This window comes from Oncorhynchus masou, chromosome 10 (genome assembly GCF_036934945.1).
Source record: "Oncorhynchus masou masou isolate Uvic2021 chromosome 10, UVic_Omas_1.1, whole genome shotgun sequence".
Taxonomy (NCBI): Eukaryota; Metazoa; Chordata; class Actinopteri; order Salmoniformes; family Salmonidae; genus Oncorhynchus; species Oncorhynchus masou.
Genome location: NC_088221.1, coordinates 11,382,663 through 11,454,751, shown reverse-complemented (window position 1 = coordinate 11,454,751; position 72,089 = coordinate 11,382,663). Strand labels below are relative to the sequence as shown.

The 72,089-nt window shown below is 42.7% G+C and overlaps 3 protein-coding genes and 1 pseudogene across 4 annotated transcripts in view; 1 reads left to right on the top strand and 3 right to left on the bottom strand.

Moving 5' to 3' along the window:
- Positions 1–4,182, bottom strand: part of LOC135547144 (mannose-1-phosphate guanyltransferase alpha-A-like) — a 7,187-nt gene extending 3,005 nt beyond the window's left edge. Inside the window, exons 1-9 of one of the 2 annotated variants that reach the window (XM_064975854.1) lie at positions 4,062–4,182; positions 3,130–3,227; positions 2,944–3,047; positions 2,641–2,833; positions 2,450–2,509; positions 2,238–2,368; positions 2,056–2,070; positions 1,093–1,233; positions 79–176 (exon numbers count right to left, since the gene is read on the bottom strand). In XM_064975854.1, coding sequence (XP_064831926.1) covers positions 79–176; positions 1,093–1,233; positions 2,056–2,070; positions 2,238–2,368; positions 2,450–2,509; positions 2,641–2,833; positions 2,944–3,047; positions 3,130–3,227; positions 4,062–4,101 — 880 coding nt within the window. In that variant the 5' untranslated portion in view covers positions 4,102–4,182. The remainder of the gene's footprint in view (positions 1–78; positions 177–1,092; positions 1,234–2,055; positions 2,071–2,237; positions 2,369–2,449; positions 2,510–2,640; positions 2,834–2,943; positions 3,048–3,129; positions 3,228–4,061) is intronic. The other variant, XM_064975855.1, reaches the window with a different exon arrangement.
- Positions 4,183–28,271: 24,089 nt separating this feature from the next.
- LOC135547784 (protein lifeguard 3-like) lies at positions 28,272–33,981 on the top strand (annotated as a pseudogene).
- A 1,019-nt stretch (positions 33,982–35,000) lies between these two features.
- LOC135547143 (aspartate--tRNA ligase, cytoplasmic-like) lies at positions 35,001–63,634 on the bottom strand. The gene is made up of 18 exons (XM_064975853.1): positions 63,483–63,634; positions 53,016–53,118; positions 52,775–52,804; positions 52,561–52,618; positions 51,817–51,909; positions 47,876–47,978; positions 44,658–44,760; positions 44,284–44,364; positions 42,436–42,495; positions 40,403–40,514; positions 38,371–38,505; positions 37,507–37,654; positions 37,128–37,274; positions 36,917–36,959; positions 36,156–36,236; positions 35,930–36,041; positions 35,696–35,767; positions 35,001–35,521 (listed from the first exon to the last, which is right to left on the bottom strand). Exons 1-18 carry the CDS (start codon positions 63,503–63,505, stop codon positions 35,430–35,432), a joined length of 1,596 nt encoding a protein of 531 aa, XP_064831925.1. The 5' UTR covers positions 63,506–63,634; the 3' UTR covers positions 35,001–35,429.
- Positions 63,635–71,775: 8,141 nt separating this feature from the next.
- Positions 71,776–72,089, bottom strand: part of LOC135547142 (C-X-C chemokine receptor type 4-like) — a 1,989-nt gene continuing 1,675 nt past the window's right edge. Inside the window, exon 2 of the mRNA XM_064975852.1 lies at positions 71,776–72,089. This exon is cut by the window's right edge and continues 1,257 nt beyond it. The gene's annotated coding sequence lies outside the window, so the exon portion shown is untranslated.

Below are 72,089 nucleotides of genomic sequence, written 5' to 3'. Positions count from 1 at the left end.
ATTGGTATAAATACACATGTAAAGACAACCAAAAACTTCAAAAAAGTAACAAAAGGCAAGTAATGTACTATAACCTACCACTTATTCTAGGCCCTCCTTCCTTGTTTGTAGCCAGTCTTTCAGGGTGGGTTTTATGGTACTGGTTGAGGTACAAGCGACTGGCGTATATTGCAGACCTGTCATTTTTTATTTACAAAAAGCAAATTGTAAAATGGGGAAATGTACGATGACTAAAGTTAATAAACTCAGCAAAAAAAAAGAAAAGTCCCCTTTTCAGGACCCTGTCTTTCTAAGATAATTCATAAAAATCCAAATTACTTCACAGATCTTCATTGTAAAGGGTTTAAACACCGTTTCCCATGCTTAAACAATTAATAAACAATTAATGAACATGCACCTGTGAAACGGTCGTTAAGACACGAACAGCTTACAGACAGTCGGCAATTAAGGTCACAGTTATGAAAACTTAGGACACTAAAGAGGCCTTTCTACGGACTCTGAAAAACCCAAAATAAAGATGCCAAGGGTCCCTGCTTATCTGCGTGAACATGCCTTAGGCATGCTGCAAGCAGGCATGGGGACTGCAGATGTGGCCAGGGCAATAAATTGCAATGTCTGTACTGTGAGACGCCTAAGACAGCGCTATACACTATCAACAGATATTCTCATATATTGATAGTGATTGCCGCCAGACTGGAGGTACAAGGACAAAAGACACATTTGGTACAGTTGTATTGTATTGATGCCATTCGGTGAACACTGTATAGTTCTGTAGCCACTGACAAAGTCACTGTCTTCTGGTTTTTAGCTCTTGCAAGCCTCTCGGGCTGACGTTTACAGAACATTTGGTGATTTCTGATTAAGATAAGGGCCTGCTCATAGAAGGCCAGTTAGACATTTTCCTGTGCTTGTTGCAACTCCTAATAAAAAAAAATATATCCAGGTTATTACCTTTACCTATGACTGGTCTCCTATTTGCTCACCTGTAAATTCCTATTACACAGATTCAGAAGATGGTTGAGTATCCTACTCCAACATCTTCAGGTCCCACTGACCACAAAAGTTATTCACAGATTGAGACGACCTACTCACCCTGCAGATTTGATTTGGCTCCAGATGGCAGGTGTTTTGTAGACATAGAGCTTGCCCTGCCCAGCCAGGGCGGTGAAGATGTCCTGTTCTAACCGAATGGCCTCAGCCCGATGCCAGCCATTGCCATTGGTCTGCTCGTCTCTGTGAGGAAGAGACCAATCTATGAGACCATGCTCTTAACATTTATCTCTGGGCGCGTTTGTTTTGCATCATCCGGTAGCCACATTTTAGACCATTCAATTGGTTTTAAAGTGATACCTCCACCCAGAGCACCAGGCGATGCAAAACAAGCGTGATAAACAATTCTCTAGTACAGTGTTTTCTAAATGTTAGCTCACAACCACTTCCGATTGGATTGTGACCTAAGGCTAGCTTGAAGGTCACAAGAAAGTTTGAAAGACTTTAGATGGGTCATTAACAGCACCAAAGTCACCAAGAGTTGTCAAAAAGAGTCATTGATTCACCAAGTGCCAAAGGATACAGTGGGGATTGTTAAAAGTTGATAAAGCACAGTAGTATTAAAATGGATTGTGAAAGCAAAAGTAATTTGACAAAAGAGGGATCAGAGGCAACATGGTTGACTTGAGTTATGGAACACATACTCAAGGAAGTCCAAAAATATTCTTATATCAAGGTCAATGTCACAACAGTCCCTTTGAATGGGTCCAAATTTGATAGTTAAATATCTGATTGTGCGATTTACTACTAACAATTGTATAAATGTGTATGCCAACTCCTTCAATCTTGACAAATGATGATGATGTGCACATCAAAAGATAAGTGAGTGTGTGGAAATAAACCTTCCAAAACACACCTTTGAGAGTGATTTATCACCCCATGTGCTAGTCTTGTGACACAATGAAGAGATACGCTTTTTAGATAGATATTTTTGTGTGACGTATTTGACTAATGCGTATCTCTACTCTAAAACCACTGTGCAGTGGCCTAGTTGTACCGACTTACCCCTCGTATGGATATCTGGTGATGGGGACGGGAAACAGAATGATGGCAGGAAAGGGAAAAGGGAAAAAGACAAATGAGGAGAAACAATGATAGGAAATTATCAAATTTGCATGCACCACTCCCATGCATAGAGATCCTAGGATCTCCCACGATAGGGTCCCTGAGGGATCCCTCCCACTCACAACAGCATGTCCTGCTGGTTCTTCTGGAAGACTGCCCCAATGTGTTGGAAGATCTCCGGGGTAAACAGGTAGATTCCACAGTTGATGATGTCACTCACAAAAGTGCTAGGCTTCTCCACATAATGTAAAACCTGAGCAAGAGCAAGAGAAATACTTTCTGGGTCAAGTAATAATTGTAAATATAGAAGCGTGACTAAAATGTGCTTCATTACCTCATTCGTTTGCTGGTTTTCCACAATACAGCCATAGTTCATGGACTGCTTTCTGTTTGCCTGAAAAATAAAGAAAAATAAAACAAGTGAGAGACAAATAATGATATCCCATTGTCTCCATCAAGCATATTCCCAACTTTTCCCTGTATTGTTGAAGGCCTAAGCCATAGAAATCATGGATGTCTCCTCACAGTTGTCCCCAGGATGACGAAACTGCTAGACTCTCCATGTTCCTTCTGGAAGTTGAGCATCTCTGGTAGAGGAAACTCAGAGCACACGTCAGCATTCATAATGAAGAACGCCTCAGGGCCACCAGATAGAATCTGATCTCTGAAATGGTAGATGCCGCCTCCAGTGCCCAAAGCAGCATACTCCTGCAAATACCTACATATTTTCAACAAGTTCATCAATTAGACTACTGTCCATCCATGTGTTCTAGGCTTTGTCTTATTATGACAACGTTGACACAAAATTACTATGATCCTCTCCTTTACCTGATTGAGATTTTGAATTCCTGCTGTGCGCTAGACATGAATCTGGTAAGTTCTTCATTTGGCTGGTAAAAGCCAATTAGCAAAATCTCCTTCATATTTGGCACCTATGGGAAAAATGCAAACCATGTTTCTTTCTACCAATGATGAAGAGAGGGACATTTATTATTTTTGTCAGTGCTAACCTACCTTGGCACATTCTTCAACGTGATGCTGAAGCATGGGCACACCAGCCACTGGAAACAAGGGTTTCGGGACCTCAAAGGACAATGGTCGAAACCGTGTACCTGTATGACAAGTAGGGCAAAAGTCACCTGCTTAGTTGATCATAATTACATTTTGATGACCTGTCTATCCTCGATCAGCACGCCAGTTCTTTCTGGAAATAATTAGAAGATAACTTGGGAAAATTAAAGAAGCTATACTATTCTAGATTATATGGAGTTGAAAGCACCCCTATTCTATTATTTTCTGTTCTATTTTGGTCTAGTGTTGAAAGCCCCAACTTGTGCAATGTGACAATTCAAGTATCTAGCACAGAATGTCTATGCCAGGCTATATTGACAGCTAGTTGTCAGCCCTTTTTCGACAACGCTCATCAGAAAAATTCTTTGATATGGCAAGCTGCACCTGAGGGTTTCCATGTTCACGCCACGTCATTCATTAGCCTACAACTAGGGTGTATTCATTATGCAGATTATCTTGCAAAACGTTTTGCTCCAAACGCTCTTCAACGTGACGGAGAAGCGGTTTTCTTAAACGTACATTGTCGTTCATTTTAATTGTATGGTTTCCACGCGTTGCCATTCAAATCTGTATTAGTCTGCGAAGTGTTTGGCACAAGCACCTATCGATTCGGCTATGCGGTGAAGTCCGCTTATTTTTTATGAAGAGAGACGACTTCACTTCAACTTCCGTTTATGAACCAAACGGAACTCAACAGCGTTTGGAATAAACGGTTTCTGTTGCAAAAGGTTTTGTAACAGAATTGTCGTAACGAATACACCCCTAAACTAGCCCTTCAGAGCCAGGCTAGCTAACAGCTAGCTAGATATGTGGCTCTAGATAGCAGAACTGGAGGAATTAACATGTATGAATTTAGTAATTTACTAAACACTCACCTTTCTGTGGCCCTCCAATGAGAATAACAGATTTCAGCATCTTGAATTTGTTGTAGCTAACGTTAGCTGTCTACTAGTAATCTGGATCAAATCCTGACTCTGTCTTCTTCCTGTTTGTTTGTTTTTGCTTAAACGTCATCACTTAAAACGGAGGATTGTGGGACGTGGTGTTTTGTATACCTTTGTATATCAGAGCCATGTCAAATAATGAGTGGATGAATGCTATGATGTTATATTCTGCTAGTTGTGACATGAATTATATTTGATTGTAAAACTTTAATGGGGGTATTACATGAATGTATCCTGCTCATCACATTCTCTTCTTCCCACTACTAGGATTCCTTCATGTCTCAAAGTCAGTTCAAACCGGGTCAAACACCTGCTTCACACTGATACCTGTTGTTTCATATTTATGCATGAAAACTGCCTAAGGTCAAAGAAGATCATGAACTTCAATAAAAGAGAACTATACATAAACAGATACAATAACAGAGGAGTTTACTTTCTTATTTGCTCATTAAAATGTCACCTGCAGTAAAATGATCTCCCAAGTGGTTTCTAAAGCACATCTTTTCCACGTTAACTATAACATATGCAAAACCACAGATAGTGTTTGTATCAAACGGATGAAACACCATACTGCATTAATCATAAAATTAGATACGACTCTCTTTGGAGAAGTTAGGCCTCTTCAGCACTCAAAATGTGCAATTAGAGAGACATGCTTAGAGCAATAGTAACCATGAGGTTGGATCTGCTGCTCTTCTTAACTCTGTGTCATATATGACTTGAATTTGAATAAATCAGCACATGTAATGTACTCTATCTACCCATTTCCCTACCCTTCACAAGAACAAAAGGATTAACCACTAGGGTGCAGCAGCATAATAAGATTATGACATTTCAGGATGTCAGTACTGCATATGTTTAGTTAACGACAATGCAAAAAGTCACCTCCAAAATGTTTGGCACCTATGATAAAGATGAACAAAAAACACAATACCAGTAGTAAACTGTCAGTTTCTAACATGTGGGATTATATTTTTCTCTATTAATGATTCAATGGAATTAAACAAAATTACACCTCAAATAAAATGAAAAAAGTAGCCAAAAACGAAGTGTCATAATTATTGGCACCCCTGTTTTCAATACTTTGTGCACTGAGACTGAGATTGGAGAACACATTGGGACAGATCTTAGACCATTCCTCGATACAGAATATTTCCAGATCCTTGATATCCTTTGGTCTGCCCTTAATGACTGCCCTCTTCAATTCAAACCACAGGTTTTTAATGGGGTACAAGTCAGGAGAATGAGATGGCCATTGCGAAACGTTTACTTTGTTGACAACTAAACCATTTCTTTGTGGATTTTCATGTGTGCTTAGGGGTCATTTTCTTGCTGGAAGATTCACTTGCGGCCAAGTTTAAGCCTTCTGACAGGCAACCAGGTTTTTGGATAAACTGACATTTTTGGGCACATTCTTACCATAATTCTGTAAACAATTTAAGATTTTCATACTGTATATCTGGTACACCTGGGTCATTTGGTTTTGTATTCTACATCACTGTAAATATGTGTATACACACACTCTACCTTTCAAAAGCTTGGGGTCACTTAGAAATGTCCTAATTTTTTAAAGAAAAGCATATTTCAAAAAAACACTGTGATCTCGTACAAACACCCATCTCAACTTCTCAACTTTAGAAGCTTCTGATAAGCTAATTGACATCATTTGAGTCAATTGGAGGTGTACCTATGGATGTATTTCAAGGCCAACCTTCAAACTCAGTGCCTCTTTCCTTGACATCATGGGAAAATCAAAAGAAATCAGCCAAGACCTCCACAAGTGTAGACCTCCACAAGTCTGGTTCATCCTTGGGAACAATTTCCAAATGCCTGAAGGTACCACGTTCATCTGTACAACTAATAGTACGCAAATATAAACACCATGGGACAACGCAGCTGTCACACCGATCAGGAGGGAGACGCATTCTGTCTCCTAGAGATGAATGTACTTTGGTACGAAAAGTACAAATCAATCCCAGAACAACAGCAGAGGACCTTGTGAAGATGCTGAAAGAAACAGGTAAAAAAAAGTATCTATATCCACAGTTAAACGAGTCCTAAATCAAAATAACCTGAAAGGCCACTCAGCAAGGAAGAAGCCACTGCTCCAAAACCGCCATAAAAAAAGCCAGACTACGGTTTGCAACTGCACATGGGGACAGAGATCGTACTATTTGGAGAAATGTCCTCTGGTCTGATGAAACAAAAATAGAGCTGTTTGGCCATAATGACCATTGTTATGTTTGGACAAATGGACAATGACCCCAAATGGACAATGACCCCAAGCATACTTCCAAAGTTGTGGCAAAATGGCTTAAGAACAACAAAGTCAAGGTATTGGAGTGGCCATCACAAACCCCTGACCTCAATCCTATAGAAAATGTGTGGGCAGAACTGAAAAAGCGTGTGCGAGCGAGGAGGCCTTCAAACCTGACTCAGTTACACCACCTCTGTCAGGAGGAATGGGCCATAATTCACCCAACTTATTGTGGGAAGCTTGTGGAAGGCTACCCGAAACGTTTGACCCAAGTTTAAAGGCAATTTAATGGCAATGGTACCAAATACTAATTGAGTGTATGTAAACTTCTGACCCACTGGGAATGTGATGAAAGAAAAATATAAGCTGAAATAAATCAGTCTCTACTATTACTCTCTTCTATTTCATTCTTTTTTTTGTTTTGAATTTTACCCCTTTTTCTCCCCAATTTTGTGGTATCCAATTGTTGTAGTAGCTACTATCTTGTCTCATCGCTACAACTCCCATACGGGCTCAGGAGAGACGAAGGTTGAAGGTCATGCGATACACAACCCAACCAGCCGTACTGCTTCCTAACACAGTCGCATCCATCCCGGAAGCCAGCCGCACCAATGTGTCGGAGGGTACACCGTGCACCTGGCAACCTTGGTTAGCGCGCACTGCGCCCGGCCCGCCACAGGAGTCGCTGGTGCGCGATGAGACAAGGACATCCCTACCGACCAAGCCCTCCCTAACCCGGACGACACTAGGCCAATTGTGCGTCGCCCCACAGACCTCCGTGACAGGGACTCTGATGGCACAGCTGGCGCTGCAGTACAGCGCCCTTAACCACTGTGCCACCCGGGTGGCCCCCTACTATTTCATTCTTGGTGATCCTAACTGGCCTAAGATAGGGAATTTTTACTACGATTAAATGTCAGGAATTGTGAAAAACTGAGTTGAAATGTATTTGGCTAAGGCGTATGTAAACTTCTGACTTCAACTGTATATATTGTGGCGTACAGCAGGTCAGCCACCAGGTGGAGACTCATCGAGGCCTGGTGAGAGACGGAGTATACATCACAAGGCGATGGCTCCATCTGCTGGACGTGCCAGGTCTCTAATTGGGGCTGATTGGGAGCTTGTGAGTAATCAAGGGCTGATTGCTCACCAGCTGTGCAAGGCCCATAAAGCTGCCAGAAGGGCAGTAACACAAGGGAGAGTGGGGGAAGAAAGGACTCCCGTATAGTTGAGGGCAGTTGCAGAGGTATGTGCAGGGACTTCAGTTTTTGTGCCCAATAGGATACAGCAAGATCCGGAGCCCAGAAGACGGTATCCCGGGGAGGGTCTCATGGGGGAGACCTATCCTTTTCTTTTTGATTTATTATTGAAATAAACACCATTGAAACCAAGCTAATCATACTCTGTCCGTGTCGGATCTGTGTAAACATCTTGACCAAACCCCCTGGTCTGCCACAAGTGGTGGAGAATGCGGGCATTCTGATAAAGTGGTCAAATCAGGGTTGACGTTTACACAGCATCAGCATGGACGAGTTGATAGCTCAGTTTGTCCGGGCCCAACAAGCACAACAGGCAGTTCAGGAACAAACACTGGAGGAACAGTGACAGCAAAATGTCCGCCTCGTTGAGGAAATCAAGAAGCTGCAAGGAGGAGCGTCTCCTAAATCACATCCCAACCAGTTTTTAATCAAGCTAACGGAAGACGATGACATCGAACCAGAGTTGCCACAGTACCAGAGTTGCCGGTACCTCTCTTAGTGGGACGGGATTGTCCGCTGTTTGCGGCCCTATGGGGGCACGAGTTGAGGAAAAATATACGAGCCGGCCGAAGAAGAAAGCGGGGACGACCCATCGCCTATGCGGCCCGGAAGCAACCGGTTAACCAACCTGTATCGACGGGTTCGGAGGCGGAGGGAGCACCGGAACCCGACCCCCCCCTCCGGAACCACTGGAGGAGGATCCAGCCTCCCCCTCCTCGATTTCGAGGGGCCAGTCGATACACCCTGAGGGGTGTCAAATGAGGGGACAATTCGGAACGGCCCAGTGGGAGGATCCGAACTTGAAAGCCGCCCCAGCCCAAGTGATAGCGGTGGATGGACAGCTACTTCCGGTAGTGAGTGACTGGCGATACCCGCATTTCCAAATCAAGAATAACCTTTTGTATCAGGTGTCGCGCCAACAGGGGGAACTTCGAGAGGTATTTACATTTACATTTTACATTTTAAGTCATTTAGCAGACGCTCTTATCCAGAGCGACTTACAAGTTAATTTTTTTTACCTTTATTTAACCAGGCAAGTCAGTTAAGAACACATTCTTATTCTTCAATGACGGCCTGGGAACAGTGGGTTAACTGCCTGTTCAGGGGCAGAACGACAGATTTGTACCTTGTCGGCTCGGGGGTTTGAACTCACAACCTTCCGGTTACTAGTCCAACGCTCTAACCACTAGGCTACCCTGCCCTGACAGTACGTGGGAACCATTCTTCAGCTGGCCCACACCCACAGGGCGGCAGGGTAGCCTAGTGGTTAGAGTGTTGGACGAGTAAGCGAAAGGTTGCAAGTTCAGGTCCCCGAGCTGACAAGGTACAAATCTGTCATTCTGCCCCTGAACAGGCAGTTAACCTACTGTTCCTAGGCCATCATTGAAAATAAGAATTTGTTCTTCACTGACTTGCCTAGTAAAATAAAGGTTACAAAAAAATAAAAATAAAACGTTTGCTGAAAATAAATGCATTTGACAATGAGATGTTTATTTGGGCAGTCTACAATTGTATTTCATACAGGTATGGTCATGCGAAATTGTCCCAAAGACCTCATTGACTTGTTTGATGGCCATTTTGAAAAAAGGCTTCTGTGGGGTTGTGTGGTGGCCCTGTATCTACACATCTTTCAAAGCCCTGTTCTTGCTGTGTGTGCACAATTTGGTGCCTCTATCACCAAAGTTACAATCCAAAAACATAGCTGCCCCAATACTTGGAAGTCTATGGCTAAACTTCCAACATTCAAATGTCAATGCTCAATGGCACAATATGGGGGATTTTTTAACTAATAGTTGTAGCTGGTGCTTTACAAAGTTTGTTATTTTATTGATAATTTGAAAGGTAATTTCATGGCCTTTCAGAACCACTTGTCAAACTGGTAATTCTGATATGCACCCTAGAGGTCAAAGGACAATGTTCTGTTGACCAGAACATTCTGAAAATGAATGGGATTGGAGGGATGAAAGAAAGAGTGATAACACAGAAAGCTACCATTGCTGCACTGCTGTCACACATTTACCAACTCTCAGGACATAGACTTTCAAACAAATCACTATGCAACATCGTTGGCCCAAATGAGCCCGACGGTCCAAATTTGGGGGTCTGGCTCATGGACTATTTGGTTTAGATATTAGATACAAGCATCATGAAACTGATGGGGTCACCTTGGTGTCATGATAGGAGCTGCACCAAATGATTGATGTATTATAATAATTGATTATGCTTATGTTGTATTAATAGAAGGGGAATGGCTATAAGACCCTCCCCCCACTACATTTATAGGGTCCTGGACCACAGATGCTCAATATATGCATCATAAGGTTTAATAGTGTTCCATAGTTCTTTTCTAGTGTCTGCCTCTTAAGAAACGGTCTGAGCAGTCAAAACAGGGTGTCTGTGAGAAAGCACCTCAAGGCTAAAAGAGATACATAGACAAAGACCCCTACAGGGGAGTAAATAGATATGAGACAAGTCAGACATACCACTGTAAGCCACACGTGAATGGAAAATTACTGTTGAGCCCTTAGAAAACACAGGACTATTGTTTTCTCCTTTAGGTTTGTACAACTATATATGCATGGGCTTGGTCTCATGAGTAGAAGGTGTTGACGTAGGCAGTTACATCACTAGGGGTTGACTGCAAGTATATTAAAGCAACTTTGACCTTTTTTATTTTGCAGAACTTACTCTGAAACATGTGTGCTGTGTTTCCATTATCAACTTCTGTCTGCAATTTCATTGATAAAGGTTTGATTGATTTACTTAAAGACGATATTGTCTGATTGCCGATTTCACCAATAAGCCAATGATTGACAAGGAACAAGCAACCTACCCCAACAAAACCTTTCACAATAAATGATTTTGACTTGGTGAAAATGCAGTTTTTGGACATAACTTGCTCACCACTTTTTCCACGAGATTTCTTCCTTCACAGACTCCATGAAATGACCTATTATTAAATATTTGGTTAAATTATGAATTTTTATGTATGGTTTCCTCGAAACAAGGGCAGCTCAACTTACCCCTATGACTCAACTTACCCCACTCTCCCCTGATAAGGTCCATGATGTAGTTGACCTTAGGTGTTTTTAACAACGCGGGTGCATTTACATACAATTGAAGCAACACTAGTGTATTTGGTTACATGAAAACAGTCCATGGGAAGCCAGAAGTAAAATATAATTCCATTTCAACTCACTGTGCCGGTGGGCATGGTGGTTGGTCATTATGATGGGCAGAATTTGAAACAAAATATCTAAAGGATCAAATTATTAAACAGACTTTGCAAACGTGGGTCTGTGGTAGACCCACTTCCTCTCTGCTTACCTGTAAGAACTAACATACAGTGCCTTGCGAAAGTATTCGGCCCCCTTGAACTTTGCGACCTTTTGCCACATTTCAGGCTTCAAACATAAAGATATAAAACTGTATTTTTTTGTGAAGAATCAACGACAAGTGGGACACAATCATGAAGTGGAACGACATTTATTGGATATTTCAAACTTTTTTAACAAATCAAAAACTGAAAATTGGGCGTGCAAAATTATTCAGGCCCTTTACTTTCAGTGGAGCAAACTCTCTCCAGATGTTCAGTGAGGATCTCTGAATGATCCAATGTTGACCTAAATGACTAATGATGATAAATACAATCCACCTGTGTGTAATCAAGTCTCCGTATAAATGCACCTGCACTGTGATAGTCTCAGAGTTCAAGAGGGCCGAATACTTTCGCAAGGCACTGTATCTATCTGATCATACCACCATTATTCAAGTGCCAATGCCTTTTAGCAAACTCCAGGCGTTAACATTTGTTGGTTGCTCTCAATAGGCTTTTTTTCTGGCAACCCTTCCAAAGAGACTATTTTCATGGAGGTGGTGTCTACTTGTAGATTTGGAGACTTGATGCGACCAAGTTCTGTAATTCTCCAACTGTGACCCTTGGATTTTTCTTGGCCTCTGGAAACATCCTCCTCACTGTGTTTGGGGACAAGATACACTTGCGTCCTCTACCGGGCAAGTTTACCACTGTCCCAGTGGTTTTAAACTTCTTAATTATTGCCCTAATAGCGGTAAGTGGTATATTTAAGCAACAAGGCCCAAGGAGTTGTGATCTATGGCCAATATACCACAGCTAATGGCTGTTCTTATGCACAACACAACATAGAGTGCCTGGACACAGCCCTTAGCCGTGGTATATTGGCATTATATCATAAACCCCTAGGTACCTTATTGCTATTATAAACTGGTTACTTATGTAATTAGAGCTGTAAAAATAAATGTTTTGTCATACCAGTGGGATACGGTCTGATATACCACGACTGTCAGCCAATCAGCATTTTCCGGGCTTGAACCACCCAGTTTATAATACATTTTAAAAATGTACTACATTGGCTGATCTATGAAGGTCAAGAACCATTTTTGTTTGTGAGTTCTTTGCCTTTCACCATGGTGAAGGATGACATTGGGAGAATCTCAATTGTGTACTCCTCGCATCCTCCCTTTTTTTAAACGCATTGGATAAGAAGCCGATTCTAGATTTAATTTTGGATTAGAGATGTTTAATATGAGTCTGGAAGGAGAGTTTACAGTCTAGCCAGACACCTAGGTATTTGTAGTTGTCCACATATTCTAAGTCAGAACCGTGCAGAGTAGTGATGCTTGTCGAGTAGGCGTCTGCGGGCAGCGAATGGTTGAAAAGCATGCATTTGGTTTTACTAGCGTTTAAGAGCAGTTGGAGGCCACGGAATGAGTGTTGTATGCATTGAAGCTCATTTGGAGGTTAGTTAACACAGTGTCCAAAGAAGGGCCAAATGTATAAAGAATGGTGTCATCTGCATAGAGGTAGATCAGGGATTCACCAGCAACAAGAGCGACATTGTTGATATATACAGAGAAAAGAGTCTGCCCTAGAATTGAACCCTGTGGTACCCCCATAGAGACTTTCAGAGGTCCGGATAATAGGCCCTCCAATTTGACACACTGAACTCTGTCTGGGAAGTAGTTGGTGAACCAGGCGAGGCAGTCATTTGAGAAACCAAGGCTGTTGAGTCTGCCGATAAGAATGTGGTGATTGACAGTTGAAATCCTTGGCCAGGTCGATGAAGACAGCTGCACAGTACTGTCTTTTATCGATGGCGGTTATGATATTGTTTAATACCTAGAGCGTGGTTGAGGTGCAACCGTGACCAGCTCGTAAACCGGAGAAGAGGAGAAGGTGTGGTTGGATTGGAAATGGTCAGTGATCTGTTTATGAACTTGGCTTTCGAAGACTAGAAAGGCAGGGCAGGATGGATATAGGTCTGTAACAGTTTGGGTCTAGAGTGTCACTCCCTTTGAAGAGGGGGATGTCCGCGGCAGCTGTCCAATCTTTAGGGATCTCGGACGATATGAAAGAGGTCGAACAGACTGGTAATAGGGGTTGCAACAATGGCAGCAGATAATTTTAGAAAGAAAGGGTCCAGATTGTCTAGCCCAGCTGATTTGTACAGGTCCAGGTTTTGCAGCTCTTTCAGAACATTTGCTTTCTGGATTTGGGTGAAGGAGAAACTGGGGAGGCTTGGGCAAGTAGCTGCCGGGGGTGCGGAGCTGTTGGCTGGGGTTGGGGTAGCCAGGAAGAAAGCATGGCCAGACGTAGAGAAATGCTTATTGAAATTCTCGATTATCGTGGATTTATCGTTGGTGACAGTGTCACCTAGCCTCAGTGCAGTGGGCAGCTGGGAAGAGGTGGTCTTATTCTCCATGGACTTTACAGTGTCCCAAAACCTTTTGGAGTTAGAGCTACAGGTTGCAAATTTCTGTTTGAAAAAGCTAGTCTTTGCTTTCCTAACTGATTGTGTGTATTGGTTCCTGACTTCCCTGAAAAGTTTAATATCGCGGGGACTATTCGATGCTAGTGCAGTCCGCCACAGGATATTTTTGTGCTGGTCGAAAGCAGTCAGGTCTGGAGTGAACCAAGGGCTATTGAAAGTAACGCAGGCATTGTTTGACAAAGTAACCGTAATAATATTTGCCCATTTGAAAAGTCATTTGTTACTTTACTCCGTTACTCACAAAAATGATCTGATTAGGTAACACGTTATTTTTTAAATACGTTACCCCCAACACTGATCCCAGATTAAAATCCCACCCACAGCTCTAATCTGGAACGCATTTCAATGTTGGAATCTTCCTATGCTAACTTCAAAGACACTGGCAGGGTGGGATCACTGACAGGTGGCTATTTTTTGTCTCCTACATGTAGGTTTCATAAACATGAGCTTATGAGAAGTGATATATACCTTTTAACATGTTCGGCATAGATACAGTAGATACACTGTCCGTTGCACCACCAAAAAGACCTGTACATGATGGGAGCAGTAAGAGAAGTGCGAAGGCATTCTGACAAAGCCTGTCCTGTGGACCACTGATGAGCCTCTCTTCCACGTCGCCCAGGATGGTGAATACCTTTGGGATTTGATGCCAGTAAGGAATAACAATGAGGATGGATTGTTCTCTGTACCGTACACGGCTTTTGACCTCTCTGTTGTAGGATCCACTGATGTTTGTTTTCCCTGGCAGTCTTGCCGGGCTCCACCTCAGCAGCAAACATCAGGTATTCCTCAGCATACTCATGACCTGGGAAAAACGAGTCCACACACGGAACACAGGCATCAATACAATTCTTACAGAAGACTGGTGCAGAGATAGTGTTTCTAATTCCCATGTGTCCGTTTGAATTTAATGCACAGAAAAGAAGGAGGTAATTTCCCTACCAGGCCATAAGAGGGTTTCAGACTGTGTCTAATGATGACAGCATTGTTGAGGCACTGCCTTCATACATTTTCCCTGAAGACCAAATAAATATTTGTTGAACTCATGCGCAACAAATAGACCTATCTACCATCATTACCATGATATATACCACACAGAGGATGAAACTCAAAACAAACTGCAGCATAGTGCAAAAAAAAAAAAAAAACTCATAATAGTGAGATGCTTCAAAGTATAAAAATCCTTGTTTTTACTCTTACCATATACAGTGGCAAGAAAATGTATATGAACACACACCGTGTAAACATTCACAGTGCAGGGTGGGAAAAGTATATGAACCCTTGAATTTATAACTGGTTGACCCTCCTTTGGCAGCAATAACCTCAACCAAACGTTTTCAGTAGTTGCGGATCAGAGCTTTACAATGGTCAGAAGGAATTTTGGACAATTCCTCTTTACAAAACTGTTTCAGTTCAGCAGTATTCCTGGAATGTCTTGTGTGAACCGCTTTCAAGGTCATGCCACAGCATCTTAAATAGGGTTTAGGTCAGAACTCTGACTGGGGCACTCCAGAAGGTGTATTTTCTTTGGTTGAAGCCATTCTTTTGCTGATTTACTTCAGTGTTTTGGGTCATTGTCCTGTTGCATCCCCCAACTTCTGTTGAGCTTCAATTGGCAGACAGACAGCCTCCTGCAAAATGTTTTGATCAATTTGGGAATACATTTTTCCGTTGATGATAGCGTTTTTATAGGGCAGGGCAGCTCTAACCAACATCTCAAATCTCATCTCATTGATTGGACTCCAGGTTAGGTAACTCCTGACTCCAATTAGCTTTTGCAGAAGTCATTAGCCTAAGGGTTCACATACTTTTTCCAATCTACACTGGGAATGTTTAAATGATGTATTAAATATAGTGTCACGCCCTGACCTTAGAGATCCTTTTGATGTTTTGGTTTGGTCAGGGCGTGAGTTGGGTTGGGCATTCTATGTTTTGTGTTTTTATGATTTTCTATTTCTATGTTTTGGCTGGGTATGGTTCTCAATCAGGGACAGCTGTCTATCGTTGTCTCTGATTGGGAATCATACTTAGGTACCCCTTTTCCCACCTGTGTTTGTGGGAGGTTAACTTTGTTTGATGGCACATAGCCTTAGGCTTCACGGTTTGTTTTGTTTATTGTTTTGTCATTGTCATTTTGAATAAAGGAGAAAATGTACACTCACCACACTGCACCTTGGTCCTCATCCTTCAACAGCTGTGACATATTAGTTAAAGCACACTGTGTTGTCTATTGTTGTGACTTCGATGAAGATCAGATCAAATTTGATGACCAATTTTTTTGCAGAAATCCAGGTAATTCCAAGGGTTCACATACTTTTTCTTGACACTGTATACAGCAGTGGTGGAAAAAATACCCAATTGTCATACTTTAGTAAAAGTAAAGATGCCTTAAAAGAAAATGGGGGAAGATCAGAGGCAGTAGGGATGACCTGGGATGTTCTCTTGATAAAGTGGAAAGTATTCAGACCCCTTGATGTTTTAGCCTTATTCTAAAATTGATTACATTATTTTTTTCCCCTCATCAATCTACACATGGGGGCAGCAGTAACCGAAAGGTTGCTGGATCAAATCCCCGAGCTGATAAAGTAAAAATCTGTTGTTCTGCCCATGAACAAGGCACTGTTCCCTGGTAGGCCATCATCATAAATAAGAATTTGTTCTTAAATGACTAGGTTAAATAAAACATTTAACACACAATACTCCATAATGACAAAGCAAAAACAGGTTTTCAGTATTTTTTGCAAATGTATAACCCCCTATTTACATAAGTATTCAGTACTTAATTGAAGCACCTTTGGAAGTGATTACAGCCTCGAGTCTTCTTGGGTATGACGCTACATGCTTGGCACACCTGTATTTGGGGAGTTTCTCCCATTCTTCTCTGCAGATCCTCTCAAGCTCTGTCAGGTTGGATAGGGAGCGTCGCTGCACAGCTATTTTCAGGTCTCTCCAGAGACCTGAAAATAGGTAACACTACAGGTAACACTTAGCACAGGCCAAAGAGTTGAATCTTGATTTCATCAGACCAGAGAATCTTGTTTCTCATGATCTGAGAGTCCTTTAGGTGCCTTTTGGCAAACCTCAAGCGGGCTGTCATGTGCCATTTACTGAGGAGTCGCTTCCGTCTGGTGGTGGAGTGCTGCAGAGATGGTTGCCCTTCTGGAAGGTTCTCCTATCTCCACAGAGGAACTATGGAGCTCTTTCACTTGACCATCGGTTTCTTGGTCACCTCCCTGATCAAGGCCCCTCTCCCCCGATTGCTCAGTTTGGCCGGGTGGCCAGCTCTAGGAAGAGTCTTGGTGGTTCCAAACCTCTTCCATTTAAGAATGATGGAGGCCACTGTGTTCTTGGCAACCTTCAATGCTGCAGAAATGTTTTGGTACCCTTCCCCCAATCTGTGCCTCGACACATTCCTGTCTCGGAGCTCAGTGGACAATTCCTTTGACCTCACGGCTTGGTTTTTGCTCTGACATTTACTGCTGTATTTAACATTCAGCAAAAAAAGAGCTTGCGTCTCTCCTGGAATAGTCTATAGGTATAAGAAATGCCAAAAAATGTCCAGAAAGCTATTCAAGTCTAGCTTTTCCTGCATAAGTCTACATGCATTGTGAACTGCGCTGGCTGTCCCCACCCTGAGCGTTGATTCATCATACAGAGGCCGTAGAGAAACTAATTTCATTTCACGCCATGGTGTTCATATAAATAATTTACAGGTTTCTCGCAGTTATTTATCTCAGGAAAAGATAACCGCGTTCCCGCCATTCAACCCTAATTGACTCCGCCTCTAGCGTTGCAGTGGTCATAGACCCTGCAGACCCACAGAGAGTTGAGGTGGGTGATGGGTCATGGTTATGCCTACTTTGTAAATATTACTTTTTCTCTCTTGAAATAACACTCCCTCTTGAAATAGTTGGGACACTATGAAGTCTATATCATGTTAATAAACAACACATATGGTGAGGTAGGAATACTACAGTCTTTCAGTCAATAAGTCACCATCCATAAGGTTATTTGGGCGATTGAGGAAACCCAGAGTAATACACTTTTAGATGCTCATCCATAAATTTACCTCTGGAAGGGCTTTTACTGACTGTCACAATGCCTCATTATCTCATATGTGGCACTTCCTCTTGGCTGGAATAAAACCCTCTTTGATTGGATGTAGCCAGCTCTGGTGCCAATCTGGCCTGTGTCCCATATGCATACAATGATTGCTTAGTCTGGATTAGGCCAGGGGTTTTCAAACTTTTCTTGCCCAGAGAGTCCCGCACAGGCAAACCAGTGACCCAGGACCCCCATCATGTCAGCAAGAAAAAAAGAGTCATGTCTTGTCTTATCATTAGGTGAATGATACTGGCAAGTAGAAGTAATCAACGTTTTAAAATGAATACATTTGGTAGACAGTTTCATTATTTATACCTCCCCACAGTTCATTGGAAGAGGAAGTGTAATCTCTAGCGTAGTGTCTTAGCTAGAAAATAATCTTGGAGGCGTAGAGAATGTTCCTGTAACGGTTTGCTTCACTTGAAGGAGAGGCGGACCAAAACGCAGCGTGGTGGTTATTCATGTTTTAATTTATAAAGACACTATACATGAATAAACTAACAAAACAAGAAATGTGAAAAAAAACCGTTACAGGATCACCCACCACAACAGGACCAAGCGGCGTGGTAACGGGCAGCAGCAGGAGCAGCGCGATAAAGACTTCTGGACTTCTGGAAGAAATCCTCGACGGGAGAGGACCCTGGGCAAAGCCAGGGGAGTGTCGCCGCCCCAAGGTGCAGCAGGAGAAGAGGCAGCAGGAGCAGCGCAAGGAGGAATGGACATGGGAGGACGAATTGGACGGAAAGGGACCCTGGGCACAGCCAGGAGAATATCGCCGCCCCAAAGAAGAGCTGGAGGCGACGAAGGTGGAGAGGCGCTGGTATGAGGAGGCAGCACGGCGGCGTGGATGGAAGCCCGAAAGTCAGACCCAAAAATTTCTTGGAGGGGGCACACAGGTTGTGTGGCGAAGCCAGGTAGGAGACCTGCGCCAACTTCCTGTGTTTACCGGGGGGCGAGAGAGACCAGGCAGGCACCGTGTTATGCGGTGGAGCGCACGGTGTCCCCAGTGGGGGTGCATAGCCCGGTGCGGTACATACCAGCTCCGCGTATCGGCCGGGCTAGAGTGAGCATCGAGCCAAGTGCCATGAAGCCGGCTCTACGCATCTGGTCCCCAGTGCGTCTCCTTGGGCCGGCTTACATGGCACCAGCCTTGCGCACCCTGTCCCCGGTTCGCCTGCATAGCCCAGTGCGGGTTATTCCACCTCGCCACACTGGCAGGGCGACCAGGAGCATTCAACCGGGTAAGGTTGGGCAGGCTCGATGCTTAAGAGCTCCAGTGCGCCTGCACGGTCCGATCTATCCGGTACCACCTCCACGCACCAGCCCTCCGGTGGCAGCCCCCCGCACCAGGCTGTCTCTCCGTCTCATCCCCACAGGTGCTCCCGCCTGTCCAGTGCTGCTGGAGCCTTCCTCCTCTCCAGCGCTGCCGGAGTCTCCCGCCTGTTCAGCGCTGCCGGAGCCTTCCTCCTCTCCAGCGCTGCCGGACTCTCCCGCCTGTCCAGTGCTGCTGGAGCCTTCCTCCTCTCCAGCGCTGCCGGAGTCTCCCGCCTGTTCGGGGCTGCCAGAGCTCCCGCCCCTCAGTCCAGAGCCGCTAGAGCCCCTCAGCCCAGAGGCGCCAGAGCTACTCAGTCCAGCGCTGCCAGAGCCTTCCTCTCCAGCGTTGCCGGAGCTTCCCGTCTGCTCAGCGCCATCAGAGTCACCAGTCTGCCCAGCGCCATCTGAGCTACCCGTCTGCCCAGCGCCATCTGCCCAGCGCTGTCACACTCTTACCATAGTTTGCTTTGTATGTTTCTATGTTTTGTTTGGTCAGGGTGTAATCTGAGTGGGCATTCTATGTTGGATGTCTTGTTTGTCTATTTCTATGTCTGGCCTGATATGGTTCTCAATCAGAGGCAGGTGTTAGTCATTGTCTCTGATTGGGAACCATATTTAGGTAGCCTGTTTGGTGTTTGGTTTTGTGCGTGATTGTTCCTGTCTCTGTGTTTGCACCAGATAGGGCTGTTTTGGTTTTTCACATTTCTTGTTTTGTTAGTCTATTCATGTATAGTTTATTCATTAAAGAACCATGAATAATCACCACACTGCGTTTTGGTCCGCCTCTCCTTCACCTCAAGAAAACCGTTACAGTTCCTGTTGTTAAGCACATTTTCAGCAATTCTACACATATTTCCAATGAACTGAGCATTTTGTTTTTGTTGCACTTTTTAAGGTAATTTCCAGTCATTTAACACTGCTTGGCATGAAGCAGAGAGATAATTTGACGGTTTTAAAGCTATTTTCCTGCAATTATACTAAAACAAAAACATAAACGCAACACAACATGTAAAGTGTTGGTACCATGTTTCATGAGCTAAAAATAAAAGATTCCAGAAATGTTTCATATGCACAAAAATCGTATTTCTCTCAAATTTTGTTCACACTTCTTTTTTTACATCCCTGTTAGTGAGCATTTCTCCTTTGCCAAGATAATCCATCCACCTGACAGGCGTGGCATATCAAGAAGCTGACTAAAAAGCATAATCACTGCATTATCACAGGTGCCCCTTGTTCTGGGGACAATAAAAGGCCACTCTAAAATGTGCAGTTTTGTCACACAACACAGGTGTCTCAACTCAAAGTGTGGAGTGCAATAGAGATTGCATCATCTGTGGATCTGTTTGGGCGGTATGCAAATTGGTGTGGGTCTAGGGTTTCTTGGATAATGGTGTTGATGTGAGCCATTACCAACCTTTCAAAGCACTTCATGGCTATGGACGGGAGTGCTACGGGTGTGTAGGCATTTAGGCAGGTTGCCTTTGTGTTCTTCGGCACAGGGACTATGGTGGTATGCTTGAAACATGTTGGTATTACTGTCACAAGAATTATGTTCTCAGTGTTCATAAACCCAATTGAATTGATGACTCAGCCTGAAACCCAGAATTTGTAGGAGACTGGTTGGAATGAATCAGACGGAGGCCCAGCTACAAAGTCATGAATGTTTATTTAGAGAGCTCTGCTATGCATATACAAAGACGTTCCTTTTATAATATTCTCTTAACCTACACACATACATACACACTAACCTTGGGATTTTCTCATGAAGTCTCACCACAGTTTATTACCTCCCTCAGATACGAGAGCTCCTGGAGGGGCTCTCCCTGTCCTATCTTATCTCCCCAGAGTTACAGCCGGGTCGGTTAAAACATAGGTTAATGTCCCTCTTCATTCTCTTTCGACACACACATACATTCCTTTCTTCCTAGGTCTATGCTACATAACCCCTTCCTAATGAACAAACATTATTTGTCATTATATAAAGACAGGGTAGAATTCTGTTAGTTATAGTTCTACGTTACGTATACATCATTTAGTCATTATTCATAAAAATCCCATAACAATTACAGACTCAATTAGGGACATGTGAAAATGTCAGTGAAGACACCTGCCAGTTGGTTAGCACATGCCCGGAGCACACATCCTGGTTATCCGTCTGGCCCCGCAGCCTTGTGTATGTGGACCTGTTTAAAGGTCTTACTCACGATGGCTACGGAGAGCGTGATCACACAGTTGTCTGGAACAGCTGATGCTCTCATGCATACCTCAGTGTGGTTTGCCTCGAAGCAAGCATAGAAGTGATTTAGCTCATCTGGTAGGCTCGTGTCACTGGGCAGCTCTCAGCTGTGCTTCCCTTTGTAGTCTGCAATAGTTTGCAAGCCCTGCCACATAAGACGAGTGTCGGAGCCGGTGTAGTATTCAATCTTAGCCCTGTATTGACGCTTTGCCTGTTTGATGGTTTGTTGCAGGGCATAACAGGATTTCTTGTAAGCTTCCAGGTTAGAGTCCCGCACCTTTAAAGCGGCAGCTCTACCCTTTAGCTCAGTGCGAATGTTGCCTGTAAATCCATAGCTTCTGGTTGGGGTATGTACGTACAGTCACTGTGGGGACGACCTCCTCGATGCACTTATTGATAAAGCCAGTGACTGATGTGGTGTACTCCTCGATGCCATTGGAAGAATCCCGGAACATATTCCAGTCTGTGATAGCAAAACAGTCCTCTAGTTTAGCATCTGCTTCATCTGACTGCTTTTTTATAGACCGAGTCACTGGTACTTCCTGCTTTAATTTTTTGCTTGTAAGCAGGAATCAGGAGGATAGAGTTGTGGTCGGATTTACTAAATGGAGGGCGAGGGAGAGCTTAGTACGCGTCTCTGTGTGTGGAGTACAGGTGATCTAGAATTTGCTTCCCTCTGGTTGCACATTTAACATCTTGATAGAAATTTGGTGAATATCCATGTCGTCGTTCAGCCACGATTCCGTGAAACACAAGAAATTACAGTTTTTGAAGTCCTGTTGTCTAATTTATTGTCCAATGATTGCACGTTGGAGAGTAGTATTGATGGTAACAGCTGCTTTCCCACTCGCCTTCGCCGGGTCCTGACGAGGCATCCGGCTCTTTGTCCTCTGTACCTGCGTCACTTCCTCTGTGGGGTGTTTGGAGAATGTCCTGTGCGTCCTCCTTGTTGTAGAAAAAAATATTTGTCTAATCTGAGGTGAGTGATCGCTGTCCTGATATCCAGAAGATTTTTTTGCTGTAAGATACGGTTGCAGAAACATTATGTACAAAATAAGGTACAAATAATGCGAAAAACCCACACATAATAGCACAAATTGGTTGGGCGCCTGTAAAACTGCTGCCATTTCATCTGCCGCCATTTTTAGTATTTCCAGACACAAACAAGAGAACACCTCACTCTAATAATTTTATTCGCTCTTGCAGAGTTGGTTAGGCTGTTTTCATGTTATCTAGAGCGTTGGTGACTGTCACTGTGCTGGGGGCAACAATTTAATTTAAAAAAAATTACGACGTTCACTGACACCGGTCATATTTAACTGGTATTGTGTGTTCGTAAATTCATCAGCGCTCTGGCACAGTCAGATGAGAGTGCTCTGAAATCATAGTAGATAGCTTGAGTGAATTTAAGAAGGCACAGAGTTTGCCAGAGTGCAGAATAACTGCTGAATATATGAACCCATTGAACATGGCCTGTGTCAGTAAACGTCTGCAAAAGAAAGTAATTAAATTGTTGCCAGCAGCACAGTGATAGTCACCAAAGTTCTGGACAACATAAAAACAGCCTAACCAACTCTGCTAGCCAACGTTAGCCAGTTAGCTTGGGTGCTTGACTGCCGTTGTGAGTTCAGAATCCTCTGATCAACCCTACTCCTCGCCAAGAGCATCCAATGTGGCTCAGAACGTTCAGAGATCGAAACTAATTTACCAATGGACAATCTGAGGTGTCCGAGCGCACTCTGACACTCCAGATTGAATTTACAAACACACCCTTAACATATGGTTCTGGTGTAGCCTATTTAGTTATTTTTAAAGTGCTGGGTTTAGCCACAGGCATGATATGAATGTTTACCCTGTTGATGATAACTGATGCTTCTCTAACCCTTTAGGCAGTCATTGAGGAAGAAAGGGTGATTTTAAAAGCAATCCTCTGCACACAAAAACACGAGTGAGAACAGAGAGCACCATTGCTTTTAATGGAAATTACCATGGATCTATTCAAATATTAAATGCAATGTGATATTAAGTTTACATGTTCTGTTTAGGTTCATTTCCACACATTTATAATGTGATATAAAGTACCTTTTTTATTAACATGATTCCATTTTAACCCTCGGGACCACAGTGGGGGTGACAAAAGACTTAAAAGAAAACTCCACAGCTCATGTCGTGTTTATGGGAAAGCGACAGATAACATCCTTGGCCTCACACAGTAAGTCTTGGCTACAGCTGCTTAGTAAATCATGATTCTATCGTTGACTGCTTTTTGTTGTCGTGAAAATTCTAGTTAAGGCAAACTTTTTTTATGGGAAATTGCATGTAATATGCCCAATTCTGTGATTCAAAGTCAAAGGAAGTTGGAATATGTACTTGATGATATTGAGCCAGAGGGAAAACATGCATTTCACTTGCTTAACAGAATTGTCAACAGCAGTTTCCATAGCTTTGTCTTTTAATTGGTCTTCTATAGATATCTAGAATAATTTCTTCTTCTCCGATGACAAAATCTGTAAAAGGTTCAATTATTCACTGTGATATCACAGTTTCTCAGTATTATTGGCTTGTATTTACCATGTGAATCAGTAAATATGAATCCATTCTTTCAGATTTCGGCCACATGAACTACTGTATATCAGTGGTGTAAAGTACTTAAGTAAAAACACTTGAAACTACATGTAACGGTTTTCTTCTGGTGAAAGAGAGGCGGACCAAAATGCAGCGTGGTTAGTTTTGTACATCTTTAATAAAGATGAAAATACAACAATCTACAAAACAAGAAACGTGAAAAAACCAAAACAGTCCTATCTGGTGCCACAAACACAAAGACAGGAACAATCACCCACAATACTCAACACAAAACAGGCTACCTAAATATGGTTTCCAATCAGAGACAATGACTAACACCTGCCTCTGATTTTTTTAAAAATTTTGTACCTTTATTTAACTAGGCAAGTCAGTTAAGAACAAATTCTTATTTTCAATGACGGCCTAGGAACAGTGGGTTAACTGCCTGTTCAGGGGCAGAATGACAGATTCGTACCTTGTCAGCTCGGGGATTTGAACTTGAAACCTTCTGGTTACTAGTCCAACGCTCTAACCACTAGGCTACCCTGCCTAGAGAACCATAACAGGCCAAACATAGAAATAGACAAACCAGACACACAACATAGAATGCCCACCCAGCTCACGTCCTGACCAACACTAAAACAAGGCAAACACACACGAACGATGGTCAGAACGTGACAGTACCCCCCCCCCCCCCCCCCCAAGGTGCGGACTACGAACGCACAACCTAAACCTATAGGGGAGGGTCTGGGTGGGCATCTGTCCGCGGTGCGGCTCTGGTGCTGGACCCCACTCCGTAATTGTCTTAGTCCACCTCCTTAGCGTCCCTTGAGTGGCAACCCTCGCCACTAACCTTGGCCTAGGAACCCTAACAACGGGCCCCACTGGACTGAGGGGCAGCTCCGGACTGAGGGGCAGCTCCGGACTGAGGGGCAGCTCGGGACTGAGGGGAAGCTCGGGACTGAGGGGAAGCTCGGGACTGAGGGGAAGCTCAGGCAGGTTGGTTGATCTAGCAGATTTTTTAAATTTTTTTATTTAACCTTTATTTAACCAGGTAGGCTAGTTGAGAACAAGTTCTCATTTGCAACTGTGACCTGGCCAAGATAAAGCATAGCAGTGTAAACAGACAACACAGAGTTACACATGGAGTAAAGTCAGTAAAGTCAATAACACAGTAGGAAAAAAAGGGAGTCTATATACATTGTGTGCAAAAGGCATGAGGAGGTAGGCGTATAATTACAATTTTGCAGATTAAAACTGGAGTGATAAATGATCAGATGGTCATGTACAGGTAGAGATATTGGTGTGCAAAAGAGCAGAAAAGTAAATAAATAAAAACAGTATGGGGATGAGGTAGGTAAAATTGGGTGGGCTATTTACCGATAGGCTATGTACAGCTGCAGCGATCAGTTAGCTGCTCAGATAGCAGATGTTTGAAGTTGGTGAGGGAGATAAAAGTCTCCAACTTCAGCGATTTTTGCAATTCGTTCCAGTCACAGGCAGCAGAGAACTGGAACGAAAGGCGGCCAAATGAGGTGTTGGCTTTAGGGATGATCAGTGAGATACACCTGCTGGAGTGCGTGCTACGGGTGGGTGTTGCCATCGTGACCAATGAACTGAGATAAGGCGGAGCTTTACCTAGCATGGACTTGTAGATGACCTGGAGCCAGTGGGTCTGGCGACGAATATGTAGCGAGGGCCAGCCGACTAGAGCATACAGGTCGCAGTGGTGGGTGGTATAAGGTGCTTTAGTGACAAAACGGATGGCACTGTGATAAACTGCATCCAGTTTGCTGAGTAGAGTGTTGGAAGCAATTTTGTAGATGACATCGCCGAAATCGAGGATCGGTAGGATAGTCAGTTTTACTAGGGTAAGTTTGGCGGCGTGAGTGAAGGAGGCTTTGCAGATCCTGGCTGGCTGGTGGTTCCGGCAGATCCTGGCTGACTGGCGGTTCCGGCAGATCCTGGCTGACTGGCGGTTCCCGCAAATCCTTGCTGACTGGCGGTTCCGGCAGATCCTGGCTGACTGGTGGTTCCGGCAGATCCTGGCTGACTGGGAGCTCTGGCGGATCCTGGCTGACTGGCAGTTCTGGCTGAAGGGCGGATCCTGGCAGACTGGCGGATCCTGGCTGAATGGCGGATCTAACTGATCTTGGCAGACTGGCGGCTCTGGCGGATTCTGGCTGACTGGCGGCACTGGCGGCTCCTGGCTGACTGGCGGCACTGGCGGCTCCTGGCTGACTGGCGGCTCCTGGCTGACTGGCGGCACTGGCGGCTTCTGGCTGACTGGCGGCTGCTGGCAGATTGGCGGCACTAGCGGCTCCTTGCAGACTGGCGGCTCAGGCGGCGCTGGGCAGACTGGCAACTCTGATGGTGCTGGGCAGACTGGCAACTCTGATGGTGCTGGGCAGACGGGTAGCTCAGGTGGCGCTGGGCAGACAGGCGACTCTGATGGCGCTGGGCAGACGGGTAGCTCAGGCGGCGCTGGGCAGACTTGCGACACTGGTGGCTCCTGGCGGTACTGGCGGCTCCTGGCTGACTGGCGGCACCTGGCTGACTGGCGGCACTGGCGGCTCCTGGCTCCACCCTTCTCCAGGTGTCGCCCATCTTCCCTATTATCCCCTGGGTACTTATACCTGTGTTTTCTATTTGCCTGTTGCCAGTTCGTCTTGTTTGTTCAAGTCAACCAGCGTTTTGTCTTAGCTGCTTTTTCCCAGTCGTGCAAGTTCTCCCACTTAAAAAGATGAGAGAGGCCTGTAATTTTCATCATAGGTACACTTCAACTATGACAAACAAAATGAGAAAAAAAATCCAGAAAATCACATTGTAGGATTTTTAACGAATTTATATGCAAATTATAGTGGAAAATAAGTATTTGGTCACCTACAAACAAGCAAGATATCTGGCTCTCACAGACCTGTAACTTCATCTTTACGAGGCTCCTCTATCCTCCACTCATTACCTGTATTAATGGCACCTGTTTGAATGTGTTATCAGTATAAAAGACACCTGTCCACAACCTCAAACAGTCACACTCCAAACTCCACTATGGCCAAGACCAAAGAGCTGTCAAAGGACACCAGAAACAAAATTGTAGACCTGCACCAGGCTGGGAAGACCTAATCTGCAATAGGTAAGCAGCTTGGTTTGAAGAAATCAACTGTGGGAGCAATTATTTGGAAATGGAAGACATACAAGACCCCTGATAATCTCCCTCGATCTGGGGCTCCACGCAAGATCTCACCCCGTGGGGTCAAAATGATCACAAGAACGGTGAGCAAAAATCCCAGAACCACATGGGGGGACCTAGTGAATGACCTGCAGAGAGCTGGGACCAAAGTAACAAAGCCTACCATCAGTAACACACTACGCCGCCAGGGACTCAAATCCTGCAGTGCCAGACGTGTCCCCCTGCTTAAGCCAGTACATGTCAAGGCCCGTCTGAAGTTTGCTAGAGAGCATTTGGATGATCCAGAAGAAGATTGGGAGAATGCCATATGGTCAGATGAAACCAAAATATAACTTTTTGGTAAAAACTCAACTCGTCGTGTTTGGAGGACAAAGAATGCTGAGTTGCATCCAAAGAACACCATACCTACTGTGAAGCATGGGGGTGGAAACATCATGCTTTGGGGCTGTTTTTCTGCAAAGGGACCAGGACGACTGATCCGTGTAAAGGAAAGAATGAATGGGGCCATGTATCGTGAGATTTTGAGTGAAAACCTCCTTCCATCAGCAAGGGCATTGAAGATGGAACGTGGCTGGGTCTTTCAGCATGACAATGATCCCAAACACACCGCCGGGGCAATGGAGTGGCTTCGTAAGAAGCATTTCAAGGTCCTGGAGTGGCCTAGCCAGTCTCCAGATCTCAACCCCATAGAAAATCTCTGGAGGGAGTTGAAAGTCCGTGTTGCCCAGCAACAGCCCCAAAACATCAATGCTCTAGAGGAGATATGCATGGAGGAATGGGCCAAAATACCAGCAACAGTGTGTGAAAACCTTGTGAAGACTTACAGAAAACGTTTGACCTCTGTCATTGCCAACAAAGGGCATATAACAAAGTATTGAGATAAACTTTTGTTATTGACCAAACACTTATTTTCCACCATAATTTGCAAATAAATTCATTAAAAATCCTACAATGTGATTTTCTGGATTTCTTTTCTCATTTTGTCTGTCATAGTTGAAGTGTACCTATGATGAAAATTACAGGCATCTCTCATCTTTTTAAGTGGGAGAACTTGCACAATTGGTGGCTGACTAAATACTTTTTTGCCCCACTGTATTGGTGTAGTGGTTTCTTTGCAGCAATTTGACCACAAAGGCCTGATTCACATAGTCTCCTCTGAACAGTTGATATTGAGATGTCTGTTACTTGAACTCTGTGATCTGCCGGGTATTTGTGGAAAATATGTTATCAAACATGTCATGTCAATTATGCAGGAATCCCATAACCTATTTGATAAGAAGTTACTGCGACTGTGTATTTTAAACCCCAAATGCCCCACTTGTCATTTGTAATTCTTATGTGATGTCATTGTCGTAGTGTTTTCCTCTTACCCCTCTGACTTATAAAGGTGCCCATATCGTATCATAATGTCAAAGTCGGATTTCCCTCTAGCGTATGAAGGTGTACAACATGGCCCCAGGCATGGGAACTACCCACAGCCCCGACCAGGATACGGGTTACCTGCACCCCAACCACCACCATCCGATGGACCATACCCAGCTCAGTCCTCAGCTCAATACCCAGGACAAGCAGGGTACCATCTGGGCTACCCTCCATCCAGGAGGCCCTATTCCATTCCTCTAGGGAATGCCCACCTCCAACCCATGTTCTGGAGCTATGTAGTACAAAGAAATACTTGGTCATTACTGACTTCATATCTTAACTCACATACTTATAATGCAGTGGAATATGATGAATTTGCATATTCTACTGCATGGGAAAGCACTTCTATTCGAGATGCATTCATCCGAAAAGTATGAGACCTTATACCTTTTACACATTAAACTAATTTCTACTTATACTTGCTATGATCGTTATCTTATATCTTTATCAGGTAAATATTTTGGCGGCTCAGCTCATCGTCACTGTATCAATTGTGGCTGTTAACATTTGTGTAAGTGTCAACAATGTATTGTATTATTTCTGTCTTACCATTTCATATTAATGTGAGCTGTTTTCTGTTTGTGTTTTCTTTTGTTTTTTGTATTTGTGTAATATGTTAATATTTCATCTTACAGTGAGGAAGTAGGTGTTGTTGTCATTAAAAACCCAGTTGTGTATTGGACATCATTGTAAATACTTCATATTTCATTTAACGTCCTTACTAACTTCATTACTCATTAATTATTACAGAATTATATAATATCGTAACACATGTTTTACATGAGAAACTTTCTGAGGTTGAAATATTTTTTTTACCTACCATTTTATTGTTGTCACCTACTGTATTCTTGTCTGCTGCAAAGGGCCAAGGAAATATTATCCCATACCCTTTTCACACTGTATCTACAACAGTAGAGTGTTAAACATCGGAGATTGATATTTTATCTTAAAATTCTACGTTTAGGAGGCGCTTTCCTTTGAACTTTGTGCTGGCCATTTTTGTCAGTAATGACTGCACAAAATAATCTCTATCATGTCTTAACCGACGATAATGCATAATGGAAATATATCTACAGTATAGATATTAAGACTTTTTTTATATTTCATATTTATTAAGTGGCCATGTCCTACATGACAGGAACAATATCAAGGTTTGAAATAGAGTTTTAATATATTTGCATTTCATTTTAATGCTACTAGAAATACTCATGTAAGGTGCAGTGTAATTGTTGTTTTGTCACTCAATCTACTTTGAATTTCTTGCAGTTACTATGACACAAAAGCAGTGTTTCTAACCGATGGAATAACAACAATTGTGTGTATAATTGTCACTAACTTCTGCATTCAAACTAAGGTACATGATGTGAAAACCCTGCCTCTTTAGAACCTAGCAGCGTAGCTTGTGAGAGTGTCTTTGTCAGTGTCAAATGACTCCTTTGTCTAGGATTACAATGGGCGACTGTCTAAAATATGCATGACATTTTGGGTAAGATCTTGCGCAATTCCCCCTTATGAAACCAATTATTTAAATAGCATAAATGTATGCTTATTGTACTGTTACACATACCACAGTTGTTTATTTTTTTAGACCTTCTACAGTGGGGAGAACAAGTATTTGATACACTGCCGATTTTGCAGGTTTTCCCCCTTACAAAGCATGTAGAGGTCTGTCATTTTTATCATAGGTACACTTCAACTGTGAGAGACGGAATCTAAAACAAAAATCCAGAAAATCACATGGTATGATTTTTAAGTAATTCATTTGCATTTTATTGCATGACATAAGTATTTGATATATCAGAAAAGCAGAACTTAGTATTTGGTACAGAAACCTTTGTTTGCAATTACAGAGATCATATGTTTCCTGTAGTTCTTGACCAGGTTTGCACACACTGCAGCAGGGATTTTGGCCCACTCCTCCATACAGACCTTCTCCAGATCCTTCAGGTTTCGGGGCTGTCACTGGGCAATACGGATTTTCAGCTCCCTCCAAAGATTTTCTATTGGGTTCAGGTCTGGAGACTGACTAGGCCACTCCAGGACCTTGAGATGCTTCTTACGGAGCCACTCCTTAGTTGCCCTGGCTGTGTGTTTCGGGTCGTTGTCATGCTGGAAGACCCAGCCAAGACCCATCTTCAATGCTCTTACTGAGGGAAGTAGGTTGTTGGCCAAGATCTCGCGATACATGGCCCCATCCATCCTCCCCTCAATACGGTGCAGTCGTCCTGTCCCCTGTGCAGAAAAGCATTCCCAAAGAATGATGTTTCCACCTCCATGCTTCACGGTTGGGATGGTGTTCTTGGGGTTGTACTCATCCTTCTTCTTCCCAAAAACACGGCGAGTGGAGTTTAGACAAAAAAGCTCTATTTTTGTCTCATCAGAACACATTACCTTCTCCCATTCCTCCTCTGGATCATTCAGATGGTCATTGGCAAACTTCAGACGGGCCTGGACATGCGCTGGCTTGAGCAGGGGGTCCTTGCGTGCGCTGGAGGATTTTAATCCATGATGGCGTAGTGTGTTACTAATGGTTTTCTTTGAGACTGTGGTCCCAGCTCTCTTCAGGTCATTGACCAGGTCCTGCCGTGTAGTTCTGGGCTGATCCCTCACCTTCCTCATGATCATTGATGCCCCATGAGGTGAGATCTTGCATGGAGCCCCAGACCGAGGGTGATTGACCGCCATCTTGAACTTCTTCCATTTTCTAATAATTGCGCCAATAGTTGTTGCCTTCTCACCAAGCTGCTTGCCTATTGTCCTGTAGTCCATCCCAGCCTTGTGCAGGTCTACAATTTTATCCCTGATGTCCTTACACAGCTCTCTGGTCTTGGCCATTGTGGAGAGGTTGGAGTTTGTTTGATTGAGTGTGTGGACAGGTGTCTTTTATACAGGTAACGAGTTCAAAAAGGTGCAGTTAATACAGGTAATGAGTGGAGAACAGGAGGGATTCTTAAAGAAAAACTAACAGGTCTGCGAGAGCCGTAATTCTTACTGGTTGGTAGGTGATCAAATACTTATGTCATGCAATAAAATGCTAATTAATTACTTAAAAATCATACAATGTGATATTCTGGATTTTTGTTTTAGATTCCGTCTCTCACAGTTGAAGTGTACCTATGATAAACATTACAGACCTCTACATGCTTTGTAAGTAAGAAAACCTGCAAAATTGGCAGTGTATCAAATACTTGTTCTCCCCACTGTATATGAAGTTAGAGCTAATAGCCCATTCATGTGCCATTTTATGAAACATTCCAACAATTGGACCTTATTGATTGTCGTACGACCAATGATGTGAATAACATGTAGTTATGTCTGGGGGGGGGGGGCTTTTAGGTATTCTTGCCATCGTAGTCTTAGTTACTGGGATAATCACCGCCATAGTACTATCCTTCACGTATGCAAGTGCCTCGGTGTAGTCAAATGTTGAACTATTGAAAAAAAAGCTGAAATAATAATATGCTTGCATCTTTTTCACATCAAATGCACTTCAATAGTAGAGCGTATCTCTATTTGTAAGTACAACTATATATACAAAAGTAGGTGGACACCCCTTCAAATGAGTGGATTTGGCTATTTCAGCCACACCCGTTGCTGACAGGTGTATAAAATTGAGCACACATCCATGCAATCTCCATAGACAAACATTGACAGTAGAATGGCCATACAGAAGAACTCAGTGATTTTCAATGTGGCACCGTCATAGGATGCCACCTTTCCAACAGGTAAGTTCAATAAATTTCTGCCCTGCTAGAGCTACCCCGGTCAACTGTAAGGGCTGTTAATGTGAAGTGGAAACGTCTAGGAGCAATAACGGCTCAGCCGTGAAGTAGTAGGCCACACAAGCTCAAAGAAAAGGAATGCCAAGTGCTGAAGCGCGTAAACATCATCGGTCCTCGGTTGCAAAACTCACTACCAAGTTCCAAACGGCCTCTGGAAGCAACGTCAGCACAAGAACTGTTTGTCGGGAGCTCCATGAAATGGGTTTCCATGGCCGAGCAGTATCACACACGACTAAGATCATCATGTGCAATGCTAAGCGTCGGATGGAGTAGTGTACAGCTCACCGCCATTGGACTATGGAACAGTGGAAATGCATTCCCTGGAGTGATGAATCACGCTTCACCATCTGGCAGTCCGACTAACGAATCTGGGTTTGGTGGATGCCAGGAGAATGCTACCTGCCCAAATGCATGGTGCCAACTGATTTTTGTGGTTCGGCCTAGGCCCCTTAGTTCCAGTGACGGGAAATCTTAATGCATACTATGACATTGTAGATCATTCTGTGCTTCCAACTTTGTGGCAACAGTTTGGGGAAGGCCTTTTCCTGTTTTAGCATGACAATGTCCCTGTGCACAAATTGAAGTCCATACAGAAATGGTTTGTTGAGATCGGTGTGTAAGAACTTGACTGGCCTGCACAGAGCCCTGACCCCAACCCCATCGAACATCTTCGGTATGAATTGGAACTCCGACTGCGAGCCAGGCCTATCACCCAACATCAGTCCCCAACCTCACTAATGCTCTTGTAGCTTAATGGAATTACGTACCAGCAGCAATGTCTCAACATCTAGTGAAAAGCCTTCCCAGAAGAGTGGAGGCTGTTAAGCAGCAAAAAGGGGACAAACGTCACCCCGCTCCTCCACCCCGCTCCTCCGCTCTCTCCACTGGCTTCCAGTTGAAGCTCGCATCCGCTACAAGACCATGGTGCTTGCCTACGGAGATGTGAGGGGAACGGCACCGCAGTACCTCCAGGCTCTGATCAGGCCCTACACCCAAACAAGGGCACTGCGTTCATCCACCTCTGGCCTGCTCGCCTCCCTACCACTGAGGAAGTACAGTTCCCGCTCAGCCCAGTCAAAACTGTTCGCTGCTCTGGCCCCCCAATGGTGGAACAAACTCCCTCACGACGCCAGGACAGCGGAGTCAATCACCACCTTCCGGAGACACCTGAAACCCCACCTCTTTAAGGAATACCTAGGATAGGATAAAGTAATCATTCTCACCCCCCCCCCCCCTTAAATGATTTAGATGCACTATTGTAAAGTGGCTGTTCCACTAGATGTCATAAGGTGAATTCACCAATTTGTAAGTCGCTCTGGATAAGAGCGTCTGCCAAATGACTTAAATGTAAATGTAACTCCATATAATGCCCATGATTTTGTAATGAGATGTTTTCATTTTTATTTAACTACCGGTAGGCAAGTCAGTTAAGAACAAGTTCTTATTTACAATGACGGCCAACACCGGCCAAACACGGACGACGCTGGGCCAATTGTGCGCCGGCCGATACCACATACTTCTGGTCGTGTCGTGTATCTGATAAATGTAGGCCTATACATACAGTACAGAAGGTCCTGTGTTTTCTTCCACTCGCAGGTCCCACGGCTTCACATGCTATACGTTGCAATCGGAGCTGTCGTTTACACACAGGTGAGTTCATTGAAAACCCTCAGTATTTCAGAGGGAATTGGAGAAATGTACATTTCTCTTGAACCAACCTTTATGGAATTAACCATTTCTATTTCGACATTTTTAGCACCTAGCTACTCATCGGAAAACGTGAGCTTTCCGTCATCCCAGAGGAGTGTTTTTTGGAGCACTTTCACTTTATGTTGACATCGTCCAGATCTTTATTTTCCTCTTGCAACTAGTTGGCGCTTCCACAGAACAAAGGCAGGAGGATGACGTTTGACCTGGTGTGGATCATCCTTCTATTGTATTTATTCGCCCAATCTGTCGCTGCTCCTAAACAAAACAAAAAATGTCTTTGTCTTTTGACGCCGTTAACATGGTAACCTTATGAGAGTGCTGCACAATTTCAATTAAGATTAAATATATACCACAGTATATTTATTATTCCCTGAATGGATGTTATGAATGCAACAGGCTTGTCTGAGTGACATATGACTTGACCTAAGTATTTTTTTCAAAAACTTTGTCCTTACGTTGCCTTTTCTCCTGAAACAGTACACATTTATAACATAATTAAATATGAATTGTCAATACATTAAATGTTAAAATAGCTCAATAAACTGTGTGCTTGTATGCATCCATTGATACTATATTACAAATAACGGTATAATCTAACATCGCTTCTCTTAGAAATTGAATGTGATACACTGTAGAAAGGGATGAACTTTCCTTGAGATATATATTTCAGAACCCCTCCTTTAATCGAGACAAGTACATATCAAAAGGTCTCTGTAGTTCTGCAGTTCGGTCTGTGAAAAAGCAATTATTCCACGGGGACTTAATTACAACCCAATCACCAACCTAACTGATTTAGGATGGAATAGAGGGGGGATGTAATGAAAAAAAAGCATGTTCTCATATACAGCTTATCAGTATAGGGACTTTTCCAATTATGAGCCTACTGATGAGTTCTTCCCTTGAGTTGATTTCAGACACTATTCCTTTCAGGTGCCATTTCACCATGGTGCTTTTCCAGACAAAAAGAGCTTTATCATGTCCACCAATTATAAAAAGTATAATGAACCCTGAAATATGTTTCAAACATGACATCAGCCGTCCCCACAGGTAATCAAAAGACTTCTACATTGTTTCTCAAGTAACCAGGATTGTAGTGATAAAAACGCCCGAATGAATCAGTGTAGAAAAGCAAGCACCTTAGCACATTGTCTATAGCAAAGAATGTGTTGAATACGATAGGGGTTGTTTCTCCCATAAAAGAACAAAGAAAGTGAAATGTGCTTTTGAAGTTCTTAATACGTTTTACTTTAAAAACATCATATAATTACAACAAATGTCAGCAGGCCATGATTATTTATTAGTCATACCTCTGTAGTGTGACAAAGACTGGTATCAAAGTTGATCTACCCCATAGAAAAGTGTTAAGAGATACAACACAAGTTAAGTAATCCATAGGTGAGCCTAAGCCAACACATCCCTTAATCGTATTGTGTATTAAGACTCTTTCTCCCTTATACTATCAATCTATTTCTTCATGTGTCATTTTCTATTACTGAATACTGTTGACCGTAGTACCCTGGCTTGATTCTCCATTTGTTAATCGCAGTGGCACTTCAGTGTCGTGGCACTAATTTCTCAACTCTGTCTGGTGTTTTGGAGATGAATATAGATTCCCCATGTCCTGCATCTGTCTCCAGTGGCGATGGCCGTTCAGGGGGTCAAGCGTTTGGGGTCACGGGGGAACATGGAGACCTGGCGGACATTGTGAAGACCCAGGTAGAGCATGCAGACTCTTTCCAGCCCTGAGGGAGAGAACTCACCGTCACCGTCACAGTACACTAACGATGAGTATATTTAGAGTACTTTTACAATGTTTTTCATAATGACTATATTTACCATGAGTATATTTAGCATATATTTACATTGGATTTCATATTGAGAGGGTATGGGTTTAGAATAAGTATTTAATGTCTTACCAATGCCACCACCTCCGTGTGGGGGAGCTCCGTAACGGAAAGAGTCGATGTAGGACTTGATCTTCTCCAGATCTGCATCAACACTTTACATATCAGCAACAGCCACCAGTGTATTTGTAACATAGTCAAAATATGCTTATTCTCTAGCAATCGCTTGAGAGGAGGGAAGGAAGCATGATTTATTGAGTGACAAATATTGCCGCTTTGAATAACAAGGCAGAGTTGTCTAATTACCAATGTTGTGGTGAATGGCCCTCTCAGTGAGCAGCTGGGCATCGTGGATCCTCTGAGCGCCAGAGAGGATCTCCTCTCCTCTCATGAACATGTCGTAGGAGTTGGAGTATTTCTGAGGAGGAACCATCAGTCGTATAACAAGTTCAGTGAATGCCACAATGGTGTCATGAGCATGTGTTGTGGATGTGTTGTGTGTGGGTGTGTGTGCGTTTAGTGACACGCATACTTTGTCATTGGGGTCAGGCATGGTGTAGAAGGGCCTCACAGCCAGGGGGTACTTGTCCAGCACATAGAAGTCAGTGTCATACTAACAGAAAGGAAACAGAGATGAGTTAGTCCGCTTTACATTTACATTTAAGTCATTTAGCAGACGCTCTTATCCAGAGCGACTTACAAATTGGTGAATTCACCTTCTGACATCCACAGCTAGATATGACCTGCATGTGTACCTACAGGTAACTGCCAAAAATAAAGGAAACACCATCTTTCGTGTCTTAATAGGGCATAGGGAAACCACGAGCCGGCATAGATTCTACAAGTGTCTGGAACTCGATTGAAGGGATGTAATGCCATTCTTACAAAATCATTTCCATAATTTGGTATTTTGCTGGTGGTGGGAAATGCTATCTCATGCGCCACTCCAGAATCTCCCATAAGTGTTCAATTGTGTTGAGATCTGGTGACTGAGACAGCCAGGGCATATGCTTTACATCATTTTCATGCTCAAACCTTTAAGTGACCACTCGTGCCCTGTGATTTGTTATCCTATGGGGGCATAGCCATGGTAGCCAAAATAATGGCCTACCCAGCATTTTTATACATGATTAACTCCGAAACCACACCTGTGTGGAAGCACCTGCTTTCAATACACTTTGTATCCCTTGTTTACTCAAGGGTTAACAATATTTGGGCAGCTACCTGTAGATACAGAGAGTAATATAACTACATTTGTTGTCACCCCAAGAAGTCAATGACATGATAACATACCTTTTCTTTCACCAGACGACCGAGCAACTTCTCATTTGGAGTGCTGTGAAAAACGTTAAACAATTGACTTGAGATCAATTAAAAGATAAACAAGAAAAACATCAGTTCCCGACTTAAAATCAAAGCCGTCTTTATTTGAACTTTACTTGAAGGTGTTATCAACAACATGTGTAAACGTAACACTGCTGCAAACTCTTGACCCGCCACGGACCTGAGGTCCTCCTCATCTCCCATGTCCACCCCGGCCTCCCGGAGCATGGCCACGCCCTCCGTGTACTCCAGCCTCAGAGTGGGCTCCAGGAACTTGAAGGGCTCACTGGAGTACTGCTTCCCCACCGTCTGGATCTCAGTCTGGAACCTGGACAACATACACACACATAAACAAACAAACGAGCGAACATACACATCGCCGAGTCATTCAACGGACACCTGCTACTTCAGCACAGATGCCGTGCCCTTTCAGCTGTGTACTTTCTATAGGGCGTCATCCATGTGTTCCAGTTATAGCCCTGTAATGGGCCCTCTAAAGATTCAATCGTACTCATTCACCTTGCTTGCAAATATGGGTTAGAAGTGCATCAACATCTTACTTGTCTCGGAGCCCTTTGAAGATCTGCACCATGGTGTCGGTGATGGACTCGATCACTTCGTGGTAGTGGTAGTTGAACGCCAACTCAATATCCAGACCTACAAACTCTGTCAGATGACGATGGGTGTTGGAGTCTTCTGCTCTGAACACTGGAACAGAGAACATCTTCAGTTAGTGAAATACAATGGCGCTGATACTAAGAGGATTAGATCCATCACCCCAGAGGCAGCATCTCAAATGGCACCCTACTCCCTTTATAGTGCACTATTTCGACCAGGGCACATTGACCAGACATACGAGACTGCAGTGGGGGGAGAAGTCATTACTCCCCTGGTTATGTGTGGATCTGGCCAGGTGATGTCCCTGTTGAGCTACCTCACAGAGAAGAGACTGGGGACATTATGCAACCAAGCACAAGCCAGTGAGATAAATGTTTCCTATGGCTCAACATGTGCGCAGTCACAACACCATCTACATATGCATGAAATAATCTGTGTATATGTGGTAATCCGCCCAGGTTTAATATTGTGTAGGTCACTTTTCCTGAATAGTGTTTGTTTGTTGACTACATAACTAGCGACTGATGTATTCAACACAACAGTTTCATTCATTCCCATTATTGGATAGTGTTCATTGGGGAGTGAAAAGGGGTTAGGTGAAGGGCTTAGAGATGTTGTCTTTTCATATTTGACACTTTATTCAGATGGTTTGAAACAAAAAGGGGAGAGACGGGTCCAGCAGGAACACAGAAGTAAGGGGGGGACGCGAGGCTTGAACCCTTGTCTCCGGGGGGGGAGTAAAGTATATGTGCCTGGCGGGAAGCATTACAGCTAGACTACAGGTTCTGCCCTAGATATTGACTCACCTGGTCCCACACAGAACACCTTGTCAAAGTCAGCACAGATACACATCTGCTTGTAGAGCTGGGGAGACTGGGCCAGGTAGGCGCTGGTTTTGAAGTAGGACACAGTGAAGACGTTCGCGCCACCCTCACTGGCAGCTAGAGAGGAGAAAGATACCTTTGAGTCAAACTATCCCAGAAGAGAAGCAACACATGACCCAAAATAATATTTTTTAACTAACCTTTGTGACAATTCAATTTCCTAAGCATTTCACTGTTAATCTACATCTGCTGTTTACGAAGCATGTGACAAATACAATTCGATTTTGATTCCAATTATTAACCATTAAAAGAGATTCTACAGTACTTTTAGCTAGTAGTTCTAAAAGTAGCGGTCATGTCCAAAAGTGGTCCCCGGAAAATGCATATTACAGCAGATATGTGCCCCACTTCATTGCTCTCTCACTCTCTAAAATGTTGACATTTTTTTGTTTTTTAAACTCATTTACCGACTTCGGTTCAATTATTTGAATTCCATTATGTTTTTTTTCTGTCTGTGAGCTCAATGTGCAGTTTCTGAAGAAGAAAAATCAGATCAAGCCTAAACTGTAAAATGTAGTAGGGAGTTGTAGTTTCCAACAGGCCAATATTCTACATAGTTTAGGGCAGAAAACGTGGTAACAACAATGACCATAATCCATTGCGCGTTTGCCTACTTGTACGGTCTGTATTGAGCTATAATAAGAACAGTGTAGGAAGACACGGAGACAGGGGAGAAAACTTGCAATCGAGAGGGACATAAGGCAGTTACTTCGCTACCCTGAAAATACCTGATATAAGTGATTGATAGTTGGTATTCAGCAGTCATACAAGTACGCCTTGTTTACTTTTAAGAACTTCTAAAATTGTGATTTTGTCAGACAACATAGGTAGCAGCTCTATAGAGATGAGATGATGACTAGGAATTAAATAATAAAGTCATCAAATAAAATAAATGTGAATAAATTATGGTTAATAACTAATAAGCAGTAATGGGCACTACCCTTCATTTTAGATTTTTTTAAACTTGTATTTAATGTAAAAAAAGAAGAAGATTGAAACCGAAACTCGTGGTTATGTTTTGTAGAATCTAACTGTAACCGAACAAACCTCAAAAAGCACTAACATTGACACATCCAGCCCAAAGCGGGAGGTTTAAATAAAAAATACTTAGTAGGTGCCACATTTCTGGAGCATGTCTCTAACTTACGTATGAGCCATATTTGACAAAGGTGTTGTCCTTTACAGAAGGGTGGTCACAGAGTACATTTTGTACAGTGTACGTGTGATGGGTGTTGGCAGAGGAAAATATGTTTTTTCTTTGAGTAGTAAACACTGTTGATACACAGCTGCTTGCACCTAAAAAGGCGGCAATTTTAAATGTGTCAATGCCAGGCTGGGCTTATTTCATTGGCTCCTACAGTTGAGGAAGTGAAAGGAACACTTGTTACACCCCAGCTCAGTCCACTACACGAGGTAGTACATGTTGTGATGTGGTGGAATGTACAGCAGTAAACAACACTGTTATGTCTTACGTTGGTTTAAAGCTCATTTCTATAGCTACAAAATATGACACACGCTCAATCATTATATGCTCACACTTGTGAAGTGCAGTTTAGCTCATCAATAAGAGCACGAATGACCAGACAAAGTCGAGCCGGCACTGCTCCACAAGGTAACTGGTAGACAGTAATCCTACTGTGAATTATCTCAAGGGTATGTGAACTAGTGACCCTATCAGCAATAGAGGAATGAATGGCCTTTTGAGCTTGAATTTCTACACTGCTCACACTCTACTCCCCACCTTCCATTACCCAAACCCATCTGAACATGAAAGAGCATGTATCCTTGAGAGAGTTTGCAATTTGCAGACAAAATAGTGGAAAAGTACCTCGTCTCCCTACTACCTGTACTTAATACAAGTCAAGTAGGAATCTAAAGGCCAATATTGTTCGCCTTTAAACTTTTAATTGACAAATCATGTCCAGTCTGAGACACAGGGGCACGTTGGTGATACCTGATATGATTTTGGGGGTCTGGATCTCCACAAAGCCCTTGTTGGTCAGGGTGTCTCTAAAGAGCTGGCAAACTCCAGACTGCAGGCGGAAGATGGCCTGGCTGGTTGTTGTCTACCAGAGGAGCAACAAGCAGAAACAACAAGAGTCAACAGAGGTATTACACAATGCCAAAGATGAGTCAATAACACTGCTTTGAGTCACATCTTGCCTCATACAGTCTCGACACCTTTCATTTCATTAAAGGGAGTGGAAATAGTAAGGCTTGGCCTATTTCCAAATGGAACACTCAATTGTACCTTTTTATTTTACTTTTTCAATTGTACTTTTGATTGTACGTTGATTCAAGATAGAGTAGGGTGCATTTCACACTAATGTAAGCCTTTCGAAAATAAACATGAGATATAAAGCTTTGTTCTCTTTTTAAAACCTAACATTGGCAAACAAGTTCATCTGAAATTCTCTATTCACATACAAACATATAGTCACATATAAAATCAGCTTTGAGAAATCTGGTTGTATACAGAGGTAAACTTAGTTGCATAGAAAATAACCATATCATCAAAACAACTCGTGATGAGGCACGTCAATGAGCTGGGTATTACACAGAACATCTGGGAAAGAGCAGAGGAACCGTTAAAACCCCCCCCAACCCTATGACCGTTGGGCTACAAACAGCATTGTGAATAGGTGTGTTCTTTCTTAGTTCTAAGTTGACTCATTTCTTAATATGACTGGTGTTATTAGTAAGGATTTATTCAACCACCTCTTTCTGGCTTCATGCATCTACATAAAGCCAGGGTCAGGCACTTTGATGAACCTCCTGATTGAAAAAAGGCTCACATTTCTATCTTCTAGACTTTCCCAAAGTCCTGAACGGGAGTTTTCTGTGTGACTATCCTATTGTCAGACAATGACTCTGGGCCAGTCAGACTTTAGTTCAGGGCCCTGTTAGAAATGGTAAACTGATATTTTAGTCCATGAATTTTAGTCCTGACAGAGGTCAGAAAATAACTACTGCTCTGATGAATAAAAACACTTCTGAAGAACCCTAGAAAAAAACACTAGACAAATACCATACCCAGCGAGCCAACCAACTGCTATGATAGCCTGAGTAGGAACTGACATATCAAAAGTATTTACATAACTCAAGGATTTCCTGTGTAAAACACCTCTACTGTGAGCAGATGGGCGGGCTGTGGTGTCATCATAGATCACTTCTCTTTCGACATCCTCACACCAGGGTGGAGGGTATAAAAGAGAGTGAGAGCAAAATAGCTCAGTGCGTCACTCTCGTTGACATTCAAGCTCTCAAAACAAGTGTCCAACGGGCCATGGCTTGTGGTTTTGGTCACATGCCACCACCACCACTCAGATTGTGACTTACTGCTATTGTCCTTCATTAGAGTGCAGCAATTTATTTTCAGCAAAAATGTCTAGCTAGTATATCTATTTCTCAAAGGGAGTTCCAAAGAAAATTCTGGGAACTAATCCTTCCATTTTCACAACAACTTGAAAAACCGAGCCTGGTGTGTTAGGAGCCGTTTCATTACTTTTGACCCTTGATTGTTGAGCCGGGTTTGGGGTCTGTGTGAAAACTGCTTTATGGGTTTGCTGTTCATTTAAGTGTGGTTGTGATAACAGGCCCAAGTCCATGAGCTCAAAGAGACATTGTGTAGAAGCAGGTGTTGTGACAAAGCCAGTCTGAGGCGAGCGCTAAAGCTGTTTTCCTGCTGCTGCCACATCAGTGTGGGCGCCTCAGAACAGGGCACAACAATGAGACCTCTAGCAACCCTTTCCTTCCCGAATCCCTGCAGTTCTATACTGCACTCTACAAGCAGGCTAACTCAGTGCCTTCCTGCGAAAAGGGACATGTGCCGTGATTCTGTCACAAATGGCATCTCATCATTACAATATTTGTTGATACAAATGTAATGTCTTCAAAACCCAATAAAATTCATTGTTTCTTTTTTGTGTAATTCATTTGTCATCGAAGAAGGTAACACTGGCTTATGAGTGATAGTGTAGAACTTACTCTGAGATCAATGACTCGGTTGTCCAGTCTGGTGTCCTGGTTGACCGTCGCTCTTCCGTCCTGAGGAGACACACAACCATCATTTAACCACATTAGAAAACACTGAAGTACTTAACACATCTGAAGAACATCGGAACAAGCTAAGTGTGAAAACTGTGCCTACAGTGTGATATTCAAAATGTATAAAATGTTCTGTGTGTCCTACAGTACACTGAGTGTACCAAACATTAGGAACACCTTCCTAATACTGAGTTGCGCACCCTGGATTCACCTGTTCAGCCTACATCTTAGAAAGAAAAAGTGTTCTTAATGTTTTGTACACTCAGTGTATATCATTGTCTGTTTGTTTTTAAACAAAGCATGTCTATAAGGTTTAAAAATAGAACAGGATAGCACACAATAAAAATATATATATATATTATAATAAAATGTAGTGCAACAGTAAATATACAAATAGTATGTAGACATTATTAAAGTGACCAGTGTTCAAAGACTATGGTCATGGAGCAGCAGTCTCTAAGGTGCAGGATAGAGAGAGTACCCGGTGGTAGCCGGCTATTGACAGTGACTAAGGAGCAGAGTAGGGTACTGGGCAGAGGTTGTCATGTGGTGGCTGTTTAAAAGTCTGATGGCCTGGGGATGGAAGCTGTTAATCAGTCTCTCGGTCCCAGCTTTGAAGCACCTGTACTGTTGCCGCCATCTAGATGGTAGTGGGGTAAACAGGCCATGACTCGGGTGGCTGAGGTCCTTGATGATCTTCTTGATCTTCCTGTGACACCGGGTGCAGAAGTTGTCCTGGAGGGCAGGCAGTGTGCCGTATGATGGTGCGCTGGGCAGACCGCACCACCCTCTGGAGAGCCCTACGGTTGCAGACGGTGCAATTGCTGTACCGGGCAGTTATTGCAGCCCGAAAGGATGCTCTCAATGGTGCATTTGTAGGAGTTGGTGAGAGTTTTAGGGAACAAGTCGAATTTGTTCAGCCTCCTGAGGTTGAAGAGGCGGTGTTATCTATTACATGTGCTAATTTTGTTAGCATTCTGGAAATTGCCCCGTAGCACTCACTTCTGTAATCATGAAGTGCTTTGAGAGGCTATTTAGGGGCGATATTACCTAGATCTTACCCAACACCTTAGATCCACTACAATTTACATACCGCCCCAACAGATACAGACAATGCAATCACCAATGAACTGTTTGAATACGACCAATTCCAATCATATAAAAGATTAAAAGAGCACAGAAGCTCCTAAATATTAGAACACGATGCCCAAGGTTGTCAGGCTTCCTGGAACTCACGTGGGGTTAAAACAGCCTTTGAACACAGTTCACACATCCTGCTCAGACAGGGAGACACAGAGCCAGCCCTCCCCATGGCAGGTGCTGTAACGGACAGACAGAACAGACAGGCCCAGCCCAGAGTCTCCTCCCCAACGGCAGGTGCTGTAACAGACAGACAGAACAGACAGGCCCAGCCCAGAGTCTCCTCCCCAACGGCAGGTGCTGTAACTTAGTGACGGACAGACAACACCTGGGCTGCAGCTGGGTTTCGCTTATGGCATAAACACCGACACCCTTCAGCTGTCTCTGAACTGAACCACACTAGAGAGAGGCAACCCTTGAGACAGACACCGACCGAGAACATGGCAGTATAGGACCAACACAACTCCAAAACAACAGCCACAGGCATTGAGTGTGGGGACCAAGTCATGCATTTTTCATCCAGTATCTGTGTTTGAACTGGAACAGCATTAGAAGAGAGGATCATCTCTGAATGCAATGAGTTTGACATTTGATCAGCTACAAAGGGCTGCCTGCGGGAGGCCCAGGAGCCCTGGCCCTCATCCTCACCTCATCCCCCTCTCCATCCGGTCTCACACAATCCTCCAGCTGCAGGGGCAGACGAGGCTCGGCCTGGCTGATAACAAAAATCTGAGACAGGGGGGGGGGGGTGATTTAGTTTAATTTATTTTTTAGAAGGGAGATGTTGGTTCAAATAGATTTACAGTTAGAGTACCTCTACATTCACGGTACTTTCCTAGTTGAACTGCTGAGTGGAAAGGAAAGTACCACAATTCCAAAATCAGAAAGCAAATCAAGTCTCATACAGTTATCTTTTAACCAGTAGTTTCTCTGATTAATAATGAGAGTCAATGGCTGTCCCTTCATCACAGTAAATCTGTTGAACTGCGGGTGTGGTCAGACGGAGCATCAGACAGCCCTACCCTCTCAATGTGCAGCTCCACATCCTGCTGAGTGCAGCTCTCGATCTTCTGCTCCACTTTCCTCACCATCGCCTCCACGTCCACGATGCTCTCCTTGTTGATGCTACAGGCGGGGGGGATGAGAAGCACAGCGCTTAGAAGTCTACACAGTTCAATTGGAGTCAAACAAGTGGGAGGCTAGCTGAGAACTGAAAGTTTCCATTCAAAACCCTGATTGAAGTTCAAACAGTCACAGAAGTGTTTCAAAAGCTGAGAAAATTGTGTTGTGTGTGTGTGGGAGGAGGGGGGTAAACTTGGATTTTTTTTTCTCCAAAAAAAATAAAACAAATCATAACACTGACTACTCTTCCTGAGGTAAAATGTCACAGGATCACATTGTTTGGATGGTTTCAATATGACCATATTGGCAGATATATTTCCTATATTCTTTTGATTGAATCAGTCTATTGGGAGAACGTGTAAAAAAAAAACACACAAAAAACATAATGAGACACCAATATGAACTACAGTAAAACACCAGTGGCCACACAACAATAAGACAGAGGTTAATCAACTATCTGAAAGACATGTTGAGAGAACACCGGAACAGGCCACCGCTGTCCTTTCTCAATGTTCTAGATCCAACAGAGCCTTATAGAAATATGATGAGCTATCAATACCAATTGTCACATAGCATGGGGCCAGATTGAACAAGCCCAGTGTAATCCTTCACCTCTTCTCATTAAAAAGCAGTAACGAGAGACAGGACAGTGGTGAATGGTGATCCCAGTCAGTCCTCTGCAGCTGCCTCAGTCACAGATATCCACTACGGGGATCAGCTAGACAAATAAAGCCCACATTAATAACCTCCTCCCTCAAACATCCTACCAGCCTGCCTGGGGACAATAAACACTGCCCATCAACTAATGAGTCATACAAGTAAGGCTTTTGATTGACCGGACTAGTGTCTTGTCCACGGGCTGTACTTGTACATCAAGCTGCCTTTACAATACAGAAAAAGGAGATCCTATGGACCGCTCTGGCTCAGACAAGGCTACTTACTATAGTCTTAGCGAACAACGGACTATATATTATAAAGATATGTGAAACCTTTCAATGCATTGTTTAACGCGCTCTAGTAAGAGAAAGTAAAACGAGACACGTAGAGGAAATTGTTGACGGCGAAGCAGAGGATACCCTAACCCTAATTTAACTCTGTATGGAGAAGTTTAAATACTATATGTGACAGGTGTTGCAAGCACTTCTCTATATGTCACCACTAACCTCAATCAACCTTGATGAATATGAAAGGACTCCTGTAATGCAAAGCTTACTAGGCGTCCATAGAATTCAAGGAACATAGAACATTAAGAGGCTTGATTTGAACAACTTGTTAGGGCCAAGTGTGCGCTTTGATAGAAGCTGAGTGTGCTTTGATAGAAGCTGAGTGTGCTTTGATAGAAGCTGGTTTGTGACTGATGCTTAGTCATGGATCAAATGGGTGGTATCCCAAATGGCACCCTATTCCCTATATAGTGCATTACTTTTGATCAGAGCAGTCAAAAGTAGTACATTATGCAGGGAACAGAGTGCTATTTGGGAAGGAGCCATCCATGGGGTAAGTGGTTGCATGCAATAAGTGCAATACAATCAACTGCCACATCAAACCACATGACATTACACAAGCAAAGGAAAAAGGAACCAAATCATTTGAGGAATCGCACCACAGGATTTCTATGAAACACACAATCTGATAGACAAGATCAAGCCAGAGCATTAATGTCCTTAAAGAAGTAAAAACCAGGGTCGTATTCATTAGGAACCAAGCGAAAGCATATGGGCAAAAACAGGGGCCTTGCTGAATTTGTCCAATAAGAAACGCGTGTTTTTGTTCTCGGTTGCAAAGAGTTTTGCTGCGGCCTGCACTAATGAATACGAGCCAGCTCTGAAGCAACCTTCAGATTGTATCATTACACACAAAATGTCGAGAGGAAACAGAGTGGTCAAACCACTCTGATACAACTTACAAGGCTGGTCAGAAGTTTCCGTCAATGAGGTGGACCAGTGTGACTGGAGCCTTGGCCTAAATAACTTATGTGGTCTTTATTTGTGGTCAGTTTCCTTCCCTACCAGTCTAAGCCTGACATAGACCTAGTTCGGCAGGAAACCAACAAGTGGCTGAGACCTGGTAAGAGCTTTTCTGGGGTCTGGCAAACATGTGACATTACGTGGAATTCATTTTTATTACCTTTATTTAACTAGGCAAGTCAGTTAATAACTCATTCTTATTTTCAATGACGACCTAGGAACAGTGGGTTAACTGCCTTGTTCAGGGGCAGAACGGCAGATTTGTACCTTGTCAGCTAGGGGATCCTAGCTGACAATCCTGCAACCTGTCGGTTACTAGTCCAACGCTCTAACCACTAGGCTACCTGCCGCCCCAAATACGCATGGAAGGTGCGTCACAATCGCTACATGTAAACAACTGGAGACACTGCCATTTTTGGAGACATGTTATTGGCAAAGCAGCGCTATTGTACCTAGAATAAGAGTGTAGGAGTGATTGTTAATTGTTAATCATTTTTGCTGGCTAAAAGTGGGTCTAACTTTAAACAATTCACTTATTTACCGTTAATTAGCCACCACAAATCTCTTTGCTAGCCAACGCGACACTGTCTCCAAACCGCAAGGTGTCTCCAGTAATGTTAATGTTTTGACATTTGTCTCCACATTCCAAGCGTATTGGACTGATTTACTGATCACAAAACAAGTGGCGTTTGACCTATCTGGTCCTCCCGTTTACACTTCATAGTTTGTAACGAGTGTTAGAGTCATTCATTACTGTCAGGTGCAATCAAGTCAACTGAAAGAGATGAGAACATATCACATGCTTGGTATGGAAAAGTACAGTATCCTCTTATTGTTATGCTTTTCATAAAAAGCTCCAGCAATGGACTAATTTGACTCTGACCCCAGAATGACTAATGATGCTCAGGCTCTTAACTACCTCTTCAACTTTGATGTACTGTATATATTGTATCTACTCTTATCTGGGCAGAAACGGCTCCATTAAACACTTCTGTACTGTATCCCATCTGAAAAAGTGGTCCCTTTTGTCGGGAGCGGAAAAATTAACAATTCTTTCAGAATGTGTGAAAATGAATCAGGACCCCATTAGGATCCAGATTTTCCCACCATTGTTTGTCGGGGGCCACCAGGAAATGCAGTCTTGTACTCACTTGGCGGCAAACTTCACCATCTGCTTGCTGGCACGCTCCCCCACGGCGACCAGGGCCTGCACGTTAAACTGCTGCTGACGCAGGACCAAGAAGCACTGCTTCCCTATAATGACCACAACAACACAATAGACATCAGCTGGGTACCTCTAATTGGGTCTAGCAACTCCTAATGAACGTGTCAAAAAAGGAGCCATGGTTCTATACAATGCCAGGTCACTATCTCAGGCCAACATGGCAGAGGTCATACCTGCTTTAGATACCACCTCTCGCCCATAAAAAAACAAACATTTTCAATGCATTTCCAGGTAACGGTCAGAGAGCAGTGAACGGACGACCCTTTAAAGAAAGTGTAAGGGGGGGGTGTCGAGAGCCAATTCCCAAACCACACACCTTGAGACCAAGGTAAACTATCATGCCAACATCAGAGACCACCCAAGTGCTTTGATGTGGTTTCCTCTGTTCATTGACTGGAGGAGGTCCGATTACAAAAAAAACATTCACTTCATCCCAGTGTAAATCAGGATGTTATTCTGCTCTCAAGGACATCCTTCACTGTAGAGTTGAATGAATGAACGGAGGGGTTTTCCTGGAAGGAAGCCGCCACGAGATCATCCCAATATGATGGTTTATTGATTAGCATATTGTTAGCACAGATGTGTACGTGCTCGATGTTTCGAATCATTCTGGATGGGATCCGACTAAGGCAAGTCTCACTGAGTTCATTGTATTATAGCCTCAAACTCAGACAACCTCGGAAAATGACTACATTTAATCCAAGTTTGTGGTGCCATTTAAATAACTGAGCTTTGGTCTGAGTTTTTAAACTTTTCAAAAAGGAACTTGCATGTGCCTGTGTAACACCTACAGAGGAATCTGTACTGAACAAAAATATAAACATAACATGTAAAGTGTTGATCCCAAATTTCATGAGCTGAAATAAAAGATACCAGAAGTGTTCCATATGCACAAAAAGCTTATTTATCTAATTGTTTTGCACAAATTTGTTCACATCCCTGTTAGTGAGCTTTTCTCCTCTGCCAAGATAATCCATCCACCTGACAGGTGTGACATATCAAGAAGCTGATTAAACAGCATGATCATTCATTACACAGGTGCACTTTATGCTGGGGGCAATAAAAGGCCGCTCTAAAATGTGCAGTTTTGTCACACAACACGCCACAGATGTCTCGAGTTTTAAAGGGCGGTGTAATATGCATGCCTGATTGCAGGAATGTTCACCAGAGCTGTTGCCAGATAATTTAATGTTTATTTCTCTACCATAAGCCTCCTCCAATGTCATTTTAGAGAATTTGGCAGTATGGCCTCACAACAGCAGACCACGAGTACCACACCAGCCCAGGACCTCCATATCCGGCTTCTACACCTGCGGTTCGTCTGAGACCAGCCATCCGGACATTTGATGAAACTGTGGGTTTAAACAACTGGAGAATGTCTGCACAAACTGTCAGAAACTGTCTCAGTGAAGCTCTACTGCGTGCTTGTCGTCCTCACCAGGGGTCTTGACCTGACAGGAGCTTGGCGTTGTAACCCGACTTCAGTGAGAAGATGTTCACCTTCGATGGCCACTAGCATGCTGCAGAAGTGTGCTTTTCATGGATGAATCCCGGTTTCAACTGTACGGGGCAGATGGCAGACAGCGTGTATGGCATTGTGTGGGCGAGCGTGTATGGCATTGTGTGGGCGAGCTGTTTGCGGATGTCAACGTTGTGAACAGAGTCCCATGGTAGTGCTGGGGTTATGGTATGGCAGGCATAAGCTACGGACAATGAACAGAATGGCATTTTATCGATGGCAATTTGAATGCACAAAGATACTGTGATGAGATCCTGAGGCCCATTGTCGTGCCATTCATCCGCCGCCATCACCTCATGTTTCAGCATAATAGTGCACAGCCTGATCAACTCTATTCGAAGGAGATGTGTCGCGCAGCATGAGGCCAAGGGTGATCACACCAGATACTGACGGGTTTTTCTGATCCACACCTTTACTTTTTTAAAGGTATCTGTGACCAACAGATGCAAATCTGTATTCCCAGTCATGGGAAATCCATTAGGGCCTAATGAATTTATTTCAAATGACTGATTTCCTGACATGACCGGTAACTCTGCGAGTTATATTAAACTTTGCACTCTGCGACCCCCATCCCCTAGGTCCCTCACCACCCGGGTTGCAAATAAGGTGAAAAACTCCATTCTGGTACCATGCAGTTATTTTCCTAAATTGTGTACATTTCTAGTAGCTGTTGACCACATTTGCCAACCTGAGGAGAGTTGACTGAAAATAATGTCTATTTCACCAGCCACGTTGGCGGGTGGTCAACTTGCAGGGCTCCACAGTGTGAACGTTACATTTGAGAATAACAATGGTCAAAAGTCAAGTATGTGGAAGTCAGGGTTAGAAAAAAGCTGCAGTAGCCGTTCTCAAAGTTTTCCTGCTGTTCTGTTTCATATCTGCTAATCGCACAAAGAAATAGGAATCCTATAACCCACCACGCAAAGTAACACTGCTTGGCAGGAAAGATGTGCAGTGAGTGAAATGCTGATAGATTCATTTTTGGAGGCACTGCACACAGGCATAAAAGTTGTTCTAATTTACTTGAAAGTTTACAAAGTGAAACTTTGTCCTCGTGTTTCTTGGCTATTTACATTTAACTAATTTAGCAGATGCTCTTATCCAGAGCAACTTACAGGAGCAATTAGGGTTAAAATGTCTTACTCAAGGGCACAGACAGATTTTTCACCGAGTTGGCTCGGGGATTCGAACGAGTGACCTATTGATTACTGGCCCAACGCATTGAAAATGTACATTGTTTGTTCACAAGCTTGGTTGTTTTTCAACGTTAGTTTGAGTCTGCTGCTTCAACTGATAGCGAAGAGACGCCCTAGTCAGAACTCAAATCTCTCACACACACAATGACTCGAGTGGACCCGTTATCACGGTAACTGCACACCCTTAAAGGGGAAGCTGAACTTTTTGGTTAAAAGACAGTCCAGTAACAAAAACTGAAATTAAATTGAGCAATATACCACATTACTTCTTACGAATACATTTCTTGTTTCAGAAACAATATAAAGCATGGTCATCTGTTGTTTTGTGTTTTTTGAATGTAATTATGGCAAATAAATATTTTTGTTGGCTAAAGATCTGAGTGACTGGAAGATTTTTGATCTACCTGCTACAGTGACTGGTGAACCAAATAGTTCATTTTAGGCCCTGATATTTGGCCCAAGGACAGTTGGTGATCTGTTTGGTAAACCCTAAGGTTCAGTTACAGAGCCATTTAGATTAGAAGCAGTGGTGTAAGGTACTTAAGTAAAAATATTTTTTAGTATCTGTACTTTACTTATATTATTGACAACTTTTACTTTTACTTCACTACATTCTTAAAGAAAATATTGTAGTTTTTACTCCATACATTTTCCCTGACAACCAAAAGCACTTGTTACATTTTGAATGCATAGCAGGACAGGCAATGGTCAAATTCACACACTTATCAAGATAACACTTGGTCATCCCTACTGCCTCTGGGCTGGCGGACTCAAACACACAAATGCATCTTTTATAAATAATGTCTGAGTGTTGGAGTGTGCCCCTGGCTATCCGTACATTTTAAAAACAAGAAAATGATGCGGTCTGCTTTGCTTAATATAAGGAATTTTAAATGATATATACTTTTACTTGGGTATATTTTAGCAATTACATTTACTTTTGATACTTTAGTATATTTTAAACCAAATACTTTTAGACTTTTGCTCAAGTAGTATTTTACTGGCTGACTTTTACTTCGAGTAGCTTTCTATTAAGGCATCTATACTTTTAATTAAGTATGAGAATTGGGTACTTTTCTCACCACTGATAAGAAACATGGCTGTGGCCTGAGGAAGTGTGTTATGAAGCTGGACAAAGATGGAGAATCTCACCTTTAGCTCTGCTGGTGTGAATCCTGGCACGCACCCAGATCAGCTGGTCAGCCTTCTCAGGTGTCAGCTTCTGGACACGCACCAACACCCTGTCTGGCTCAGCAGGGCAGAAAAGAGCACCTTTCAATACAACTTAAAAGACCACATACCCCCTTCCCCCCACACACACTCATATTACGAGGAGAACAATAGTCATAAATATGAAACTGCATAGACGTCGCCCCATTCTCTGTGCCTTATGACAAATGGACTCGGCTTTGCCGTGTCACTCTGAGGCATGCTTAACGTTATTACGATCAGCTAGTTGAGACAGAGAGCGGCCTCATGCGCCCCGACGGCTGTGAGCCGCCCATTTGGCTGAACCTGATTCCACCCACATGAAAGGCAGGCTGGCTGTCTCTATCGTTCCTCATCCCCGAGGACAGGCATGCAGGTGAGAAACAAACTTTGTTCCCTGCCATTGGAGCTGAAAGAGCAGGCAGACAGGTGGACGACCCAGTTTCTTTCACGTTTATCTGGGAGCAATGGCAGGCTATTAGTCACCACAATCATCTTTGATATCTAGGCCGTCTCTACTACTGCCACTACTGACGCCATGTCCCTGAGTCACTCAGATATAATCACGTTGTCTATATTACTTAACAAGTAGTAGTAAACATGGTTGTTGAAATGGAGATATCCTCTGTATATAATATATTTGTTTTGTAGAACAAAGAGGAGGAGGAAGTTGTTGACTGTACTGACCCAGTTTCTGCTGGGACTGGACCATCTGGGGGACACCGTACCGATCCTTGGCAAAGTCCTGCACAAATAAGAAATAATCTGCTAAGCATTAAAGGAAACATCAGACGTGCATAAAATGTAATATTCATTTAACATTCCACCATATAGAAAAGGTGTAAATCAATTAGGAACATCTGAAAACTGAAAAAGTGAATTGATCCTCCAGGATATTTACATCTTCATCTGTGCTTTGTGTGTCAGCAGCCTGAAAACAATAGAGGCAAAACAGTTAGTTAATGCAACGGGACATCCTGATGAATCCTGATAAAGGGCCTTGTATTGGAAACAACTAGTGGACTGATATTATGACAAATATAACTGATAAACAATGGAACCCCCCTCCCTTGCCCGATTGTGCCCTCCGCACGTCACGTCAACAGCTGTGAGGGGCAGAGAGGCAGATAAAACCCACTGACCAGCTTGGCCTGCTTCTCAGCTTTCTTCGCAGCTTTCTCCGCTTCCTTCTGCTGTTTCTTCAGGCCTTTCTTCGACTGGGCCTGGTCCGCCTCCTCCGCAGCTCTGCAACAGGAAGTCCAGAACAACGCAAAACATTTAAGTCCACTTCCTAGGTCTATTTTTCCAGCTTCCTGTAGGAAGTTTTTGACCAGTTAATTCAAGCCATCACCACCTCTGGCTTGCTGTCCCAATGACAGGCTTTTAAGTTTGTCTACCTTTAATCCTATTGTTTTCACATGCTTTCAAACACAGCAGTTAGCATGTGAACTCTGGGATGGAGCGGGGAAAGGTGTTTACATTGTCACACAGTGAGATTAGATGGATAAACACAAAGCAGGTATGAGCTGGGGAGTAGAACAATGCTTTTACTATTCCTCTCTAATCCCCTCAAAAGGAGAAAAGCCCTCAAAATGAATAGTAGATACGGATAACCTTGTTATGATAGCATTCATCTGGATAACTAGTGGTGCCTTTATTTGCTGACAATTCAATAACTCAAGGGGAGCTGTACAGAATACAATCAGTCTACTGTGAAGACAAATAAGGACGTGGACGTTAATTGCTAACGACATAGCCTGGACAGCAACATGGCTCATCAACCTACCAATGGTCACAGCTATTAGTGAACTAATAGGTTGCTTCAAATTCTTGGTCAATGGGATTAAGGACTACAAGGGTATCAAGCCTACAGTTGAAGTCGGATGTTTACATACACCTTAGCCAAATACATTTATACTTAATTTTCCAAAATTCCTGACATTTAATCCTAGTAAAAATTGCCCGTCTTAGGTCAGTTAGGATCAGCACTTTATTTTAAGAACATGAAATGTCAGAATAATATTAGAGAATTATTTATTTTAGCTTGTATTTCTTTCATCACATTCCCAGTGGGTCAGAGGTTTACATAAACTCAATTAGTATTTGGTAGCATTGCCTTTAAATTGTTTAACTTGGGTCAAATGTTTCAAGTAGTCTTCCACAAGCTTCCCACAATAAGTTGGGTGAATTTTGGCCCATTCCTCCTGACAGAGCTGGTGTAACTGAGTCAGGTTTGTAGGCCTCCTTGCTCACACACGCCTTTCAGTTCTGCCCACAAATTATCTATAGGATTGAGGTCAGGGCTTTGTGAGGGCCACTCCAATACCTTGACTTTGTTGTCCTTAAGCCATTTTGCAACAACTTTGGAAGTATGCTTGGGGTCATTGTCCATTTGGAAAAACCATTTGCAACCAAGCTTTAATTTCCTAACTGATGTCTTGAGATGTTGCTTAAATATATCCACATACTTTTCCTCCCTCATGATGCCATCTATCTTGTGAAGTGCACCAGTCCCTCCTGCAGCAAAGCACCCCCACAACATGACGCTGCCACCCCCGTGCTTCACGGTTGGGAGGATGGTGTTCTTCGACTTGCAAGCCTCCCTCTATTTCCACCAAACATAACAATGGTCATTATGGCCAAACAATTCTATTTTTTTTTCATCGGACCAGAAGACACTTCTCCAAAAAGTATGATATTTTTCCACATGTGCAGTTGCAAACCGTAGTCTGGCTTTTTTATGGCAATTTTGGAGCAGTGGCTTCTTCCTTTCGATATAGGACTTGTTTTACTGTGGCTATAGATTTTTTTATAGACTTTTGTGCCTGTTTCCTCCAGCATCTTCATAGGGTCCTTTATTGTTGTTCTGGGATTTATTTGCACTTTTCGCGCCAAAGTATGTTCATCTCTAGGACAATGCTAGAACACGATAATAATGTTACTAACCAGTTAGGTGTCGCAAGACAGGAGGTATTCTTCTTATACACAACCTGTGATAGTCAAGAGGTTTCATTATACTCAGACAGTAAATGGTCTACAGGAAATAACCCTGATCAAGGGAGAACGGTGATATAAATAGCAATATAAAACATTCACAGCAGCATTAGATGATGTTGTGCACATGATTTTAAAAGAACGACCTGAAGCACCTACCAGTGTTTTTACACCAATTCCCAGTCAACTTGTTTTCTTTCGCAAAGGAAATCTAAAAAGCTTTTTTCACTTTAAAATATACACTACCGGTCAAAGGTTTTAGAACACCTACTCATTCAAGGATTTTTCTTTATTTTTACTATTTTCTACATTGTAGCATAATAGTGAAGACATCAAAACTATGAAATAACACATATGGAATCATGTTGTAACCAAAAAAAGTGTTCAATAAATCAACTTCATGAGGTGGTCACCTGGAATGAACTTCAATTAACAGGTGTGCCTTCTTAAAAGTTATTGAGGTCACATGATAAATTCACTTCAAAATGTAGATGAAGGGGAGGTGACAAGTTAAAGAAGTATTTTTAAGCCTTGAGACATGGATTGTGTGTGTGTGCCATCCAGAGGGTGAATGGGCAAGACAAAAGATTGAAGTGCTTTTGAACAGGGTATGGTAGTATGTGCCAGGTGCACCGGTATGTGTCAAAAACTTTAACGCTGTTAAGTTTTTCAAGCTCAACAGTTTCCTGTGTGTATCAAGAATGGTCCACCACCCAAAGGACCTCAAGTCAACTTGACACAACTGTGGGCAGCAGTGGAGTCAACATGGGCCAGCATTAGGGTTGCAAAGGGTCGGAAACTTTCTGGTAAATTTCCGAAATTTGTCTTTCATGGGAAGTTAAGCACGGGAATTTGGGGAATTTTGCTTAAATTCATCAAAAAGGTTAGCTTAAAACAGTGAACTTTTTTTGCGGGATACACAAGGCAATCCTAGGTCTTGTAGCATATTTTGGTTAAACTATCCCCAATTCAATGGAATTGCAACCCACTGGATGCACAGTGCATTCTTCCATCACATGTACAGCTGATTCTCAAGATCTTGCACACTAATGAGATTCAATTGAGCCCACACTATTACACTGTCTGAGCCAATGACTACACGCTTTCTGGTAAGTTTTGATTACAATACTGGGTGGGGGGAATATATTGTATATGACAAACATGATTTTTTTGTTAACTTCTTGAGTGTAGCGGGCAGTATTTTCGTTATTGGCTAAAAACAACATACCCATTTGAAACTGCCTATTTCTCAGGCCTAGAAACTAGAATATGCATATAATTGTCAGATTAGGATAGAAAACACTCTAACGTTTCCAAAACTGTCAATATATTGTCTGGGAGTATAACAGAACTGATATTGCAGGCGAAAACCTGAGGAAAATCCAACAAGGAAGTGCTGTTTTTCCTGAAAGCTCTCTGTTCCATTGGATGCCTTGCCTCCATTAAAAGGGATATCAACCAGATTCCTTTTCCTATGGCTTCGTCAAGCTGTGAACAGTCTTTAGGCATAGTTTCCGGCTTTTATTTTGAAAAAATGAGCGAGAAAGAACCCATCGCATCAGTGGATGGCTGGGTGGCAGCAGAGTTTTTCATGCGCAACAGCCATTTTCTCTCGCTCGCCTTTCTAAGCACTTTACGGATACTATTTGGAATTTTCATCTGCGATGTCGTGACCGCTCGAGCCTGTGGATTTTTGAACATAACGTGCCAAACAAATGGAGGTATTTTGGAAATAAAAATAACCTTTGTGGAACAAAAGGAACATTTATTGTGTAACTGGGAGCCTCATGAGTGCAAACAGCCGAAGATCATCAAAGGTAAGCGATTTAATTTATTGTTTTTCTGATCGTGACCAATCTACTTGGTTGCTAGCTGTTTGTAATATTTTGTCTACTGAGAGAGATGTTCTTACATAAACGCTTGTTATGCTTTCGCCAAAAAGTTTTATTGAAATCTGACACGCCAGGCAGATTAACAACAAGCTATGCTGTGTTTTGCTATAGTGCACTTGTGATTTCATGTAAATTAAATATTTTTTGTAATTTAATTTCAATTTGGAGCTGTGCAATTCAGCGGATGTTGATGAAAATGATCTCACTATAACAGGATGGGTGCGTCAAGAAGTTAACTAGTAAATAGTAGCCTACAGCAAAGTGTGTTTAAATCAACTTGTTAACAATTTCTGCTAGTTCGTTTTTTCTACCATGTGGGTTTGAGCATGCTTGAGCCTGCTCACTGAGGAGTGTTAATTCACCTGTTTCCATACATATTTCATTTTTAAACATTTGTCTTACAAAGGAGTTGTTTAATCTAACTGCTGTTTTAATCTAGATAAACTATTTATCTATACATGGAATTGTATTTGGTTTTTACAGGAAAATGCTACGGGTACCATCTGATGTGTGGAGACATTTCACTTGCAGCTAATGTAGAAGGAAAAGTTTTGTACATTTGCAAATACTGTGCCAAATCAAATGTGAAGAATACAACAAAGATGCAGAATCATCTGGCCAAGTACATAAAGTTCCCTCAGCGCTCACAACAAGCAACCTCTGACAAAAGTCCCTCTACTTCTAGTTGAAGTGAAAATGATGAATCAGACACCTTATCGAAAGCAACAGCTCATGGTCCTCCTGGAATAAGAATTATTTTTGACTCAATGGAGGAACATAGTCAGAGAAATGCTGATGAATGTCTTGCTCGAGTTGTATGCAACTTGTTCACCTCTAATGGTTACAGGCAATGTGTATTGGAAGAGATTTCTGAATATTCTTCGCCCAGCATACACCCCTCCAACCAGACATGCTTTATCTACTCATTTTCTGGATGCAGAGTTCAACAGAGTTCAAGTGAAGGTCAAACAAATCATAGAGAAAGCAGACTGTATATTGCAATCATCTCTGATGGGTGGCCGAATGTTCGTGGGCAAAGAATAATTAACTACATCATCTCCACCCCTCAACCAGTATTCTACAAGAGCACAGACACAAGGGACAACAGACACACGGGTCTCTACATTGCAGATGAGCTGAAAGCAGTCATCAATTACCTTGGACCACAGATGTTATTTGCACTGGTGACAGACAATGCTGCGAACATGAAGGCTGCTTGGTCTAAAGTGGAGGAGTCCAACCCTCACATCACACCCATTGGCTGTGCTGCTCATGCATTGAATCTGCTCCTCAAGAACAACATGGCACTGAAAACAATGGATACACTCTACAAGAGAGCCAAAGAAATGGTTAGGTATGTGAAGGGTCATCAAGTTATAGCAACAATCTACTTCACCAAGCAAAGTGAGAAGAATAAGAGCACCACAATGAAGCTGCCCATTGGGGTGATGTCATCATGTTTGACAGTCTCCTGGAGGGGAATGAGTCTCTCCAAGAAATGGCCATATCAGTCTGCCGATATGGACAGCCCCATCAAGAGGATCCTCCTGGATGATGTATTTTGGGAGAGAGTAGTAAGCAGCCTGAAACTCCTGAAACCTATAGCAGTAGACATTGCATGGATTGAGGGAGACAATGCCATCCTGTCTGGTGTTCAGACTCTGCTTGCAGATGTAAGAGAAGAAATCCGTATGGCCCTGCCCACTTCACTGTTGCTCCAAGCAGATGAAACAGCAGTTCTGAAATACATCAAAAAGCGTGAAGACTTCTGCCTGAAGCCCATACATGCCGCAGCGTACATGTTGGACCCCAAGTATGCTGGCAAGAGCATCCTGTCTGGTGCAGAGATCAACAAGGCTTATGGAATCATCACTACCTTGTCTCGCCACCTTGGCCTGGATGAGGGCAAGGTTCATGGCAGTCTGACGAAGTACACTTCCAAGCAAGGGCTTTGGGATGGAGTTGCAATATGGCAGTCGTGCCAACATATCTCATCAGCCACCTGGTGGAAGGATCTTTGTGGATCTGAGGCTCTTTCCCGTTACCTACATTATCCTCCAAATCCCACCAACATTAGCTGGCACAGAGCGCAACTTGTCCATATTTGGGAACACACACCAAAGCACTCAACAGGCTGACCAATACAAGGGTTAAAAAATTGGTGGCCATCCGGGTAGATTTGAGGCTTTTTGAGCCTGACAACGAGCCATCCTCAACAAGGCTGGAAAGTGATAGTGAAGATGAGGCCTCAGAGTCTGATGTTCAAGAGGTGGACATTGAGGAGGTCCAGGGAGAAGACATGGAAGTCTGAGATGAAGACAACCAAAACTTTACTTTCTAGACTATCATTTTACAGATGTTGAAAATGTTATTGGGAGATGCAATGGATCATTGGGGATCATTCAAAATTCCCTTTTGTTGTTCAGTGAAATCATCCCATGTGAAGAGTCAACTCATTTAATTCAAGTTCAATTTATAAATGCATTATTATTATTATTTCTTCTATTGGAAGGATTTAATCATTTGCAATTATGTCTACTTTTGATAAGGTAACAGGTTTACGTTTCAATTTGATATGATAAATATATCCAATACAAAAAAACATCTACATTTAAATGGTATTAATAATAATTTGCATACATTTTCATTAATTCCCATATATTCCCATGGAAAGTTTCCACCTCTGAATATTCCCCAAAATGTGCAACCCTAGCCAGCATCCCTGTGGAACACTTTTGACATCTAGTAAAGTCCATGCCCCGACAAATTGAGGCTGTTCTGGGGGCAAAAGGGGCGTTGCAAATCAATATTAGGAAGGGGTTCCTAACCAAAATCAATTCAAATGTTATTGGTCACATACACATACTTAGGAGATGTTATTGCAGGTGTAGCAAAATGCGTGTACAAAAAAATGTTCTGGGCTAATAATATAAGAAATAACGCACAAAAAAACAATACACAGCAAAGTTTGTATTTAAATATCTTTACATTTGTTTCATATCCCACATAATCAGACTGAGTATTTCAATGGACAAAGGAGGCTCAGAGAAATAAATGACCAATTGGAATTATTTTTCATTAAATAAACACACATTGATTTATTCGATATACAGTGAGGATTTAAAAATAGATTGCTTGGGGGCTTTAATAATTCATGAACAAGGTTTTTACTGATACAATTTAACTAATTGGTAGGTCTACCTGTACTTGTTACTTCTGTGAACTTTCATAATCCTCCCTCCTAATGGGGTATAGAAAGTGTCTTCTCATTCTGTTGGTAACAGAATGACTAGGCAATTATTCCTAAACTAATGAAGAGAAATAACTTCCGGCTTTTACTTCAACATTATTGTGTTTTGATGTACTTTCTAATACCTTAAGACTTTTTCTAGTAGATGTTTTTTTCAGAACCCTTTTCCATCTGTGTGACCAGATATCAAAGCCTTGCTTTATTAATCATTTTTAGGATAGAAAAATGGTTGAAAAACACAACTATGCCTTCATTTCCCCAAAATATAGACTCTTAGCATTCATTTAATACCAAAATGGATATGCTCCTATAAACTTCAAATTGGTGCTCATGGGGTCTTAAACATGGAAATGACCACCAGGCAATCTTTCACCCAAACTCAAAATTCCTGACATTGAATTATGTGGCAAATCCTTAAATTCTGTAATACGATCATAGCAACCCCTGGGAACCATACGAGTATGTCAATAGACAATATAGCCAGGATGAGTGAGGGGAATTAAGCACATTCACACCCATCTACATATCCAGTGGCATTAAAACACAATGAGGAGAGGAGGAAATTGGTGGTAGGACCCCTGACCAGGCTGCAATACAGTTAATGCCATCTAGCTTCACAGATGACATATTCCTCCAAATGGAAGACTCAGGGAGTCAGTCTAAATATGTTAACGTGTGCCATCATGCATAGACGAATAAAGTACTAATCATTAACAGAAAACAAAGAATTGAATAAGTTAAAGTTACATTAACTGATTCATTCGGCACAATACTCATTCTTAACTTTAATTAATAGGCCTAGGCTACTGTACACATAGGCCTAGGCTAACTTTCACTCATTATTACAGTGTTTCCACTTTTTTGGGACTTCTGCTGCCCCCATGACACCTTCCCTCTGCTGTCAAATCCCTTCTGGACGAGCCTACACCTGCTGTGAGCATGGTCTTCATTACATTTAACAAGGATTTTTGAGGCTCTGTTTTCCATTGTCTCCTTATATGGCTGTGAATGCGAGAGGAATGAGCCTGCCCTTTCTGTCGTTTCCCCAAGGTGTCTGCAGCATTGTGACGTATTTGTAGGCAGATCATTGGAAGATTGACCATAAGAGACCACATTTACCAGGTGTCCGCCCGGTGTCCTGTGCCGAAATTGGTGCGCAAAAGTCACCTGCCAGTATTTTTCCATGCGATACAGAGAGGAAAGCAAGCTTCCACGAACTGCATATCAATGAAGAGATATGTGAAAAAACACCTTGAGGATTGATTCCAAACAACGTTTGCCATGTTTCGGTCGATATTATGTAGTTAATCCGGAAAAAGTTTTACGTTGTAGGTGACTGAATTTTCGGTTCGTTTCGGTAGCCAGACGCAATGTAGAAAACAGAACGATTTCTCCTACACACAGACGCTTTCAGGAAAAACTGCGCATTTGGTATGTAACTGAGAGTCTCCTCATTGAAAACATCAGAAGCTCTTCAAAGGTAAATGATTTTATTTATTTGGTTATCTGGTTTTTGTGAAAATGTTGCGTGCTAAATGCTACTCAAAATGCTATGCTAGCTTTGCATACTCTTACACAAATTAGTCAATTTCTATGGTTCAAAAGCATATTTTGAAAATCTGAGATGACAGTGTTGTTAAGAAAAGGCTAAGCTTGAGAGCAGACGCATTATTTTCATTTTATTTGCGATTTTCAGAAATCGTTAACGTTGCGTTATGCTAATGAGCCTGAGGCTTTAGTCACAAACCCGGATCCGGGATGGGGAGTTTCAAGAAGTTAAACAAATCAAATTAAATTTGATATTCTTCAAAGTAGCCACCCTTTGCCTTGATGACAGCTTTGCGCACTCTAAGACAGCCCTACAGGGAGGCAGGATTGTCCTGACAGACCACGTGTAACAACACCTGCACAGGATCGGTACATCCGAACATCACACCTGCGGGACAGGTACAGGATGGCAACAACAACTGCCCGAGTTACACCAGGAACGCACAATCGCTCCATCAGTGCTTAGACTGTCCGCAATAGGCTGAGAGAGGCTGGACTGAGGGCTCGTAGGCCTGTTGTAAGGCAGGTCCTCACCAGACATCACCGGCAACAACGTTGCCAATGGGCACAAACCCACCGTCGGTGGACCAGATAGGACTGGCAGAAAGTGCTCTTCACTGACGAGAGGCGGTTTTGTCTCACCAAGGGTGATGGTCAGATTCACGTTTATCGTCGAAGGAATGAGCGTTACACCGGGGCCTGTACTCTCGATTTGGAGGTGGAGGGACCGTCATGGTCTGGGGCGGTGTGTCACAGCATCATTGGACTGAGCTTGTTGTAATTGCAGGCAATCTCAACGCTGTGCGTTACAGGGAAGACATCCTCCTCCCTCATGTGGTACCCTTCCTACAGGCTCATCCTGACATGACACTCCAGCATGACAATGCCATCAGCCATACTGCTCATTCTGTGTGATTTCCTGCAAGACAGGAATGTCAGAGTTCTTCCATGGCCAGCAAAGAGCCCGGATCTCAACCCCATTGAGCACGTCAGGGACCTGTTGGATGGGAGGGTGAGGGCCATTCCCCCAAGAAATGTCCAGGAACTTGCAGGTGCCTTGGTGGAAGAGTGGAGTATCTCACAGCAAGAACTGGCAAATCTGGTGCAGTCCATGAGGAGGAGATGCACAGCAGTACTTAATGCAGCTGGTGGCCACACCAGATACTGACTGTTACTTTTGACCCCCCTTTGTTCAAGGACACATTATTCCATTTATGTTAGTCACATGTCTGTGGAACCTGTTCAGCTTATGTCTCAGTTGTTGAATCTTATGTTCATACAAATATTTACATGTTAAGTTTGCTGAAAATAAACACATTTGACAGTGAGAGGACGTTTCTTTTTTTGCTTAATTTATATACTGTATTCTATCATATTCTACTTTATCTTAGTCTATGCCGCTCTGACATTGCTTATCCAAATATTTATATATTCTTAATTCCATTCCTTTACTTTAGATGTGTGTATTATTGCAAAATTGTTAGATATTACTTGTTAGATATGACACTGTTGAAGCAAGAAACACAAGCATTTCGCTACACCAGCAATAACATCTGCTAAACACGTCTATGTGACAAAACTTGATTTGGTACATGATGGCACGGTCAGAAGACATTCGCATGCATGCATGATTAGCGTGCTAATGCTAGCTAGACCCTACTAACAAGTTAGTTCACTGTCGTTAGTTGCTAACGTTAGCTAGCTACACTTTAACTGTAGCTGCTATGCTTGACTTTTTCTATGCAAAAATGGCCAGTTACATGTTTGCAATTACCTAGCTAGCAAACTAACGTCAGTTTATTTATTGGTAGAAAACTGATAAATTCAATTGCTTTAGAAATCACTTGCATTAGCAAGCCAGATGCTAACGTTAGCAATTAACGTTAAAACATTGAGAAATGAGAACGCTGATCATTTTCTCTTACCCTTGGACAGCGTCTTTAGTCATGACACTTATGGTTATTTTGGGAAGTTAAGGTGGCTAGATATCAAACGTTTCTTGACTATTATTCTCTGACAGAGTCACCACATCATCTGTTCACATGCATTGGTGGTCGTAGAAGGACCTGATGCAAAGGAAAAGAGTTTCACTCAATCCGGGTAGAAACTGTGGCAAAGAACAATAGTTCCGCCAGAGCTGTGGAAATCTCTCTTTTTTTTAATAATAATGAAAGATCGATAATATGGATGTTCACACTTTTTATTTAAGCAATTAGGCACAAGAAACAGTGCTGTATCATAAATACAGTCCCAGGTAAATGGCATTGTCGCGCCAGAGCAGTCAACCAATTGACTTATAAACTGCTTAACAACATAATTATATTCATACAAATAAATGTTTTGTCATATTTGTGGTATATTTAAGCAATAAGGCCAGGGGGGTGTGGTATATGACAAATATACCACGGCTAAGAGCTGTTCTTAAGCACGACTCAACGCAGAGTGCCTGGATACAGGCCTTAACCGTGGTATATTGGTCATATACCACGAACCCCTGAGGGCCCTTATTGCTATTATGAACTGGTTTACCAATGTAATTAGTGCAGCAAAGATAAATGTTTTGTCATACCCATGGTATATATGGTCTGAAATTCCACGGATTTAGCATTCAGGGCTCGAACCACCCATTTTATAATTATATATTTTCCTATAACACACAGTGTATTTCAAATCGAATCAATTTTTATTTGTCACATACACATGGTTAGCAGATGTTAATGCGAGTGTAGCGAAATACTTGTGCTTCGAGTTCCAACAGTGTAGTAATATCTAACAAGTAATCTAACAATTCCCCAACAACTACCTAATACACACAATAATAAAGGGGTGAATGAGAATATGTACATGTAAGTATATGGATGAGCGATGGCCGAGCAGCATAGGCAAGGTGCAATAGATGGTATAAAATACAATGTATACATGTTATATGAGTAATGTAAGATATGTAAGCATTACTAAAGTGGAATTATTTAGAGTGCATTGTATAAAGTGACTAGTGATCCATTTATTACAGTGGCCAGTGATTGGGTCTCAATGCAGGCAGCAGCCTCTCTGAGATAGTGATTGCTGTTTAGCAGTGTGATGGCCTTGAGATAGAAGCTGTTTTTCAGTCTCTCGGTCCCAGCTTTGATGCACCTGTACTGACCTTGCCTTCTGGATGGTAGCGGTGTGAACAGGCAGTGGCTCGGGTGGTTGATGTCCTTGATGATCTTTTTGGCTTTCCTGTGACATCAGGTGCTGTAGGTGTCCTGGAGGGCAGGTAGTTTGCCCCCGGTGATGCATTGCGTCTTGCGTCTCGATTCTGCATCTGTAAAGGTTTGTCAGGGTTTTGGGTGACAAGCCACATTTCTTTAGCCTCCTTCATCACACTGTCTGTGTGAGTGGACCATTTCAGTTTATCTGTGATGTGTACGCTGAGGAACTTAAAACGTTCCACCTTCTCCACTGGTGTCCCTTCAATGTGGATAGGGGGTTGATCTCTCTGCTGTTTCCTGAATTCCACAATCATCTCCTTTGTTTTGTTGACGTTGAGTGAGAGGTTGTTTTCCTGACACCACACTCCGAGTGCCCTCAATGAACAGCATTATTTCATAGTTATTCCTTTTGTCCAGATGGGATAGGGCAGTGTGCAGTGTGATGGCGATTGCATCGTCTGTGGACCTGTTAGGGCGGTATGCAAACTGAAGTGGGTCTAGGGTGGCCGGTAAGGTGGAGGTGATATGATCATTGACTAGTCTCTCAAAGCACTTCATGATGACAGTAGTCGGTAGTCATTTAATTCAGTTATCTTGGACACAGGAACAATGGTAGCCATCTTGAAGCATGTGCAGACAACAGACTGAGATAGGGAGCAATTGAATATGTCCGTAAACACACGAGCCGTCTGGGCCAGCAGCCTTGCGAAGGTTAACACATTTAAATGTTTTACTCATGTCAACCACGGAGAAGGAGGGGAGGCGCAGTCATTGTTAGCGGGCCGCGACTGTGGCACTGTATTATCCTCAAAGCGAAAGAAGGTGTTTAGTTTGTCTGGAAGCGTGACGTCGGTGTCTGTGGCGTGGTTGCATGGTAGAATTCAATTGCTATTGTTTTACATGTTATGTTTATGCTGCAAATCATGGGACAGACGTTCCATGTCATTCATTATTTTTCCATAGAACGCATAGCACCTCGTTGATTATCAATTCCATGTTCTATGTTTCTATTTGATTCTATTTTTTAACCTTTATTTAACTAGGCAAGTCAGTTAGGAGTTTTAAGAAAATACCCCCCCAAAAAAGTATGAGATAAGAATAACAAATAATTGAATAGCAGCAGTAAATAACAATAGCGGGGCTATTTACAGGGGGTACCGGTACAGAGTCAATGTGCGGATCACCGGTGTCGAGGTAACTGAGGTAATATATACACGTAGGTTTAGTTATTAAAGTGACTATGCATAGATTATAACAGAGAGTCGCAGTAGCGTAGAAGTGTGTGTGTGTGTGTGTGTGTGTGTGTGTGGAGGGGGGGGGGTAGCTATTTGATTAGCTGTTCAGGAGTCTTATGGCTAGGTGGTAGAAGCTGTTTAGAAGCCTCTTGGACCTAGACTTGGCACTCCGGTACCGCTTGCAGTGCGGTAGCAGAGAGGACAGTCTATGACTAGGGTGGATGGAGTCTTTGACAATTTTTAGGGCCTTCCTCTGACACCGCCTGGTATGGAGGTCCTGGATGGCAGGAAGCTTGGCCCCGGTGATGTACTGGGCCATATCCACTACCCTCTGTAGTGCCTTGCGGTCAGAGGTCGTGCAGTTGCCATACCAGGCAGTAATTCAAACAGTTAGGATGCTCTCGATGGTGCAGCTGTAAAACCTTTTGAGGATCCGAGGACCCATGCCAAGTATTTTCAGTCTCCTGAGAGGGAATAGGTTTGTCACGCCATCTTCTCGACTGTCTTGGTGTGCTTGGACCATGTTAGTTTGTTAGTGATGTGGACACCAAGGAGCTTGAAACTCTCAACCTCCTCCGATAGTGCCACGGCGATGAAAATGGGGGTGTGCTCGGTCCTCCTTTTCCTATAGTCCACAATCATCTCCTTAGTCTTGATCACGTTGAGGGAGAGGTTGTTGTCCTTGCACCACACGGTCAGGTCTCTGACCTCCTCACTGTAGGCTCTCATCGTTGTCAGTGATCAGGCCTACCACTGTTGTGTCATCAGCAATCTGATGATGGTGTTGGAGTCGTGATTGTGTTGGAGTCGTGCCTGGCCGTGCAATCGTGAGTCAACAGGAAGTACAGGATGGGAATGAGCACGCACCCCTGAGGGGCCCCCATGTTGAGGATCAGCGAGGCGGATGTGTTGTCACCTACACTTACCACCAGGGGGGGCCCATCAGGAAGTCCAGGACCCAGTTGCAGAGGGAGGTGTTTAGTCCCAGGGTCCTTAGCTAGTGATGAGCTTTGAAGGCACTATGGTGTTGAACGCTGAGCTGTAGTCAATTAACAGCATTCTTACATACAGTTGAAGTCGGAAGTTTACATAAACCTTAGCCAAATATATTTAAACTCAGTTGTCCACAATTCCTGACATTTCATCCTTGTAAAAGTTCCCTGCTTTAGGCACATTAGGATCACCACTTTATTTTAAGAATGTGAAATGTCAGAATAATAGTAGAGAGAATTATTTATTTCAGCCTTTACTTCTTTCATCACATTTTTGCCCATTCCTGCTGACAGAGCTGGTGTAACTGAGTCATGTTTGTAGGCCTCCTTGCTTGCACACGCTTTTTCAGTTCTGCCCACAGATTTTCTATAGGATTGAGGTCAGGGCTTTGTGATGGCCACTCTAATACCATGACTTTGTTGTCTTTAAGCCACAACTTTGGAAGTATGCTTGGGGTTATTGTCCATTTGGAAGACCCATTTGCGATCAAGCTTTAAGTTCCTGACTGATGTCTTGAGATGTTGCTTCAATATATCCACATAATTTTATTCCCTCATGATGCCATCTATTTAGTGAAGTGCACCAGTCCCTCCTGCAGAAAAGCACCCCCACAACATGATGCTGCCACCCCTGTGCTTCACGGTTGGGATGGTGTTCTTCGGCTTGCAAGCCTCCCCCTTTTTCCTCCAAACATAGCAATGGTCATTATGGCCAAACAGTTCTTTTTTTGTTTCATCAGACCAGAGGACATTTCTCCAAAAAGTATGATCTTTGTCCACATGTGCAGTTGCAAACCATAGTCTGGCTTTTTTATGGCGGTTTTGGAGCAGTGGCTTCTTCTTGCTGAGCGGCCTTTCGGGTTATGTCGATATAAGACTTGTTTTACTATGGATATGGATACTTTTGTAACTGTTTCCTCCATCTTCAGAAGGTCCTTCGCTGTTGTTCTGGGATTGATTTGCACTTTCCGCACCAAAGTACATTCATCTCTAGGAGACAGAACGTATCTTCTTCCTGAGTGTTACGATGGCCGCGTGGTCCCATGGTGTTTATACTTGCGTACTATTGTTTGCACAGATGAACGTGGTACCTTCAGGGGTTTGGAAATTGCTCCTACGGATGAACCGGACCGGAAATTACTTGTGTCATGCACAAAGGAGATGTTCTAAACGACTTGCCAAAACTATAGTTTGTTAACAAGAAATTTGTGGAGTAGTTGAAAAACAAGTTTTAATGACTCCAACATAAGTGTATGTAAACTTCTGACTATGCTGTATTCTATTCTACTGTATTTTAGTCATTGTCAGTCTGCCATTGCTCGTCCTAATATTTATATTTTCCTTAATTATTTTCCTTTTAGATTTGTGTGTATTGTTGTAAATTGTTAGATGCTACTGCACTGTTGGACCTAGGAACACAAACATCTGCTTAATATGTGTATGTGACCAATACCATTTGATTTGATTTGAACATGTGATCCACACTATATATACAAAAGTATGTGGACACCCCTTCAATTTTTTGGATTCGGCTATTTCAGCCACACCCGTTGCTGACAGGTGTATAAAATCGAGCACACGGCCATGCAATCTTCGTAGACAAACATTGACAGTAGAATTTATGCCCTGACAGATCTGCCCCGGTCAACTGGAAACTTCTAGGAGCAGCAACAACAGCTCAGCCACTAAGTAGTAGGCCACACAAGCTCACCTTTATTTAACCAGGTAGGCCAGTTAAGAACAAGTTCTCATTTACAACTGCGACCTGGCCAAGATAAAGCAAAGCTTTGCGAAGCACGGAATGTTAGTGCATAAAAATAGTCTGTCATCGATTGTCATCGGTTGCAACACACTACCAAGTTCCAAAATGCCTCTAGAAGCAATGTCTGCACAAGAACTGTTAGTAGGGAGCTTCATGAAATGGGTTTACATGGCCAATCAGCCGCACACAAGCCTAAGATCACCATGTGCAATTGTCATGTAGGATATATTTCGTCTCCAATGTTTTTTGAAAACAAATACATTTGCACAATGAGCACTTGTTGTCTCTCAAATACATCACTACAGTTATTAGTTAGCTAGCTATCACATTTTAGCCATATTAGCATTGACATGAATTCAGTCAAAACACCTCGAAACAAGACATGGTGTCAAAAACAAGATTAAACTATCTGAAACCACTCACTTAAGATCCCCTACATTGCATTTTGTGTCATTGTTGGAAGCTATCTGGCCAACCAGAATCACAACAACATACAGACTTCTGCCCCATTGAAGGTGCGCATTGTCTTCGTGACGTTGTCAGCTAACACATCTTTTGTACCAGTCATATTAAATCAGGTACAGCTCAAGTATTTGAAATAAATTAGTATCAAGTATTTTATGTGTTTGACCCAGGTCCGATACACAGATGTACACAGCGCTGTTTTTCCCCAGTGTGTGACCCCGCTGACATTTTATTTTACATTAATGGCCTCAGGCAACTAAATTACTTTGACACCCCTGCTGGGGGAGCATGAGTATTTTCACAGGCTGTTGGCCACAGGAGCTCCTGATGCAGGAAACAGTCTTCCTGCTGGTCACTTCCCAACTAAAACAATGTAACCGTTAATAACACGTTAACGCCCCAGAGGTACCTTGTCTGTTTATTTTACCAAAGCCCACTATGCGACACTTCCATAAGGTTAATATGAAGGTGGTCTTGCTATTCCCCAGTAATGTCATCCCACAAGTTTCACCATAGATATGGATAAAATCTTGCAATGGAATTGATTTTTATTCAGTATGTCCATCGATTGGAACCCATCAACAGTTGAATGCATATTGATAATGAACCTAGGTTCAGACACAATGTCCTGTGCATGTCAACAGCTTCAGCCTTTAACCCCTCAAAAGGGCAAAGCATCCTATCCAAATGTTGGCTCAAAGTATTTTGTCAAATGTTTACCTAAAACCAAAAATATTTGAATTTCAAATCATTGATTTGTGTTATAATCAAGGTACATCTAAATTATTCCTTCTAAATTAGAGGATAGTGATGATCGTGATGGTCACATTAAAACTGAATTGATCTTCTGACAAAATAAGCAAATAATTTCTATATCATTTCAATACAATACATTTCAGATCACATATCAAAGGAATTGATATTTCACCACCAAAATGTTTAGATGGTGTATGAACAGAAGTGCTTGATCAGTGACAAGCTTTGTATGATGGCATGAAGTTGGGGTATCCTCTAAAGTAGTCTGGAAGCCTCCCATCTGTCATATAGAGCAGGGGTTCCTAAACTTTTTAACTCAGGGCCCCCTTCCAGCATTGGGAAACACTGTTCATGACATAAACTGTTCACACCCCTTTTGTTGGTGGAGAGAATTTTGCAGGTTTAAAGCTTATTTCCTGCAATTCTCTACATTTTGCATGTCTAATGTGAATTGATGTGTTATTTAAATGACAAAAAAATTACAGCGATATGGGCTAAAAATCCTAAATGTAAAAACATTAGCTGACATGTGCTAGTTGATCTGGACATTTCTGACAAGTTATAAATATCTCTCTAAGGTATGCAATGGCTAACATGACAAGGTGAACTACCCAATTTCGAAATTGCACTTTGAGCATTCCACTATTACAATTTTCAAGATTAAGTTTGAAGCCAGACTGAGTACCTTTAAAAAAGGGGGGGGGGGCGCCCTCCTTGTCCACCCCTCGCCCCACAGTTTGGGAACCACTGATATAGAGGTTTCCAGGTGAAGGTTAAGAAGCAGAAGAGGTGAGCACATCTGAACTCAATGGAGTGTGAATGGCACAATTCTCCATTCAGCTCATTCAGGCAGCTGAGCTCTTATGCTAATAGGTGGACCATTCCAACACATTAACAAATGAAAAAGCACTTCTTATTTCATCCTGTTTTATTGTGAGCAGACTATAAAAACCTAGACAAAAAAATAAGCTTCTGGGACTGATGGGGGTACTTGATACCTTTTTAATGTAAAGATATGGTAATGCCTCCTAGTTGGACTCTGGTGAAATGACTGTGAACACCATAATGCAGTGAAGCCATACAGCTACTTAATTCGCCATGGCATCCTTTGTTGTGGCTGCCTCCAGTCTCCAACGTGATCATCAGCCTTTCATCATTTCAAATGAATACATTCACCATTCACCAATGGCTTAGGAACGATTAACATGTCTGTCTGCTTATTCATTTCAAATTCTATTGGTCTACATAATCAGTGTGTTCCCTTATTGTATTATTATCCCAATTTTACTTTAGCCTTCAGATTTCAAGAAATCAATTATTAATCTCAATCTTTGTTTGTCAACATCAACAAACCACCAATCTGGGATTGGTTGGTGGACGTCGTTCAGCATCTCTAATCATAAACTCAGATAGTTTAAAAATGACATCATTGAGTTGAAACACACTGGGCCATTACGCGCTCGGTACATTATTGGGGGAGGGGTGCAGTCGGTCTTATGAAAACATTGTAGGCAAACTAAACTAAACACCCATTATTATCTTACTCCAGCAGAAGTCATATGGGTGCTCATTTTGACTCAACCTCAGAGCTTTTGTACTGCCGCGGCTGATTAAGATGTTAAAGTGCACAGATGCCCTTGCAATTACAAGGCTCTCAGTCCTCCTCAGTCAGAGAAGGTGGAGGCATTTGTGTTGGAGTCCTGACACACCTCCCCCCTCTACTCAGACCTCTCCTTGCCCCCCAGGGGACATCAGTCACCCACTTGGAAGAACATTTTTTGGGGAAGAAATCAACACCACACAGCCATCACATGTCCTTTGTCACATTTTTTATTTTATAACATTTGAGAACACACAAAAATGCAATGACTTTGAAATGATACAAACACAATAACAAAATACGAATAAAACAATTAAAAAAAACGTTCAGCATGAGCGACAGCAATAAATAGTAACTTCTTATCGCACAACTTAAGTGCGAACACAAAGGCAAACAACTATGTACAGATCTTTAGAAGAAAACAGATAGTATCCCATAGCAGGTATGAAGAAGAATTGCATGTCCCAGCATATTGCTAGAACAATGCATCCTTTATAATGATCTGCAAGGAAATGTAGCAGGAGTAAT

Bases quoted from the DNA above. Each gene is read 5' to 3' on its own strand.
- LOC135547143 (XM_064975853.1), bottom strand. From the start codon at position 63,505: ATGACTAAAGACGCTGTCCAAGG. The intron at 52,805-53,015 runs GTCAGTGGGTTT...TATTGTTTTCAG, and splicing joins CTGAGAAGCAGGCCAAGCTG to GCTGCTGACACACAAAGCAC. The intron at 40,515-42,435 runs GTAAGTTCTACA...CTCCTCTGGTAG, and splicing joins ACCGAGTCATTGATCTCAGA to ACAACAACCAGCCAGGCCAT.